The following is a 72,089-nucleotide window of genomic DNA, read 5'->3' on the forward strand; positions in this document are numbered from 1 at the left end:
CAGGCAAGATGACCACAGAAATAATGGCACCATAGAGCTGAGGGAGATGACAAATGGCTTGATTCAACCCACAGCTGCCAAAAGGAAGGTTGTGTGTGGCTCATATGTGGGTATGTTCTTGTGCCAGCCCAGGAGATGAGTAAAGCTCAACCTCAGTGCTGCAATTCAATAAAGGAAGAAGAGCTATAGCACTTTCTCTCTTATAAGTGTCTGGTCTGTATGTGACAGTAATTAGTTATTATGGAAAGTTATTGCTATTCAATAATGTGGCCTGCTGACAAGGTATTATTTACTGCCAGTGCTGCAGTAGCACTTGGACCTCAGAGGGATTCATCTGTGGCACTCCTGGCATGCTGCAGCCCGAGCCCTGTCCCAACCCAGCCAATATCCCATGCTTGTCTCCTGGGGTTCCTGCTGTGCACCTGGCCAGCAGCAAGGCCAATGAGTAGTTTGTGTTATCACCTTGCTACAGCTCTGCTCCAGACTGCCTGCTTCAGATACAGGTACCGTAAGAGAGGCCAGTAAGGGAAGGATCTATTTTCCCTTGTGCTTCATCTCTCCCAGACTCCCTCTCAGCACCCCCTTACCGAAGCCTTTTTTTCCCGATGTCTAACTCCAACTGTTAAGCCAGCCCCCCAGTAATTATTATACTTTGTTCAGCAGTGGTTTAGGGACTTAACTGTAGCACATGGTTGTCTTTTTACTATGTATCAGAACAATTCTATTACTTCTTTTTTTTTCAATTAACTATGAAACAGTGAACATGTCGTAACAATCTAAAAAAAAGTTCTGGTGGCATGTCATCTGCATCAAAATGAATGGGTTTATTTCCCTGCTGAGCTGAATTCCTCACAGGTTTTTGGTGTGTAAATTTTACTCTCAAGATGTTCTTTCATGATCTGTAAAAAAGGGCATTGACTTAAAGCTGTGCAGTTTGAATAGCAAGTCAAGCACATGTGATTCAGGAAGCCCAGAATGAGCATTTTGGGGAGGTAGAGTCCATTGGAGATGCTGCAGCTGCAATACAAGACAAATGACTGAACCCCTTCTGTTATATCTTGAAAGGCCTTTTAAACATGAGGTGTGTAGTGCTTAAGTGGTAGCCTCCTAGTCTTCTCAAATTCAACCTGCACAAGCAGTAATGTGCTTTCTTTCTCCTTCTGTAAAGTGCATGAACATGTGATGCCAATCTCAGACAACTGCAGGGTAGTTTGTGACCCCAGGAAAAGGGTTTAAGCTTTGCTCAGTGGAAATTCATACTTCCTGGGCAGAAGAAGTATTTACTCAGTCGGTCAAGTGGGCAAGGATCAAGAGGGGGAAAGTTGCAGTCAACAAGGCTAAGAATAAAAACTGCAGTGTCCCACGCTTTTATCTCTTTCATGTAATCTGAACCTAAAAGGCTGTGTTTCCCATAATATGTCTGAATGAAGATACGGAAGCTCTTTTTCTTCACTGATTATTTGTGCTTGTGCAAAGGTGTGGGACAAGGCTCTGAAAAGTGTGTGATCTTTAACCAGTATAACTGTGCCAGCCAAAGCTATTACCATAATTTATCAGCATAACATGTCTTTTGGATGAATGTGGGAGTGTGAGGAGCAGACTAACTGCTAAAATGCAGTTCTGTCAGTATGGCTGCAGCTGCTTTGCCAGTATAATGTATTGTGGAAAGACAAAAGTAATTTTGTTGCCTTAAAACCCAAAGAACCTTAATCGTTTCAGAGCAGAAAATTACCCCAGCTGGAGCTAAATTATCTTGTATGCACAATATACTGCCTTGTACACCTCAAGACCTCCCATCACCTATATGCAGAATTACTGCATTCAGGTGAATTGTCAGGCTGGGATATACTATGAGTTTGAGCTTAGATGCAAAACCAGAGGCATGAAACGTGATCATTCTGTGTCATACTGGTAGAAAGGATAGGAAAGGACAGGGTAGGATAGGATATTTTAAATTGGAAGTGACCTACCTACCATGATCATCTAGTCCAAATGGAAGATTACTAACACAAAAATCAGAATAAAACTGGTCATCATCAGCTGTAATGGTAAAACCAGTGTTATGCCATGTAGTCGTCTGGCTGGAAATGTGAAGTACTGCTGAGATTTGTACCTAGTGGACAGGTAGCCCCAAGTCTCCCTGATTTTATCACATGAAAGAGGGATTAATTAGCTGATGATCTGTGCCTCCACTGACACAGCTGGGGATGACAGCAGCTGAAAGGCAGGTCTGGAAAATTTAGAGCTCTGGTTCAATAGGCCTTTGCCTCACAGTAGGGTGTGGGCTGAGTATGGAGTTGGCTGGAGGAAGTGACATTTTTTCCCTGCTGGAATGAATGAATCTTTGCAGACTAGACACTGATGGCACTGTTGCAAAGCTGTGCTTTCTGTGGTAGGCAACAAATTCATTTGTGTTTGGCCCCCCAAAAAAGAATTTCTTAATACAAAAAAATACCTTAAGTATTACTTGAATAAGCTCAGCTCTGGACATGTATCTGTCTCAGTGGTTCATGAATAGGGTGAGAAAGTGTTTTCTGCCAATGACCCTGCTTCGAGGCTTATTTCTGTGAGTGGTGTGTGGCACTTTGGTTATCATTGCTTTGTTGTAGCTGCAGTACTTCTGGAACAGCGTCATCTTACACTCACTGAGTGACTGTAGATAGAAGGGCATCAAAGGGGAAGGAAGATGGGTAACTTCTAGTTATAGCTTTAGCAAATGTTTCCTTTAGTCTTAAATATTCATGGTTGTGGCTGTAACTTCAGTCATGATAGAACTGGAATTTCTTAAAGGCTTGAAAATTATTCCACTTGTCCTGTAGATGTATCTGCAAAATAAATTGTTTTCTCGGTCAAAGTAAGAATCCACAAAGCTTAAGTATTTTCTTCTGACAGGCTGAAGTTGTGTTGTAGCTTTTCCATCCTAGAAGTATGTCTAAATGTTTGCAGAAAATAGGGAGAGTTATACTAACTGTGGAGAGGCTGCTCTGGCCCATGTAGAGTGAGGAAGCATTGCAATATTTGGAGTGTTTCTATTGTGCAAATATTGCAGACAAAAGGAATCAGGACTCTAACAGAAGGGAAAAAAGATAACCAAAATGAATCTCTCTTGAATTAATCTTTGACATTTTTATAAGTAGCAGCTGCACTTTTTAGATACTTCTTCTTTTGTGCTGTTGCATAGAATCTCTTTTCTTCTTTGAGAAAATCAAAGTGTGTTAAGTATGCCAATACCTGAACTTCTGAAATAACTGTGTGACAGAAATATTGCCAAGCACACTAAACCCTCACTCACTATGCGAACACATACTGCATCCCACAGGAAATCAATACTTACTAATGTGAACAAGCATGAAGATGAAATTATCAAACTGGCAAGTCAGGGAAGCAATCTCGATTTATCAGCATTAGATGTGATTTAAATGCAGTAGTTAAAAAACCTCAAGTGATAATGAATCTGGCAGATGATCAGTGAATTTGTGCATCTTACCACACCATGTGGGTCTGAGCTCTGGTGGGAATAAACCAGGACACCAGGCTGCTTCTTGTTTATTCACTGACTATGGCAGGTTAATTCTGAATAATTAACCATCCATTACTTATCAAGGCCAGCATTTCTGAGCTGCTTGTCAATGGTGGGGTTTGGTTGTGCTGCAAAAGCCCATAGGTCCAAAACTGCAGCCCAGACAATACAAACCACAGCTCATCTGCAAAGGTTCAGAACATGTTCTGACAGGGAATAAGCAAGTCTACTTTCATGCAGAAGAGTATAGTACCAAACAAAACCACCAATGAAGTATTATTGGATTGGCACAGGGTGTATTATTGTGTGTGTAAATGCTTAGTGTAGAGGATTTCTGCCCTTAAGACACAAAAGTAAAAATGTAGAAAAGGCTAAGAGGTCTATGGGAGGACAAGAGATGGCTGTGAAGGCCAGGAGGTGACTTGGCCCAGGCCAGTGTGAGGATGTGCCAGCATATCCACCCACCAGGCCAGATTGTCTCCAAACAAAAGCAGCCTAGGCAACCACCATTGGAAAAGGCTGTCTCATTGCATACCAACTTCTATATTTTCTTCTTCTTTTTTTTTTTCCTTTTTTTTACCATCTTAAGCTCAGCAGCAGAGGTAAGAGCTTGTTTTCATATTCTCTGTAACACCCTTACGATACTTTAGACACTACATAGAAAAAAAGCAGATGGCTGTGAACTGATCTGTATTTGTATATAAAATGTCTTCAACTTTGCAAACAATATCTATGCTAGAAAAGAAGTTGGCTGGAGTGGCTCCCCCTCCCCCCATGCTAGCAGATGCTGTGGTAGATGATAAGATGTGAGGATTGATTACCACCTCCCCCCAGACAGCATCATGCCAGATCAGGGCTGCAGTGTATCTGTGGATGTCGTCTGCCTTTCACTGTTCAGCATGTATAGCATCTCAGCCTCTAGAGCAGTCTGGCACCTCTTCCAGCACTTCTTTTTTTAACACCGCTTGGAGAATCCACACAGAAAGAAAGAAGCAGAGAGGAGAAGGCAGTATAGTGGGAGGGAGGTGATTAGAGCCAGACCTGATGTCCCAGTGTAGCTGAAGGGTCCAGAGAAGTCAGGAAGATCCACAATTCAGAAAGAACAGAGTAAGGACAGCAAAATTTGACACTGGTATGGCTTACTGTGTCACATTTCTGAGTGTGTTTACCCCCCTTGTCATAAAGATTAGTGTATTTATTCAGTTTCCGAGGCAATGCTTCACCTTTTGAGTTAAAAGTCACATTATACCTTGCTGGCTTCCTCAGCTGTGACCCAAATTTGTTTTTTTTACTTTGCCATTAAATATATTCAGCAAGTAAACACCCACCCATAGTTTTGCACACTGTTTGTTTCCAAGTAGGCAATCCTGCTAACCTGTAAAGGCAGCACCCATCCTCTTGGTGCCTGGGGCTGCTGGGGCATGGAGGCTCAGCACAGTCCATCTTCTCATGGTCCTTCCACAATGAACAGAAGGGGACAGGCTCTGACAGAGGACTATTCAGAGCTCTCTGTGGCTCATTTGTACTCAAAATCAGTGAGGAGTCTATCTGTTAGCTACAGAAATTCTCCAAGGAGACAAATCTCCCCTGGGGGAAGTTACTTTTGTGATTACTTGCTGTTGCCTGCTTCTTTATGTTTGGAAATGTTGTCAACTTTGCTCCTCGTGAACAAAACTAATAATCCCAGGAGTGCTGTCTCCCCTGATCCACCATTCTGCTCAATATATGATACATTAAGGTCAAACACTGTTTGCTACTCAACAGCCCCATTTTTTACTTACACTTTCTGCATGGTCATTTTAATGCCAATGTCATTCTCCCCTCTTTCCTTTTTTCCTTTCTTTTTTGCTTTCCTGAAAGTGTTTTCTGGATTAATTTCTTTTCCTGTGGATTATTTCCCTGCAGCTTATTTCCTGCAGTTTATTTCATTTTCATCACTGCTTTCAATGGAGAGTTTGAAGGCTTCCTGCCCAGCATTGCAGTTAGCACCATTCCATGGTGGTATTTCTGATAGTTACCAGTGTTGACACCTGACATTCTGTTTTTGACTGGCTGAAGTGCTAACATACCCATTTCACCCTGCCTTCAAATTTTCTTCTTCATGGTCACAATAAATGCCTGCCCACACTTAAAAGGTAGTGATTTTATATGGATGTTAAGCAAGCAATTGTTTGCCACTCTGTGCATTTGCTGTGCTAAAGCCAGTGTGTTGAAAACCACCTTGTACTCAGTCCAACATGCACACAACGGCAGATGAGTTACAAATGTTCAAGAATTTGCTATTTGCTATTTTGTTCTGGATAACAAATCTCCACGGAGAGTGGTCCACACCCCTGCAACATCTGACAAACCCTGTAGCTCTTCAGCAGTTGTGATTTTTCAGAAACCCCATCAGAACTCAATTAGGTTTTCTGCCTAAGTATGTGACTTAATAATATAAATGTGAGTACAAACAATAGGATATGGTTTGGGCTCATAAAGCCATACTAGCCATAACAATAAAAGACTGTCTATCTTATGATCTTTATTAACACCTTATGACACTTTACAAGAAGTAAATGTTTTCATGCTGCGTTTTATGTGATAGTTGTCATTGGGTGTGATGCCTATATTCAAAGTGGGGGTTAGTGGGTTAGCATGACTTGTAGGGCCTCCATAGCTGGCATGGTAACAGGTTTCCATCTTCTGCAGGGATGTACAGGGGGATACAGGTAACAATGCTTACCCCTCAGTTAAATTTGCAAGCTAGCATTTCCCGTTTGAGGCTTGTGAACCATTTTAGGTAAGCAAGTATCTGAAATATAGAAAAAAACAGTGCAACTCTGCAGAAAAAAAATGTAAGTGCCTAAGGTGAGCGAGCTGAGATTATGTTATTCAAATAATAATAACAGTGGGAAAATAACTTATCTTGACATAAGTTATTCATCCCAAGGTCTAGGTATGCAATATCACTGACAAAGACATCCAGTTACCAAATGCTATTTGGATGGGTTCCTTTTAAAAAGTAATCTAGTATATTTCAGTGGCTTTGTATACATGTGTATACGAAGTACTGTAAGTAATACAGTTCCATTCATATATCATAACACATATTTGCTTTACAGATTAAGGGCTTACTTCAGGCTCCAAAAACCTGGAGGGGAGAGGCTGGAGCCCTAGTGGGGAGTGGTGCTGGGACATGTCCTTGGCAGTGCAGGGCAGGGTGGAGGGGACTTGTAAGGCCAACAAGAATTCATCCCTAAGCAGGTTTCTTCATTAAAACCAATTCCTTTGAGAAAGTATAGAAGGGGAGGGAGCAGAAATCTGTATATTCGGGTGGCTCTCCCTCCCCTTACAAGACAGAAAAGGACTGTGTTCAATGTAGTTTCAACAAGTGAAACTCAGCAGGTCAGCAAGCCATGTTACTTCTTCCTAACTGGCTTCTTGGTGTGGCTCTCTAAACCCTTTTAGACTCATTTGCTCTAATGTTTTACATATAACTCTTGTCAGAAACGGTACTGGAGAGGAATATTGCTTGACAGTGTTTAAATAGGCCTCTTTTCCTGGCCCAGAGCCCCTTCATGGGTTTGGTGCTCTGCAAGCCCAGTTCACAGCCTGTTGTCTGAAACTGGGCTTCAAGTAACATGCTTTGGAGGCGAGGGCCAAAATGAATATCTGAGAGGTCTGGTGATGGAGGACTTGGGTATTAACTGAGTTTGGGGAACAATTTTCCTGAAAAAACCCAGAGGAGCTACACAGTGAAGTGGTTGTATCTTTAACTGCATCCCTGTGCTCAGCCACCATGAGGGTGGCTCAGGAGTAACCTTACGGAGTCATGCGTGTGAGTTTTGTTGCCTGCCCCAAGAAATATGTTGGCTTACCATTATGGGGAGGAAGCTTCCTGGGACATGCATGACCTCAAGAGTAATTACTGGCCTGAGACACAGCCAGGTCTCTGAGGCCCTCTGCAGGAAAGGACTGATGGAGCTGCAGGAGCAGGAAGAATATTTCCCTGGGGGAAGAAAATAGAGCTGCCGTTGGTCTCTCCAAGATGATTGACTTTCTGTCTTCTCCCAGATGTCTGTGAGTAATTCAAAAGAACACGTGTAGCAATAGTAGCATAGTATTTACTAAATATAATTGGAAGAAACTGTTGCTACTTTCCTCAACTTGAAGTCAAGCAGAATTCAGGGCATCTAGCCAAGCATGCTGAAAAAGACTGATGGGGAGGAAGAAGTGTGAAATACAAGACGCTGCCTCTACTCTTAACACATGGCTTGCTGTTCCTGACTTTTGGAGGTTTGATTTCTCAGCCTGCTTGCGGTGCCAGTGGAAGGGAAGAGGGGCCCATCTTGTTCATTTTCTGGGTAAACGTTTTAGTCTTATTTTTCACCTGGGAGCAGCCTCCAACCTCGGATACTGGCTTCCCCATCCAGTTTGCTGAAGGCAAGAGGGTCAAACTAGAGCCAGAAAAACATCCCAAGTACTTTTATACTAGGTACAAAATGTAACCTGTGTCTGTTATTTGGTTTTACTTTTCACATTTCACAGTGATTTTCCACTATAGCATATGTGTTACCCTTCCAAAACAATGGCTACTTGTTGGGAGACACATCAGGGACTAACAAGATGAAGCAATGGGGATATAGGGCATTTTTTCATACAGCTTGAATGAAGGACAGGTCAGCAGTAAACAAAAAGCTGTCACCTACTGATGGCCTTCTGATACCCTGCAGAGAATAAGTTGATGCTCTCAACCTGCCATCCAGGAGACAGGTACATGTATCACAGCACTGCTGGCATAACTGATGGCAAATGCCACTTCTGAGAGCCAAACTAAGAAGGTAGGGAGATTGATAGAGACTAACTCTTAGACTTTGATGAAAGGTTGTGGTTTATGAAGATTTCAAGGAAAACAGAAATATATTTACTGTACTTGGAATAAGTCATCTGAATCTTATCTTCTTATATGGCAAACACAGCATATTCTGTGTCAAGTCATCTTCCAGCATGCTTTTTCAAGGCTTGCAGTCTTTTACAGGTGGTCTGTATCTTCGCAGTCATAGAGAGGTTGTTTGTATTATGAATGCTGATGTGGAAATAGGTGCTCCAATGTGTGGGGAGGATCCCCAGCTATTACTGGAAAATGACCACTTTAGGTGTAGATGTTCTGATAGAAATATGCAGGGCAATTGAATGTTTGGAGTACAAGAATATGAAAGATACAGCAAAACTGCTGCCAAAACACTGTTTGACCTATCAAAAACTGTCTATAAGCTGGGGAATGTGAGGGTGTATTTTTCAGAACATTCTGAAGTGAAGTGTTTACCAAGGCAGGTAGAATAGTAACTGAATTTTGTAAGACTTTGTTCTTGAGTGCTGGCATGTGAAATCAGGGTGACTGATCTGAGAACAGCCTTGCAGTGATGTTGCTATCAGAGAACACTTCTCTCTGATAAAAGGGAGAGCATTATGGTGACCTGCTGGAGCAACCTAGGCAAGCTTAGTAGTGGTTTGGGCTGAGTCAATGCAGGAGAAAAATAGAGCAGCAGTCAGAGAGAGAGAATTGCAAAGGATATCTAAAAACAGTCTTGTAAAGTGTTTTACAGAGACCACACACTACACTGCCAGAGATAAGAGACTTTATCTTGCTGCACATCGAGAGTGGGAGTAATGCAAAGGGTCAGCATGGGAAGAAATCTGTGTTGACAAGTGCTGAAAGTGCATCAGATTGAAAGAAGTGTTTTCAACTAATTAAGCATGCAGGATTGAAAGGACTCTCTTGAGACACTGATTACAGTTACATGCTGAGTTACGTGTGTGATGTCATATCATCCCTGCTATAACCATCTATTCTTACCATTAGGTCCAGTAACTTTAAACTAGTTTGGTTTGTGTTTTTTTCATTAACACTGTTTATGCCTTCACTATTTTACTGGCTTTTCTGTTAGCTTTTTGTTTTCTCATGGAGCATGGTAGCAAACTGAAATGAGTATGAAATGAATACTCCTGTAGAATAGGCAACATAATGGCAACCTCAGGCTTGCCAGGCAGGACTCCCATGTTGTCTGTCTTTTTTATGATTGCCCTGCAGGGCACTCTTAAAAGCCATGTAAAACAGGAATAAAAGAAGAGGAAGAAATTGTTGGCTAGAGGAAACGTCACAGGAATGAAGGCTTGAACATATAAAATGCTTTGTATTTCTGAGAGGTTATTGTCTCTCCTGCAGTGACAGCTTTGAAATACTTTGAAATATCAAGTCCCATTCTGGCCCCCATAACTTTTCTGACAGAGTTAGAAAAAGCAGTTAAAAATATGTTCAAACACCACCAGCAGTGACTGAAAGCAGCAAAGCCAAGAATGGGATTAGTATGTGGTACTCTTCACACAAGTGCATATTGCTTAACAACCTAATCTTCTTACATGTATAAGAACCATACACTTCCCAACCCTCTTGAACTGCATCTGGTTTTGTGCCAGTCTACTGAATACCAGGTAATTGCAAAATTCAAGGATCTGTACATAGACATGACATCCAAATCATATGCTTTCCAGTATTTTAATCTTTCCAGATAAATGAACACCAAGTACAGATGGTTTTCTGCCCACTTGACCATTTCTCTCCTGAATAGCTGTTATTTGTATGTGTGGCATAATGGGAGGCAGGAAATGTGACAGGGATGCGCTAAGAAACCACGGTTGAAATGTGTGAAGTTTCACTTTATTGGCAAGAAATAAAACTGCACAAAAATCATAAAATATCATGGTCTTTCTCAACAGTTTCTGCTGTCAATGAAGCTTCTGCCTTTTTGCTTGAGTTTGAAAAATTCGCTAAATTGTCCATCCGTGAGTGCAGAGCAGAATAATAATTGTGCTCATGTTGTTGCCCACACATAGCTAAAGACTTAACTTGTTTTGTCATGTCTCCTCTCCTGTTTGTCTGGAGGGCAGCTACAGTATGTGTAGAAGCAATCATGATGGCTTTGATTTGCACATGTGAATGCCAGTGGCAGGACAGATGTGGGGATCCAGGCTTCAGGTCCAGACTGGCTGCCCAAGCTATGTCTCATGGCCTGTGCCACTGGAGTTGGCTCCTCACATCCATCCTGGATTCCAGTTATACAGGGCAGAAAATCCTCAGAAATCATTTGAGTTTCTGCTGTGATAATAGCAATAATAACCAATTGAAGCCATGTTTTCCAGCATGGGCTCCCAGAGAGAAGTAACCAAGGAGCAAATGACCCAAAATGGGGCATCAATCACCCACAGCCCTGTGACAGTGGGTGCTGTGAGGTGTGAAAATGAAATGTCTGCAATGAACAGCACCCTCACAAACATCATAGTACACCAGGAAAGCAGGAACAAAAGATGTGACCAAGAAGGGGAACAAATTTCTTGTCTTATGTGAGAAGCATGCTTAGAAAGCTCTGTTAAGGCCTAGGTAGGACCTGCCTCAGCTCTCACATCTCCTGGGGGAGCTGGACGGCTGGACAGCTACCCAGGGGAGAAGACGGGGAAGCACAGGCAGGGTCCTCAGCAGCACCGACTGTGCCAAGAGGCCAGAGCATCTGTCCTCTTCCCATCATTGGATGTCCCCCAAGGAAAAAAGGGCTTCAGAAGAGAAAGCCACCACTCTCAGGTGTTGCTGTCGTTCTGACATGGACTGAAGTTAGTTCTTCCCCTTGGTGGGGAAAGGGCATCTTGGCCCTGCCAGCGTAAACAGGGCTCTTGAGGGCACCAGGGTACATCTGAATTCCTGGATCCAGTCATCCGGTACTTTTCGTCTAGAGGTGTGAAGGAAATTGTGTTGCATGTCCATGCTTGTAGGTGTTAGTCACTGTAGATAGTTGGTGAAATTATGGTGAGGTTGCCGTTGCTCAGCTTTGTGATGGAAATGATGAAGAGCCAGGTGCCTTATTTGCAAGGAACAGCAGCCCCACCAACACACTCTCCTTGCATGGGTATTTTTCAATCCTTTAATAAAGATGGGACAGGAAGGTAGATCATCCAAACAGCTATTTGTGGTTCCAGTTGGTGAGGTTTGCCATTGGCAAATAGGTCAAAACCAGGGGGAAATTTCTGGGTGCGTACATGGTTGGGAGAAAGCAGGATTGTAGAAAACAGCAATTGTCCCACCTCCAGGCTCCTGTGTCTCTGCTGAGTAAGCCCTGGCACCCTCTGTGCCATCACTGTGAAGCAACAGCCACTGAGGGAGCCGCTTGGAAAGTACTGAGCTTGCTGATGCATGTGGGACATTACACCAGAGACGTGACTGTAGGTTTTTACCAGCCTTGTAGGCATAAGCCCCCTGGGTGTTATAGTGGAGACACGAGTACTTGGGGGAAGCACACATTAGAGACGTTCAGGTCTATAAATAAAATTCACATCAGACTCAGCACTTGCCTCAATGAAACATTTATGCACTAAAATGCATGATAAAGTTGGATGTGTTGCCAGACTGCCTAGTCTTTGAGATAATCTGCTCTTTCTCAGAATTAATTCTGTTGTGATATTTTCACATGAATTTAGCAGGCAGTAACTCACTGCTGACCTGAGCAGGAGGTGTGGAAGTTTGACAGGTTGAACTCTGCTGCTGGTATATACCTATTTATGCAAATCTGGGTGAGCATACAGCTTTCTTACAACGTTTTCTTCATTTTTACCTGAAATGCCTGGAAAAAAATATGATTTGCTAAAATGACAGGCCAGCCACCTTGACAGTGGAACAGAAGGGCTTCCCCAGCAGGACCTGGTATGGTGTTGCTGGCCATGGCAGCCCTCAAGAGCATTCCGCACCCATGCAGGGAGGAGTGGTGGAAATTTGCTGGCTGTGCAGCCCCCAGCACTTTGCAGCTCCTGCCAAAGGCCTGTGTCATTAGAGCCTCTCATAAGAGTAATTGGACCCTGGAATAGGCTTATTTGCTAGTCTGATCCTTTCTAATTGTGTTTATTTGTCTTTTGGAATTCAGATACTTTAATGAGGATTCAACAGCTGCAGGTTTGGGTTTACTTGAGCAGGAGCTCAGGGTGTGACAGCTCTGGGCTCTGTCCCTCAGCATGCAGGCACCTTCTTTGCTTGCCACTCAAATACCCTCCAGGCTGCACACTTTTTCACAGTTTATGCCAAATTGTATTTTCTCTTTGAACCGTGAAACATAGGAAATGATCTTCCCCCACCCACCTACCTACCCTACACATCCCTCTCCCCCGCACCTGATAGCAATTACAATACAGAAAGAACTAATAAGAAGTTCAGAAACAGGAGCTGGAGGGGGGGAGTCAAGTGTCTAGAGAAGCAGACGGAGTTGGAGGGGGGGAACCCCTGGATCTATCAAATAAATAGAGCAGAAATCTTTCTTGCTTGGCCTTTGTGGTGTTATTATTAGAACAACCACGCCTGAGTGCACTAAAGCCACACAACCTTCAAGCATCCAGCTCTGCTATGGCAGAATCCTTTTTCTGCTTTGCTGAAGGAGGGAGGGAGAGTGAATGAGAGGATGTGAAGCTGAGAAGGGTCTATAAATAATAAATATGATCAACTTTGGTAAAACAGCTATTTGGAAACCTTCAAAAATCTTCTCATGAGAATAGCCATTAGTGTATGTCTGTTTGACATTGGTTGTCAGGAAACCAGCCAATGTTAATGGATCCACAGAATGTAATGGAGAATCCATTTAAATGGTCTTTTGTCATTTTGTCATCCCACGAGACAAAAAAAAAAACCCACACGATTACTTTAACTCAGGAATGAAATGAACATGATAGTTTATATGATTCACTTATATATTCTCAATTGATCAAAGCACCCACTAGAAATACATTAGCAATCTATATCTGATGCCTGAAATGCAGCATTCCCTGTATCTGTACAGGCTTTTTTTCTCATTCACTGTTTTGTCCAGCTGTTAATGATTTAAAGACTGTGGCTTTACAGTTTCTGTATTGCTTTATTTATTATGCGTATTATGATGATGCTGAGGGGCTACAGCCATGCACAGGCTCAGCACTGTAAAAACAGCCTGCAGTGTAAAAGACTGAGTAAAAGCAAGTGCTGGCTGAAAGAGATACTTTATCCCTATTTTACAGAATGGAGGCATAGGGAGTGTTAATATTTAACCCAGGCTCCTAGCAGAAACATGTGGTGAATCTTTGACTGTACAGGTCTTCTAGATCTCAGCCCAGTGGTCTTTGACTGCTGAATTACCCCACCACAGGGTTGGCTTTTATCTTTTAGTGGAAGCTTTTTAGTTGTAGCCTTTGGCTTCAGCTCTCAGCAATGGTGCCCAGCTCCCCAGGGCCCATACCCAAACAGCAAGAGCCAGGCAAGATGCTGTTGCAGGAGCATAGGCAATATGTAAAGGATATGGAAGGACAAGTGCAAAAAACAGTGTGCAAGGACTGAAATGGAAGCAGGTACCTCTTTCAGTAGGCAATCACATCTAGTAATCCCCTTCAGAAAGGGTGCAGGCTCTCTCGCTTACTGGTTAGCTTTTCCCCCTTCTTCCCCTTTCCAGGAGGCTTTTCTAGAGCTTTGCTGCTCTGAGGTTGGGATGCTGTTCTTCAAGCATCCACCCTAATTGCATTCATGGTGAGTTTATACTTATCTGTCCTTAGGCTAACATTGTCCTTTGCCCTATTCAGTGCTTCTCCCTCCCTCTGAGCTTCTCTTACACTGCGGGCTGAGAACATTCTTCCCTTCACAGAACTTTTGCCAGCTCTTTAAGTTTCTATTCTGGACCTCCTGGAAAATCTACTCCAGCTTTTAAATATTTTAAAGGACTGATCAGTTCAGTGTGTATTCTGCAACATTCCTGCTTTCTTGGTCTCAGTGGGGCATATTCCCTGACACTGCAAATCACAGCCCCTGCAGGGAAAGGCAAAAAGATATGGATGTACGCTGGCTGGAGCCATGGCACAGGGTACTGTAAGCTTCTTAGTGCCCTATCATTTGAAGATAAGCAGTGTATTTGTGCTTTATTTTTCTTCTGGTACAGCACTATGCACAGCTCTGCTATGTTTGCTGGCTAAGGGAGTCTTGTTGGATGGCTAAGAGGTCATGCTATTTTATCTTCAAACAGCAATGTGTGTCTAAAACAGCAAGTGCGTAGCAGAATTGTATTAGCTTGGTTTCATTTTTAAGTCTTAACACAAGGTATATTAACCCAACTCCTACTCTTCTTATTTGTAAAACACTGCTGGCAAAGCCAGATGAGCTTCTTACCAGTTAAATTTTGCAGGGAAATCTATTCTAGTCCAATGAAATGCCTGAACATTTCATGAGCAGGTAAAACTCTCCATTCACTCACTGAGCTCTGTCAAAGGCAACTACTGGAGCTTCAGTCTAGACAGATTTTTTTTCTGGAAGTAGGAAGGAACTGCTTGTGCCTGCTATTTCATTAGCCTCCAGGGTACAATCTGTGATCATGAATATCACATATCCTCAGTGACAGAAAGAATGGGTGCAGTATCATTACTATCAGATTTTTGTCCTGTGCTTCCAAGGAGGCAGTGTGGCTCAGAAGAAGATCAGGCCAAATTGCTTTGTGTCTCAGTACCCACTCTGTAAAATAGTCATAGTGCTAGTGAAATATTCACCTAATGCGGTTGTAAGACAGACAAGCCATCAAAAGCTTTGCTTGTGATTTGACAACTTAATGCTATTACAATGTCGGTAATTCAATCAGTAAACCCTCTTGATGAACACCCTACAACTCCCCTGCACTTTCAGTCATTTTTCTCTTCACCCTGGTGCCTTTCCTTGCAGTACCACCATGACCAGTTGCATGGAACAGCACTGCAAACATGCTGTAAACTGAGTGGAACCTCACCTGCAAAAACACACTGAGCAGCAAGGCAAGACTGCCAACTGGATACAGAGCTCAGGGTCCCTTTGCTGGTGCCCTGAGACCACAGGTCTATCACCATATTATACCACTACTTCCATCATGACACCCAAAAAGTTTTGTGAATGTTTTTTTTTTCTTTTCAGCAAAGAAACTGATAAAATCTGTCAGCATGCAGTACATGGCAGTATGGTTCCTAGGTATCTCCTCTTGTGTCTGCTTCCTCCTTCTTCTTCTCCTACTGTACTTAGAATCATAGAATAGTTAGGGTTGGAAAAGACCTCAAGATCATCTAGTTCAAACCCCCCTGCCATGGGCAGGGACACCTCACACTAAACCATATCACCCAAGGCTTCATCCAACCTGGCCTTGAACACTGCCAGGGATGGAGCATTCACTACCTCCCTGGGCAACCCATTCCAGTACCTCACCACCCTAACAGGAAAGAATTTCTTCCTTAGATCCAATCTAAACCTCTGCTGTTTAAGTTTCAACCCGTTACCCCTTGTCCTATCACTACAGTCCCTAATGAATAGTCTCTCGCCAGCATCCCTGTAGGCCCCCTTCAGATACTGGAAGGCTGCTATGAGGTCTTCATGCAGCCTTCTCTTCTCCAGGCTGAACAGCCCCAACTTTCTCAGCCTGTCTTCATACAGGAGGTGCTCCAGTCCCCTGATCATCCTCATGGCCCTCCTCTGGACTTGTTCTAACAGTTCCATGTCCTTTTTATGTTGAGGACACCAGAACTGCACACAATACTCCAAGTGAGGTCTCACGAGAGCAGAGTAGAGGGGCAGGAACACCTCTTTTGACCTGCTGGTCATGCTCCTTTTGATGCAGCCCAGGATACGGATGTCTTTCTGGGCTGTAAGCACACACTGAAGCTGGCTCATGTTCATTTTCTCATTGACCAACACCCCCAAGTCCTTCTCCACAGGGCTGCTCTGAATCTGTTCTCTGCCCAACCTGTAGCTGTGCCTCGAATTGCTCTGACCCAGGTGTTCCTTTCTCTATGCAAAGCACCGGTATGCCTTCAGCCAAAGTGAATGTTGTTTTGCGTTAAAGAAGAGTAAAGCATCTCCAACAGAGGGCAACTCTCTGCAGGTTGCAGTTCCTCCTTGTTGAAAAATGGCAACTGCTCCTGCAGGTTGAAGAGTGTGAAAGCATGGAAAATGTACGAGAGCCCCAAAATGTGATATGCTCCTTGGCTGGAGACTACATACTGCTGTGCACATCCTGCTGCAAACCCCTTTCTTTGGCGTGGCCTCCCACTGTGCTGCATTAGATGGGCTGCTGAGCACAAATGGGACAAGCCTGCTCTGTGCACCTTGCTAGGGGAGAGTGCTGGTATGACCCTCCTCTCCTGCTTTGGTGCTTGGAAAGCTAACTACTGCATACGCTGAGGTTGGACACATCTTTCCTGAGAAATTCTCTCAAACCTTTAGTGGACTTTGTTCATGTAACTTTCAGAGGCAGACTTCTGGGATTTCTCTGTAGAGGAGTTGAAGTGTTCCTGTCCTTTACAAGTCCCTGTCTATTAAGGCAACATCTTTTGATAAGTGACAGTTAGAGTCACTCAGCATAGCGGGCAGTTAATCTCAATCATTACGTGCTGGAAGAGAACGAGCTAGCAACCTGTGTCAGAAATCAGTCATGTGCAACATGATGTAGTGAAAGAGCATACTGGCAGGAGAATCAGTAAATGGAAGACCCATTCCTCCCTCTGCCCTTGCTCAAAATGTCACGGTGGGAAGGTTGCATAGCTTCTTTGCACTTTCATTTTGCTATCTATAAAATTATTACCCCTTTAGTCCATATATTTAAGACCAATACAGTACCATTGCAATTCCTTGCCTCAATAGAGCCATTTGCAATTTGGCAAAAGCACATTGTCTAAATGCTGAGTTGTGTAATGCGGTGTGGAAACACAGAGAAGATAATGGTCAGTGTTATTTGGTGGGAGGAGAGGTGCTGTAACATTCCCAGTGCTTGTTCTTGGCAATGCTATTCTAAGCAAGAGCCTTTTAGCTGGGTTGATGTAAGAGAGGCTAGGAGCCTTACCTTGCACTCCATTTTTATCCTACAGCTGTCTCCAACCTGGATGCAGAGAGCAAACTGAGTGTCTATTACCGAGCGCCTTGGCATCAGCAAAGAAACATCTTCCTCCCCTCCACCAGACCACCTTGCGTGGAGGAGCTGCACCACCACGCCAAGCAGCATCTGCGGGCCTTGCGCAGAGGTAGGTGCTTGCACACACTCTGGCTCCATGCTCATGACACCTCTCCACAATCTCCTCCAGGCAGCAGCAGGGTGCTCGGGCACAGCCACTGGGCTGTGGGCACTGGTTTCCACTGAGATTGAGGTACTCAGTCTAAGAAATAAAGCTGAAGATGTAACTCTAGCAGTAAAAAGGCTTTTGCCCTCTTCAGCTTGATTATGATTACTAGAAGAGACCTGGAAAGGACTTTCTGCTTTTCCATTTTACATTCTTGGTTTATATGTTTCATATGAAAGTGTAATCATGTGAGCAAATCCATGCACTGACCCCAAAAGGATGGAAGTACAGAGTGTTTCAATAAGTTCTTCTTATCTCCCTTCTCTAAACTGATGTTAAACAATGTCTCAGCTCCAGGACAGATAAAATGTAGATTCCCAAGGGCTGAAACTGGAGCCCCATGGTATTACAGAGTCTGCACAGAGACTAAGTTGTTTGCACAAGGGGAGACCTGCATCCTTCAAGGGTGGCAGCTGAAAGCCAGGTGATGCCCTGAACAACCTGGAAGGGTCAGGCAGGTATCCTCTTCGCAGTCCAGGGAACACCTCCTGATGTTGCCTAACAGACTGGAGACCTGTAGCCTCAAAACCAAATTATAGAATCATAGAATAGTTAGTATCATGCCACCACACAGGAAGGAAGCAGAAGCAATCAAGGTCATAACGAGGCTCCTGGATCCCTGCCATGAAGGGAATTTGCTAGGTGCAAATGTCTGGATGGTCCTACAGCAGCACACTATAGGGAATGTAAAAGATGGGGAAAGGTCAGTTTTCACTGGGAGCCTAACCAAGGGAAAATCCTTACCAGGAAGCAAGTTAAAGTAAGCAAACAAACCTTTCTTCTGTGCCATAAGAAAGGAGGAAATCCATGCAGGTCACCCTCAAAATGTTCAGCAGCAGCAACCTGTGTTGGAAGTATTTTGCACCAACAGCTATCATTGCCTTGCTCATTTATTATTGTTACCAGTTTATAATAATAATCGATTACTTGCATCTGCAAAGCATCAGCTAGCTGGATAAAATATTCCAATTAATTACCACATTTGACCCTCTCGGCAGATTTTAGCTCAGGAACACACTGTGGGTGCAGTACATCTTCACAGCACTGCAGAGAGCGATACAGCTGAATTGCAATGACAGTAGTGTTACAGTAGAGCAGAAGTTGGCTTTTCTGCTCTTTAGCGGCTCTGGTTTGCAGTTGTCCCAGGACCAGGCTGATCTCTGCCTGCCACCTTGTGGGCAGGAGCAATCCTGACAGCAGCACGAGAAGGCAACTGTCCAAAAATGCCTCATCGTTTTAAGGTTACAAATCTCAATTTCGGCAATTTCCCATCCTCCACGTTTAATGGCAGCTGTGCAGGTAGCTTGTCACGTGCTGATTTATCTTATTTTGCAAATAACTGCATATACTGGAGTGAAAATATAATATGAATTATAATAAATAAATAAAATATATAAATAATATATATAAACATAATAAATAAAAATAAATAAAATATATAAGTAAAATGCAATATGAAAATATAATCTGAAATTTCCCCTAAAAGTTTTTATTGTGTCTCAGGTTTTTTTTCTATCAGAATTTAATTCTCTCTTTATCTGTTTACACAGAATTAAACCTAAACATTAGATTAGAAAACAGCTATGCTAGCAGCAAACATGGTTGGCTGGATCATAGCTATGTTCATCTAGGAAATCTGTCATCTCTTTCTAGAAGCACTCCTTGCAAACACTAGTTATCTAACTCTCACTTAAAATTAGAGATGGGAAGTCCATGATCATTCTCCCGCTCACCTGGAAGGTTTCAGAGACCTGGGACTCATGCTGGAAAAAGGCTGCATGTTGTAAGCCCACGGTGAAGGAAGGCTTCTGTGGGCCAAGAGACATTTTGACTTTTCCAGGGTGATCTCGTTCATGCTGGGACACAGAGCTGCTGCTGTCACAACCTTCATGATGTTCAGCTAATTCTCAGGACCCGGCACTGCCCTGCAGCCAGGGAAGAAAACCCTACCCCGAGCTGTGTTTCCTTCTTTCCCCTCAGAGGAGTGTATTTTATATGGGTAGAGTGCAGGCATTACCACATCTTGATGTTTCAAGGCACCAGGAGCTGCAGGTTCCCATTGGGAACCGGGGCTTGGGTCCCAAGTGCCTAGAAGGTAGCTCCTTTGTCACTTGGGAAAAAGTCTATAAATCCCACCTGGGAACAATTCAGCTCCAGTGCACATGCAGGGGTGTGTTATATGAATATTATTCTTACAGGGGCTTGGATGTCCAAAAAGTGCTTGCCCCCTTTGGTTGCAACAGGGATCATAGATACTGGTCAGTGTGGAAGAGCAGGACCTTCATCTTTGAAGTCCACGTCCTGTTTGTGTCTTTGTTGTGCTGTTTATATGTTTTTAACAGTCAGAAAGTCTCATGTCTCCTTTCTCACCCAAAACAGAACACCGAAGCCGAGGTGATAAGAGAGAGCAAAAAGTGCAAGGCCCCATTGCTGTGGTGGCTCCCCCCTTTCCTCCCTTCCCTGCAATCTGCAGTCAAAAGAGGCAAGCAATAAAGGACCGACACTTGCTACCAGTAAGTCTTTCACTACATCTATCACACAAAAACACATTATTAGCATTATGGGATCTAAATGTGCCAGAGAGTGCTTCACAAGTGCCCCTATCCAAGCCTGTGCAGGTACAGCACAGCTGACTGTTGGTAGCATAACAAACATTACAGCATATAGCAGCCAGCACCAGGATGGACATTTCCATTGAGAAACCTTTTATATTTCTCCTGTGGCCAGCACATTCTCACACTTCTCCTCACAGTGATTCACATTCTTCTCTCCTACTTCAGGTAGCACTTTCAGAACCCTCCTGTAATTTCAGAAAGTGCTGTAATTTCAGCCTTAGCATTAGCATTTCCAGGAGCCAAGAACTCAAGGTCTTTGAGTGCTGTGTTGAGGCTCACGTGTGCAGATAGCCTCAGCAGCACTTCTTCAGCTAAAAAAAACATCACTTCCCATGTGTATATTGGCAACAAACCTGTTCTACTCTATCCATCTCCATACATTTTTTTCAGATGCTTCATGTCACATATGTCCTTGCAGCCAGCCAAGTGGGAACTCCAGCTGAAGAGCTGGTCTTGTATGTCCTGTATGTCTGTGCTGACTTGCCACTGCTGCACTATTTTGAAATCAAATTGGGGTGGACAATACAGTGTTTATCATCATTAAAGGAAATGCACCAGATCAACAAATTTAACTCTGACTGGGTCCATAATTCTCACTAGTTTCAGGAATTTGGTACCTCTGTGGCTCTGAGCATTTGACCTATGAAAGTGCCATAGTAGCCATTGCATTCCTCAAACCAGTTTAAACTCCACAGTTCAGACCTGGACTTGACTTCTAAGTCAAGTCTTAATCCCAGCTCTCAGTGTATGGATAGATCTGTCCTGCATCTGCAACTACATGGATATTGGCATCTACAGAGATGCTATCCCCATGAGCACGTTATAAGTATGTAGCTATGAATCACACTTACTTAGCTTAAAAATGCAAGTATATTTATCCTAATCCATTATATTAACCATTTGGAATCCTGTAGTGGTGAATGTGTCACAGTGTAAAGCCAGGGACCAAAATGTCAGCTAGCCAGTCCCTAAGAAGAGTTTTGTTACTCATTTGAAAGCATGAAATGCATGGTAATGTTTTGATTAGTTTGACTATTCTGGCTTTTTGGCTGCTTATCTGCATAATTTCAAGGAAAGCATCACCAGCACTGAAGTCTTTGAACTGATTAAATTTGCAGACCTTATGATTCAACTGAAGGAAGATATCGTGGTGTTAAGGGATAGAAAAGAAAAGCACATAAAAGAATGGCAAGACAGAGAGGAGAAACAGCCTTACCTGTTTTTTCTTTCTAAGTCATCATCAAAGCTAAGTGCTGTTGTAGGGTCACTGAAAGGTGGAGGAGAGGTAACCCCATGTCTTGTGGATCAGAACTAGTTACAGATGATGGTTTGGACAGTATACTGGACACCAAGTTCTCTTAGTATCAGATGGGGAACAAGGCATATCTTTTGAAATTGCATACTCAGTGGTGAAAGGCCTGAATCTTTGTTGTGTCTGGAAAACAACCAGTGTGTTTTAGACATTACTTCCATCTGTAGAGCACAAAATAATAATAAATAGTGAGCAACCCTCTGAGGCCTGTATTAGTTGGCAAAATTAAGTCATGCTGAATGCAGATGTTTTGGCTTTATCAGCAAGTCCACCTTTTTCTTTTCAAGAAGAAAAATGTTAAGCTTTGTGCCACCCATATTGGACCTTTTTTTTGGAAGCTGACCAGGTTCTGTGTTCCCCTAAGGAAAAAGTAGCTGCTGCAGGCTGAAGTCCTGTTGATTTCAAGGCATCTGGCAATATTCTGCTTTGGTAATTGCAAATACACCAAAGCCAGGATACTTCAAAGTGCTTTGATCTATTTCTGAGAGCACTACTTGTTCATGGGGCAACAATAAACTCAGAAAAAATAAGGTAAGATGAAGGTGCACATGAATGCTCTGTCTGGCAGAAGGTTAATAAGAGATCATGAGGACAGGACACTGCAACAATGAACAGCTAATTGATGTGGTGCAAGACTTCATGGCTTAATGATGCCATTATGAGAGAAAGTTGAGAATGCTGTTATTGGCTAGCTTGCCCTTTTTGGCATAAGCTTTTTGACATCTGCAAATGCATATCTACTTCAGGGACTGTTGGTAATGTTCTATATCTGATTCCAGTCCTATTGCATTCATAAATGAGCTAAAGATGTTAAATCCCACAAGATTTTTTTATTCATGGCATAGTAGTCCATCATGTATTCCACTTTTCTGGTGCATTGGGAATGTGCTGGTGCAAGCAGAACTAAACAACAGTAAAAGCCCCTTTCTGTGTTTCTTATGAATTAGGGAAGGGATTGTTTCTTTTAAATTGGGAGAGGGCTCAATGAGAGCCTGGGAAATTTTTAAAAGTTACAGGATCTGACTTTTCCAAACTAAGTTAAATGCATACATTAAGGTACTGAGATAAATGGCTTGATTTTGAGAAATGTTCAGATTGCCACTGTGTGACCTGTGAGAACTATCTACTGAAAGCTACTGAAAAACAGGTCACCTGTGCCTAAGGCCAGCCAAAGCTTCCATATTTGTGCCTTTTGGCAGCTGTTTTTATTGCTACCAATTAGGTGGCTACGAGCTTTTCCAAAGATCTTGTCTATTGTGCTAGAGAAAGTCAGTCACAAGAGATGAAGATTCATTTTATGCACAACTATCTTTACAAGGAAGAAGATGCCAAAGTCACACAAATCCCAAGAAAGACCAAATGAATTCAAGCACTAAGTGTCTAATGCCAGTATAAATGGATCTGGAGGAACATTTTAGACTGTTCCATCACAAGACCATTTTTTCATGAAGAAGAAGTAGAGAACTAGAAATTATATAGGATCTTTTGTGTCCCAGCAAAGACAAGTTTGAAGTTAGCTTTATAGTTACTCTTGTTACAGGAACTGCCCTGATTTGTCTGATGAAAGGTCCACTTAGCCCAGAGGCTAGAAGGGATCCTTCAGGAAGCAGTATAACAACAGGGCATGGTTTATGCGGTTTATCGTCCCATGATTTACCCTTATAGTTTCATACAGAAATTGGTTACAGAGCAGAGCTCCTGAGCCAGAGGTCAAACACAGAATAATAACCACCAAGGAACCTGTCTGCCTTGATTTTGAGACTTGCTTTAATCTACCTTTTTTATTTTTTTAGCAAATGTACACCTTTCGACTCAACAGCATCCTGTAACAATTTTAACAATCTGTATGAAAATGTACCTTTTGCTTGTTTCAAACCTGATGCCTCACTTCTAGTTCTTAGACTGTGAGAAGCAGTAAGCATTGCTTCCACCTTCCCTTTCTCCATACTCCTCCTGGTTTTGCAGACATGATTTTACTTTTCTATCCATCTCAGTCATTTTTTAAAGCTGAAAAACTCTGTCATACATAGTCATTCCCTGCACAAAAGAATCATACAACCAAACACATTCATGAGTATCATTCATTCAGGCATTTTTGCCAATGCAAAAAAAAAAAAAAAAAACCCACAACAAAATGAAACAAACCTCAGATAATCTGAGGAGAGTATGGGGAAGTTATGGACTTGATAAAATGAGGGAAATGTTCCTTACATGTGTTCCCATGACAACCCTGCCTGTAGCACTGCTGAGGCCAGTTGCTGAGTGTGAAGATGCTGTGTCATTCTAACTGCATTTCAGCCTTCTCTTTCATTTTGTAAATAGTTTTTTATTTCTCTGGTTTTTCCAAGTCCATCTGGCCAGGCTCCAAAATCTCAAGTGTTCAAGTTCAGAATGTCATGGGACCGCACTTTCTCAAACCTCTCATGGCATCGCTGTTATAATAAAACAAGGGAGATGAAGCAAGGAACCCAATATTTGGAAATTCACACTCACAATTGCACAAAGTTCAGTGTCAATTTTTCTCACAATTATAATCTGAGCAGAAATCTAAGGGACAAGAAGGAGGAGGTTGTTTTCCAGCCAGACTTTGCCTGTCCCTGAGACTTCAGCTAGAGCAAATGTGAAGAGAAAATAATGCATTGGGTAGTTTTATTTCACTCCATGCCAGTTTAAAAACTGAATGTACCTACTTTCACAGTTTTGTGCTGAAGACACACAAAGCCTCGAATAAAATAACTGAGTTAAGGCACAAGTTGAGCTCTGCACTTTTTGTGTGCAAATCCTGCCTGTAGCTGTTTGAAATAAAACCTTCCTGGCATTATCCATCAGAATGAATTAATATATATGTATATATGTATCGCACTGTTTGTGCTATGGGCCTCATACCAAATACCCTGTATTGTGGGATGATTGTTTTGTACCTTTGTCTGATGGAATGCCGTGTGTGGTATGACTTCTGTCAGAAAACATGTCTTCATTTTGTCTTTACTTTGTCAAAACATTGGAGCAGTACATTAATCATTAAAGGATTGTCAGTACTTTAACAGATCACATTTGTGATGCTCCAAAAGAGAAAATACCCATAAGCCGATATAACAAAAACTTGAGCAGAATTAAGTATATGGAAACATAAACATTAGGAGCAGGCAGGTGAGCAGGATTGTGTTTTACAGCAGAAATAACATGGCCATAAATATTCCCATTATCTTCTTTTTAGCGTCAGTTGACTGGGTAAGAAAACTGCTGTATAGGTACAAATGTTAATTCCTAATTAAATAGTCAAATAGTCAACTGTGTTCTGAAAACACTGGAAAGCTCCTAACTTTTTATTAGTATTTCTTTTCCTTTTCCCAGAGGTTTAATTTTTCCAACATGTAAATCAATACCATTTTCTGTAACTCATGTAAGTTAATGAAGCAGCAAGCTCTCAGTTTTACAGGCAAAGAAAGGAAGACACAGAGATTTCACCCAGGGCCGCAGGAGTCAGTACTCAACTCATGAATATGGGATTAAACACTAGTTCACACTTATTCTACGTGACCTTTCCAGTACATAGAATCATAGAATCATAGAATAGTTAGGGTTGGAAAGGACCTCAAGATCATCTAGTTCCAACCCCCCTGCCATGGGCAGGGACACCTCACACTAAACCATATCACCCAAGGCTTCATCCAACCTGGTCTTGAACACTGCCGAGGATGGAGCATTCACTACCTCCCTGGGCAACCCATTCCACTACCTCACCACCCTTACAGGAAAGAATTTCTTCCTTAGATCCAATCTAAACCTCTGCTGTTTAAGTTTCAACCCGTTACCCCTTGTCCTATCACTACAGTCCCTGATGAAGAGTCCCTGTAGGATCCCTTCAGATACTGGAAGGCTGCTATGAGGTCCCCACACAGCCTTCTCTTCTCCAGGCTGAACAGCCCCAACTTTCTCAGCCTGTCTTCATAGGGGAGGTGCTCCAGTCCCCTGATCATCCTCGTGGCCCTCCTCTGGACTTGTTCTAACAGCTCCATGTCCTTTTTATGTTGAGGACACCAGAACTGCACACAATACTCCAAGTGAGGTCTCACGAGAGCAGAGTGGAGGGGCAGGATCACCTCCTTTGACCTGCTGGTCATGCTTCTTTTGATGCAGCCCAGGATACGGTTGGCTTTCTGGGTTGTGAGCGCACACTGAAGCTGGCTCATGTTCATTTTCTCATTGACTAACACCCCCAAGTCCTTCTCCTCAGGGCTGCTCTGAATTTCCTTATTGCCCAACCTGTAGCTGGGATTGCTCCAACCCAGGTGTAGGACCTTGCACTTCTCATGTTTAAACTTCATGAGGTTGGCATCAGCCCACCTCACAAGCATGTCAAGGTCCCTCTGGATGCCATTCCTTCCCTCCAGCATATCAACCAAACCACACAGCTTGGTGTCATCCGCAAACTTGCTGATGTATGGTTGCTTTCAAACAAGAAGTCAGGAGTTACTGTTAATACATACATATTATTTTTACCACATAATGTGAAAGCATCTTGTATGTATGTTCTGCTCACTGCTGAAAATGGACCATATATGAAGCTTGCAGAGGCTAAAGCTAAATCCAGATGCTCTGCTTGGGTGAATATCACTCACTTTATTCATAACGTCAGCCTTGGAAAGGGATTTCCCCCACCTGGTGCTATAGAAGCCTGAAGTCAGAAATAACATTGGTCTGTTATGCTTTTTGTTAGCTACAAATTTTAGGTGGCAAGAGTCAAAAATAATCCTTTGGACAATAGTGCTGTGCTGCTAGCCATCTCCTGTCCTCCTCAAGGCTGTGTTGGCACTGGACCTATGCTGCTGGGGGCCGGGACTCAGCCACCCAGATTTCCTCTGAGGCAACAGCTTGCTTACATGGTCAAATACAGCTGAGGGGTAAGGAGTCAACTCAGCCATGCCTAAATTTGACAAACATGTCGAGGATAAATGCTCTTGACACAGCTTTAGCATTCTCAAGACAACTTTAATTATCTGGAGAAAAACTAGTTCTTTATTCTTGGGTTTATGTTTTCCCTTCTGCCACTGCACTGTGTTCAGTATGCCCTGTGCACTAGCTGTGAAAGCCCAGGTACCTCCTGTAATGCTGTCACTATAGGTAAGGCAGACTAGGTATATGCCTTTAATGCAGCTGATACTTTTTGCACTAGTCTTCCATTAAATCTTGAAGATCCCAAACAACAGTGGTAACTGAAGGCACTGGGTAATGGCAAACAGAAGAGGGGCTGAACTGACAATTTTGTCTTGTTACTGTATCTGGAAGTAACACTAAGCTCTTCCTAAAATTCGTGGGAAGAGTGTTTAGAGGTGCTTCATCTCACCCAGAGTTAAATGCTGAATGAAGGAGAGCTGAATTGCTCTGCAACAATGCCGCTTTCTCTATAGCGGAAGCCTTGTTGACTAGGTCAGACTACTCGGACATGTGATTTCTTTGTTGTAGTGCACAGAAACCTTTGCAAATGAAGCTGATGGAGTAGCTCAGAAAATAAAGATTCTCACATTTGTCAGTGATTGCAGAATAAATCCCTATTTGAACAATTACTCACCAGTTTGGTTTCAAAGCAATCCTAGCCCATTAAAGAAAAATGCCTATTTAAAGTATTCTGGCTTTGTATTTAACAGATTGATTATCACCATTGCTGTTTGCCAAGCACACCCACACAAAAGAAATTCACTTTGAAAACTGCCTAGCTGCAGATTTGCCCATCAGACCAGAACAGCTTTGGATATATAATAATAATTTCTTGCTTAATTATGTGTTTACTCAGGACATTTAGAGATATTCTGGTCTTTTGAGTAAATGAGAAAATTTGGAGAATGGCAGCTCTCTCCCTTCCCCAGCGTGGAGATGTTGAAATCCTGTCTACTGCTGTACCCCAGCATCCTTGGCTGCCCCACCATGGGCATCACACAGGAATGGGCAGTAGGTCACCCTGAGACCCTTTGGTGAGGTAGCAGTGGCTTTTTCAGGAGCAGCAGTGTGACAGCAGGAGCTGAAATTTTCCTGATGACCGTTCTTGTTCTACCTCTTCATGGTAGGAACCTACCTAGGAAGTTTGTCCTGCCATGCTTAAACAGGAACTTGAGACTTTGGCATATAAAATGGTGCCTGGGTCTACATGTAACTGGATGAGTGTTTCTCGGAGGCATCAGGCAGAGCAGCATATGGGAGAGATAGGAAAGCCCTGCACCAAGAGGACAGAAAAATGGATAGCCAGAAATTGCTTGTGTTGGCTGTAGCCCATGCTATTCTCTCCTAGGCTAAAGTCAAGGTCCCACTGTTTTCCTGGGGAGGTTTGGCCCTGAGTGGTTTCTGCATGTAGCCATGCTTGGAGCTTGGGGTAGAAAATCCCTCAGGTGCTCTTCTCCTTGTGCGCTGACTAGGACCATCATAGATAGCCCTTTGTGGGACATTGCAAAGATGTCCCTGCCCATGGCAGGGGGGTTGGAACTAGAAGATCTTAAGGTCCTTTCCAACCCTAACTATTCTGTGATTCTATAATTCTATGATTTTCATCTCCTGAACTCTTGTCACCTCAGCAGCATTTGTCTCCCACTGTTTGGACCCTCCCCAGAGGTCCTCTAATACCTTCCATGGGGAAGCTGAATTTCAGTTCAAATCCTGATCACATTAACTGCAGTCAGTCTGCTCAAGGCAGGAAACAGGAAAATCAGCTGGAGGACCCAGACTGAAATCATCCTTGGATAGATAAAGAGTAGGCTGAACTAATTGATGCATTCAGTATCTCAAATGCCTTTTTTTCATGAGCAGTGGTGGTTTTCCTGTGATAAGGACTTTTCCCAGCTTGGAAGAACTGTTTGCACTGACCTGGGTAGAAACTAACCTGCTGGAAACGTTAACTGGCGACAGCCCTCTTTTGCTTTCCCCACTCATCTCTCCAGTAAGGTTTGTGGGCAGCTCATCTGGAGGCTTCCCATCATCTGGAGGCTTTCGAGATCATCTTAAGAACCTGAATGTACACAAGTTCATGGGACCTGATGAAATCCACCTGCAGATCCTGAAGGAGCTGGCAAATGAAATTGCTAAGCCACTGTCCCTCATATTTGAAAAACCATGGCAGTCAGGTGAAGTTCCCGGTGACTGGAAAAAGGGAAATATAACCCCCATTTTCAAGAAGGGGAAAATGGATGACCCAGAGAATTACAGACCAGTCAGTCTCACCTCTGTGCCTGGCAAAATCTTGGAGCAGATTCTCCTAGAAGGCATGCTAAGGCACATGAAGAACAACAAGGTGGTTGGTGACAGCCAGCATGGCTTCACTAAGGGGAAATCCTGCCTGACCAATTTGGTGGCCTTCTATGATGGGGCTACAGAAATTATGGACAGGGGTGGAGCAGTTGACATCATCTACCTGGACTTGTGCAAAGTGTTCGGCACAGTCCCACACAACATCCTTGTCTCTAAACTGGAGAGACATCAATTTGATAGGTGGACCATTCGGTGGATAAAGAACTGGGTGGATGGCTGCATGCAAAGAGTTGTGGTCAGCAGTTCAATGTCCAGCTGGAGACCAGTAACAAGTGGTATCTCTCAGGGACCGGTCTTGTTTAACATCTTTATCAGTGACATGGGCAGTGGGATTGAGTGTGCCCTCAGCAAGTTTGCGGATGACACCAAGCTGTGTGGTTTGGTTGATATGCTGGAGGGAAGGAATGGCATCCAGAGGGACCTTGACACGCTTGTGAGGTGGGCTGATGCCAACCTCATGAAGTTTAAACATGAGAAGTGCAAGGTCCTACACCTGGGTTGGAGCAATCCCAGCTACAGGTTGGGCAATAAGGAAATTCAGAGCAGCCCTGAGGAGAAGGACTTGGGGGTGTTGGTCAATGAGAAAATGAACATGAGCCAGCTTCAGTGTGCGCTCACAACCCAGAAAGCCAACCGTATCCTGGGCTGCATCAAAAGAAGCATGACCAGCAGGTCAAAGGAGGTGATCCTGCCCCTCCACTCTGCTCTCGTGAGACCTCACTTGGAGTATTGTGTGCAGTTCTGGTGTCCTCAACATAAAAAGGACATGGAGCTGTTAGAACAAGTCCAGAGGAGGGCCACGAGGATGATCAGGGGACTGGAGCACCTCCCCTATGAAGACAGGCTGAGAAAGTTGGGGCTGTTCAGCCTGGAGAAGAGAAGGCTGTGTGGAGACCTCATAGCAGCCTTCCAGTATCTGAAGGGGGCCTACAGGGATGCTGGAGAGGGACTCTTCATCAGGGACTGTAGTGACAGGACAAGGGGTAACGGGTTGAAACTTAAACAGCAGAGGTTTAGATTGGATCTAAGGAAGAAATTCTTTCCTGTAAGGGTGGTGAGGTAGTGGAATGGGTTGCCCAGGGAGGTAGTGAATGCTCCATCCTCGGCAGTGTTCAAGACCAGGTTGGATGAAGCCTTGGGTGATATGGTTTAGTGTGAGGTGTCCCTGCCCATGGCAGGGGGGTTTGAACTAGATGATCTTGAGGTTCTTTCCAACCCTAACTATTCTATGATTCTATGATTCTATGGTTTTAGTCCTGCACAAGGAACTGGGACAAAGCAGGAGATGTCTAGGAGGTACCACAGCTTTTTTTTTTTTTTGACAGGAGGACCATAAAATGCAGTTTTTTAACTGGCCTTTGTGGTTCATCTGTCACAGTGGTGCTGATAATGACTGAGTGGAGAAACATTCAAAGGCTTTTATTTGACAGGTCTGCTAATTAATGCAAGTGGATATAATAAACACCAACGAGAAATATGTGCTAGAGCTTTCCAGTGTGATCAACAGGCCTGTTTTCTTTATTCCCCCCCCCCTTTTTTTTTTCTTTTTTCATATTTCAAAAGAAGTCATTGTTCATGCCTTGGTTGTGAAGACAGGACATTGCAATAGAGTTTCTGCCAGAAGAGCATTTTGGAGGTTCAGGGGTTCAGTGAACCCCAGGGTATTGTGGGCATCACTGTTTGACCTTTCAAGCATTATAAAAAGTAACAAAAAGCCAGTTTGCCATTGTCACCCTGACACAATGATTGCAATCTTAGAGATGTAACGTTAACTTCCGAAAACCCTAGCAATCAATGTATTTGATAAATCACCCTCAGGACCAGCATTATTTATATCCATTGCTTCAATACGTCATGCAAAAAAATTTCCCTTATATTATGAAATAGATCATTTATAATGTAATTGGATATGTACCCTGCACTGCTTCAGCTCCAGGCAGTTCACAGTTTGAGGTAACAAATCAATGCAAGACATTCTTGGGACAATTTAAGCATGTCCATACAAGGAGTTTAAACCAATTTCACTGCAGTTTTCTTTAGTCTGAGTAGGTAAAATCAGCACAGACTTCACAGGATCCAAACCACTCTATGAGCACAGTTGCTTGAGCTGCATTTCATAGAGAAGTGATCTGTTCTGGGGAACAAACCCACTTGTAGGAAACGGAGGAAATCTCAGCTTGTTTTGCCTCTCATGCTAATTTATCCAGACAGAAATGATGTGCTTTTACCAGAAACGTCTTGAGTATGTTTTTAATTTGATTAATTTTTTTTTTTTTTTTTTTTTTTTTTACATTTCATGTTTATAGTTTAACAGCACCCGCTCGCCCTCCCCAATTGAGTGTTGCCACATGACCCCCTGGAGTAGAAAGGTACTGGAAAAACAAGCAATCCTCAATTAACAGCCCTGTCTCACTCTACTCCCTTCCAGATCCTAACCCTTCCTCTTGCTTGCTTTTCACTTACTAACTTTGCCTTTTCTGTTTTTCTCATGTCAATAAGACACAATAATAATTTTTTCTTTCTTTCCCCCTTCTTTCATTCTTAACCTTGTATGGGTTTCAGGGGCTTATTGGCCACAAGGGCCAACTCCTCCTATCGACACCTTTAGAAGGCCTGAATCGGGACAGACTTAATAGCATTAGTGATTGCATTTCATTCTCTTGTGCTGATTTTTTGCCAAACTGCCTTTTTTTATGTATGGTAATAAATTATTCAGGCAATGTCAGCATGATAGTGGGTATTTATTCTCTGGTCCTGTGGTGATGCCACTGTTCGGAAAGCAGGAGCTCTGGCAGCCAGGGTCACTTTGCCTGCTTTGCCCAGTACCTCATTGCCATCCAGGGGAGAGACTGGCAACAAATGCAGCCTCTGTGTGTGTGTGTGTGTGTGTGTGTCCATGTGTCCATGCATGTGTGCAAGGGTTGGGTTTTTTGCATGCATGTGACGAACTTTTGGGGGGGGGGAAGTTACCTAGGAAACAAAGTCTTTTGTGCTTGAAGTTTATATGAGCTATTCACGTCTGCCGAGGTTCGGCACAAAAGCTGCAGGCAGAAAGAAGGCTGTGATGTTTGACTGAAATCCTACGTGGGAAAAGGGGGTTTTCTGTGGGCGGGAGGAGGAGGAAACGTGCGTTGTCTCAGGTCTAGGGGTGCTGCAGGAGCTGATGCTGGCAAGGTAAGTAAGTGCCCTCCAACAGTTTAAATAGTAGCTGCCAAGTTAAGATCTTAAATGCTTTTGGGGCCAGGGTGTAAATGCTGTTTGGCAAGCCTGAGATGGTTAATTCTGCCAGGATTTGTGAGGAGCTTGGGCGGAGGAATGACAGAAGTACAATGGCAGCCCGGGTATGATCCTGCCGTGTTCAACACCCGCCTCCTCAGTGCCCTGCCAAGGGGCTGGGGAGTAATATTTTATCTGCACCATGTTTGCTACCGAAACTAAAACTGGCAAATGAAGTGTAAACAGCAGGCGTGAGGGGGAAGGCTGGTAGTTAAGCAGCTGGGAATTCAGGACTGAAGAGAAAGCTGGCCTGAAAAGAATTGCTCTTCATTTTTAAAATCGGAGAGGCATATGGATGTCCTGAACTGCTCAAAGAGTTATCACAGCTTATAGAAGAATGTATTAATGGAAAGAGGGAGGGAAATTAGGCAGAAAAAGGTAAGTGTTTCTCCCCTCCACTCCTTCAAATTTAAACAAAAACTTTTTTTGCAAACAAAGAGGCCCCCAAACCCGAGCTGGTAGCCAGCACCACATGAAATTGTACTTAATTTATTTCTGATGATTAGTTTAGATGAAATGATAGTGGCTTTGAAGTACATGGTAGTGTTGGGGGATTTGTTATTTCTTCTAAAAGAAAACAAACCATCTGTGTTTCTTCTATGCAGTTTACTTTTTTCTCTGTTTCTTTATCTTCCGTATCTAGCACTTCTCATATAATGCTGTAAAAATGTGCATGGTTTCTAAGTAACCCTCTGAATTTCTTCTGGTAGTGGCTACTCTTCTCTTTGGCCACTGCCCCTTGCCGTGGTACTGTTAATGCCTGCTGCTTCCCACGCACAGCTGCTAGGTGGCTGTAACTTTGGTTTGCTCATGATCTGAGTTTGTAAAATGAAATGCAAATGATTTTCTGAAGTACAGAGCCATCTCCGTTAAAACTTTGGGGCATCTGATGCTCATCCTCAAACGAATGATTCTATGGAACCAGTCCTCACTAGTAATCAGCAGACTCGGGTGTTCAAAAGGTTGCAGATGCAAATGAGGGCCCATGTGTCTAATGCTGATGGTAATTGAGGGCATGTTTGCAAGGGCTACCCATGGATGCAGGACATGCCCCTTCTGATGGAGGAGATGTCCTGTAAATGTCCTGTAAGTATGTCGAGTTCCAGTATGTTGAGGTATTTTTCTTCTATTAGCAGGTTGTTACTTTTCCATTGGAGAATAGTTTGGGCTGTGTGACTTACTTACTAGAACAATTCTTCCTTGCATCCCTGTAATTGATTTCTGATCTGTGTGTCTGCTTTCTTTCAAAATTAGCTTTGTGTGCCTGAGTGGGAACACTGATTTTGAATGTATTCATTTGCAGTCCCATCCACCAGAGGACGAAGATACAGATGTCATGTTAGGGCAGAGGCCGAAAAATCCAATACACAATATCCCTTCTACACTGGATAAACAAACCAATTGGAGTAAAGCACTACCTCTCCCAACTCCAGAGGAGAAAATGAAACAAGATGCCCAAGTGATTTCTTCTTGCATTATCCCCATCAATGTCACTGGTACAAATCTCTTCTATTTCTTCTTGTATTTATTGCATGGTTCAAGGGAGGTCAACTACTTATTTTGTTTAATTTATTTGAACTCACACAATTGTGCAGTCTGGGGCAAAGACCCTAGCTTGAGGATTTAGTTTCTGGAAGTCAGTGGGCTAAATTCATCCCTCATGCGTGACCACTGGAGTCACTGAAGCTGCATCTAGGATTAATTTGGTCCATATTTTTGTAGTCATGTTATAGAGTATAACATAACACTGGTTCCCTGTATAAACAATGTACTTTTGTTGTGTACATAACCTACAGTCTGTATTTACAAAGACCTCAAATAACTTTTTCAATGTAGCTGACTGAAATCATGCAGAAAGCCACCGAAATTAATCATATGATTATCATGTGTAGCAGGAGAAGAAAAACTAGAGAATGTAGGCTACTATTTGCAGTGCTTAAAACATGTGAGGCATGACTGTGTAGCATGCAAACCATCGCTCTGAGATCTCTTTACATGCAGCTATGCTGAAGGTATAGTAATGGCATTTTCTTTTATTTCTATCACATTTGGCTGTATTTGACTAGATTTATTTGAAGGACAATTTGTTTATAGAATTAACAGGTATTTTACTTACTAAATGTGATAGATGATTTATTTCCAGAATCAAACATCAGGCTATTTTTCTCTTTTTCTCTTTCTCTCCTTCCAGAGGGCTATGGTAAACTTAAAGTTGATCTTAGTTTTCCTCAATAATATTTTGCACCAAGTGTTGATTAATGTAAGAGCATAAAGTGGGGTGACTTTCATGGTTATAGACTTGAATATAAGCAATCAGAAAAAAAAAATAAGAGGCATTCAGTTAGCCTTCATTCCCCAGAGAAAATATCGGTATTTAATTCTATTTTCCCAGTATCTGGGGGTTTGGGGGGGAGGTCACAGCCCCTCACACCCCATTTCTTGGGTCTACCAGCAGTGCCCAACCTTCCTGCAAGACAGGCTGCAGGGTTCACCATGGTGCTGGGGGGGGTATGCCCACAGTGCAGCTTCAGCCCCCAGCTGAGGGGCTCCGGGCTTTTGGGCTTGAAGCACATCTGTCCTACAGTGTTACAGTGACAAGTCCCCATCAGCTCCACCATCAGCTGTATAAATCCTTCTGGTGATGGCAACACGGGCCCTGTTCCCCTCCACCCCAGCAGCAGAGGGGACACTGAACCATGCCACCAGCTCTGCCTACCTGAGGAGGTGGCAGCCAGGAGCAGTGGCACTGCCACCAGGATAGTGCTTCTGGCTGGCTGGGATTCCACAGGAGGAGGGGTGACTGGCTGGCAGAGCTTGCATAGACCCTGCCAGGCTGCAGGTTGGGAGCCAGCTGGTTGAGGTTGCAGCTTGGGCACTGCCACTGTTTAATGCCCATGGAAAGTCATAGATAGTGTGGCATGTTTCCATGAGGTAGATGGTGTTAAATTGATGCCCTTTCTACATTCAATATAGGACCCTTACTGGTGTAGGCTTTCTAATGTGGCTAACGTCACCTGACTCAGTTCAGAGGTGAGTTAGGTCTGGGACCAATGTTAACTTTTCCAGTAATAGCCATTTTTGCCTAGACTCCACCTGCCATACATTGGAACCAAATTTCCACTGATCAGTTTTACAGATCAAGAATGGTATGTAATCTTCTGGATGTTTATATGTATCATTCTCATTAGCACTAATGGGAATAATTTGTATGCGTCACGGGGAGAATATACCCTCTTCCACTTGCCTCTTGGAGATTACCCCCGTGCATCTGGCGCACAGAGCATGTTTGGCTAACTCACAGTTGCTGGAAAATCAGCAGTGATGCTGATTGATTTTTTGTTTCAAAGAGTTTGCTTTCAGTTCTCTGGTTTGTTTTTTTTTTGTTGTTTGTTCTTTAAGCTTTTCCCAACCCTGAGAAATGTTCACTTTTTTGAAAATGACTGTTGTTGGAGTTTACAGCACTTTTGTTCCATACTAAAGAAAGTTCTTCCTCTGCTTATTCCAGGGGCATTGGTGGTTACAGGACATCTGTCTGAAGCCTCTATTTCACTGTAGTAGATTTCAAGAAGAACTTTTACAAGAAAGTTACTTTTTAATGTTTTACATTGTTATGTAATGTAATATGTATGTGTATGTCTGTGTATAATTATGTTTTCTATAATTATACGCTATTAAAATAGAGCTTCTTATCAGGATCTTTTTTTCTTCTGTTTGGTTTAGTTTGTTCGTTTTTCTAAAGATTACAAACCACTGTACCAGCGATCCTTATGTTAAGTGTTTTTATGGACCTGGCACATTTTTTCCAGTCTGTCCCATGTCAACTTTAGAGAGCGTGAGTGTACAGTTGTTTAAAAGCCAGTTGTGCAGATTGTTGCTCATTTTCTGGTGGGCCTCCTTTTAATTCTGTTTTCACAACACTGTGTAAAAATCAAAGTGAAAGACACTTCCTTGTGCTAATGCCATGGAAACGTAAAGAAAATAAGGAATTCTGGCCTATTCTGTATATCTGTGGTCATAAATAAATGTGCCGGTGAACTTGGGCTCCTAAATCCAAACTGAGGATCTTGATTGACTGTATGAGCTGATTCCCAGAGTGAACACCCACACATCCCACTGTGTGCTGAGCACTTGCAAAAATCAGGCCACTTCCTGATGTACGCAAATACATAGCAGCTGCCTCTTTATGTCACCCTTGGCCATGTGTCAGTGTCATGAAAAATGCTCTCTAAACTTGCACAGGGACTCGGCCCCATTTTAGCTGTCTCCTTCCTTTTTAAAATGTTAGCCCCCTTGGCATATTGGTCTCCTGAGAAGTGCCCAGCTACTACAATATGGCATTAAAACCTTAAATTGTTTTCTTATGCTTAGTTGCTTAAAATAAGTCAGGCTATAGCTGAACAGATTACGCTTTGCAGACAAGTTACTGTCATTGTCCCTACGACAGGTGGATAAATAGCTGTAAGAAAGATGCCTGGTTACCAAGAGCTCTCAACTCTATTTTTCTTTCTGATTTTCTTTTCCTTTTTTTTTTTTACACCTTCTGTTATTTTTGGCAGACCAGGCTGCTGAGGGGGAGCTGGAATTAGATGTAAAACTGTGATATACTGTGATATAATTTACATAAGAGCTACATAAGGGCTCCCTTATGTTTATTCACAGGCTTAATCCAAGCTCACATACCTCCACTGTGTTCCAGCCATGAAAATTTGTTTACTATTTCTAAAGGCTAATGAGACCTATTTATGGGTTGCAGGAGTTGGTTTTGACAGAGAGGCTAGTATACGCTGCTCTCTTGTTCATTCACAATCTGTACTACAGCGGAGACGAAAGTTGAGGAGGAGGAAAACCATCTCTGGCATCCCCAGAAGAGTGCAACAAGAAATAGGTGTAGTATAAATACAAATCTTCCATAGATAGCTTTTTAACCAACTTAAATTACAGCAATATGATCTGGTAGCCATCCTTCCAAAGAAATGAAACCTTGAAATGCTTGTGGAGTTTGGGAATTATGTGGTTTGTTTTTTTATTTACTAAAGTAAGCAAAGCTATATTACTCCATATGGCCTTGACAGACCAGGGGCCTTACTGAGTAATATAGATGTACGTGTTCAGATCTTATTGTGTAAATGTTCTTTTATTTTTCCATGTTATTTCTGTTATGAACCCATAGTTATGTGCATAAAAAGTAACTAGATTAAGTGAAAGTTTTTTCTTGCTTGAGGGGATCTTAAGGTAAAGAACTGACAGATGTTGCTCAGCAAAGTGATGATGAGCTGTCACAACAGAGAGATGACTCACTCAGATGAGCACTTGGATATCCATGTTAGAGACAGCTGCTGGGACCCTACAGGAAATTTTGCTAAATGTTCCTTTTACTTATAGAACTCATTCTCAATTCCTTCCTTTCATTCTTTATTACCTTGAATATTTGCTTGAAATTGAGTGTCTTATCTCACCTCTTGTGCCAGGTAAATTATGAGCAGCTCTGTTGAGGGCAAATCCAGTTCAAAGTTGGTATTAACCCAAAACAAACTTAACAGGATCATTATTTCTTAATGTACATCTGCACCAGAAGATGGGTCTGGTATCTCGGTCTGTTGCTGTGAAACTTGATGGGAAGCAGAAGGAATGTGTTTATCATAGGGAATAAGCAACCAGAGAACCTATGAAAGAAAGATCCTGTTGCCTTGCAAATATTCTTGGTAATAAAGAAGCAGATAATGGAAATTCTGAACAGACAGGTAGTCAGAATTATTTTTAGAAGCTCACAGAGTGTTTTTGCTGCGCCCACTCCCGAAAACTGTCTTTAACTAGTTGAGATAGAGTGACAGAAGCTGAAAACTTAATATTTATCTTAATATTTGCCACAGCAAGATCAGCTCTTTGTGAGATCACATTGCAGAAATAGGAGAACAGAGATCACGTTGCAGAACTAGGCTAATTTCCCCACCTCATTGGGATGAGGTCTGCTTTATATATTCTTCATAGCCAAGTTCAATTTGGTCCAGTGCTCAGCAAGATTAAGAAAGAAAGAATACAGCAGATAATGCTCCTTGGGTTGCCCTGCGGGTCATCTCGTGCTAGGAAAAGTGGATCTGTCTCCCACTCACCCGGCTTTCCGTGTGTCCTAGATTCAGACGAGTCACCAGTGGCGAGAGAGCGCAATGTGATTGTGCACACAAACCCAGACTTCTCCGGCTCCAGCAACAGGAGGTCTGGGACCCGGGACTCAGAGTGCCAGACAGAAGAAATCCTGATAGCTGCTCCCTCCCGGCGGCGGATCCGTGCTCAGAGGGGACAGAGTGTTGTTGCTTCCCTCTCCCACTCTGCTGGCAACATCTTGGTGCTGGCGGACAACGGGGATGCCGTCTTTGCTGCCACTGTAAGCAACCGCATCCGCTCACGGAGTCTTCCTCGCGAGGGTGCCCGGGCCAGTGAGGGCCATCAGGATGCCACCACCAAGAGTGCAGGGTATGAAGCAGAGCTCTTCATAGCTGGCCAGGAAAGGATCCTGAAAAAGGGGAAGGAGGTCTTGAGCAAGCAGGGTTCACAAGAGTGCCAGCCCATTGGTTTAACTTGTCCTCAGCACCTGCATAGCCCTGAACACAGCGTTGGCGAGAGGGGGAGATCACGGCTGTCAAGGATGGCTGATTCAGGCAGCTGTGAGATTTCGTCCAACTCGGACACTTTCGGGAGCCCCATTCACTCTATCTCCACGGCAGGAGTCCTGCTCAGTAGCCACATGGACCAGAAAGATGACCATCAGTCCTCCAGTGGTAACTGGAGTGGGAGCAGCTCCACATGTCCTTCCCAGACGTCTGAAACCATTCCTCCTGCTGCATCTCCTCCACTGACAGGTTCTTCACACTGTGACTCTGAGCTGTCTCTCAACACTGCTCCTAATGCCAATGAGGACTCCAGCGTCTTCCTCACAGAGCAGTTTGGTGACCACATGGAGAAGGTCAGGGGCCACAGGACAAGCTCCTTCACCTCCACAGTCGCGGATTTACTGGATGACCCCAACAACAGCAACACAAGTGACAGTGAGTGGAACTACCTGCACCATCACCACGACGCCTCTTGTCGCCAGGACTTCAGTCCTGAGCGCCCGAAGGCAGACAGCCTGGGATGCCCCAGCTTCACCAGCATGGCCACCTATGACAGCTTCCTTGAAAAGAGCCCCTCTGACAAGGCAGACACTAGCTCACACTTTTCTGTGGATACTGAAGGATACTATACCTCCATGCACTTTGACTGCGGTCTCAAGGGTAATAAAAGTTATATTTGCAACTATGCAGCCCCAGGCTCTGAGAGTGGCCAGATTGGGAGCGTGACCTCCAGCCTGGCTGACTGCGCCTGGCAGGAGTGTGTGAGCCACAGGAGGCAGGGACGGCAGAGCATCTCGCTGAAGAAACCAAAGGCAAAGCCAGCCCCACCAAAACGCAGCTCGTCTTTGAGGAAATCAGAGGACAGCACTGACCTTCCTGACAAGAAAGAACCAAAGATTGGTGGCGGGCAGCACGTCTCTCATACTGCCAGGGAGATGAAGCTGCCTCTTGAGTTTTCAAACACACCTTCCCGAGTGGAAGGCCCCAACCTGCCAACCAAGCAGGAGCTCCCCTGGGCAAACCAGGGCGACAGCGGGTTAAAGGACACTCCATTCGACACAGCCGATATCCCCTCCTTTAAAGATGAAGGTGCTGAACAACCCCACTATGCAGACCTCTGGCTTCTAAACGACTTGAAATCCAGTGATCCTTACAGGTCCTTGTCCAATTCGAGCACTGCTACGGGTACTACAGTCATAGAGTGCATCAAGTCACCAGAGAGCTCTGAATCCCAGACATCCCAGTCTGGGTCACGAGCTACCACCCCATCCCTCCCCTCTGTTGATAATGAGTTTAAACTGGCCTCCCCTGAGAAGCTGGCAGGGTTAGCCTCGCCCTCCAGTGGGTACTCCAGCCAGTCGGAGACACCCACCTCCTCTTTTCCAACTGCTTTCTTCTCGGGACCCTTGTCTCCAGGGGGTAGCAAGAGGAAGCCAAAAGTACCAGAGAGGAAGTCGTCGCTGCAGCAGCCGCTCTCAAAAGACAGCACTGCCTCGGTGAGCAAAGACCTCGAACTTCCAATTATACCTCCTACTCACCTTGACCTAAGTGCTCTTCACAATGTCTTGAGCAAGCCCTTCGCTCACAGGCACCAGCTGCATACCTTCAGCCACAGCAAGCAGAGCGCACTTGGGGAAGCCCTGCATCCCAGCCCTCCCTCTGCCCTCGCCATCACGCCTTCCGTTCTCAAGTCTGTCCACCTCCGGGCAGTCAACAAGCCTGAAGGAGGCAAACAGAAAGGCAGTGCCCCAGACCTGCTCTGCATACAGGAGACCGCCTTGATGGTGACTGACATTTCTCCAGGCAAAATGAGGCCACTGTTAGCTAAGAAACAAGTATCGCGCCAGTACTCCACAGAAGAGTCCATGATGTTGTACATTGACACTTCCCCAGCAGAAGTGGGCCCTGGAAAGCCACCTTTTGAGAAAAGCTCCTCTTTCAGCGGGCAGAATAGCTGTGAGCAAGAAGCTGTATCTTCAGCAAGCACGAACCTGTTTGAAATCAAACCTGTGAAGGACCAAACACACCCAGCCACTGAGCACCTGCCAGAAAGCACTCTGAATCAGATGTGTTCTGTCTCTGTGGATGGGTTTCAGAAGGGCTCAGCTGTCCCTGCAGGTGATGATGATGAAAAGAAGCCTGGCCAGGGAGCAGAAACAGAGCATGACCTTCAGCAAGTGCAGGCTCAACGAGAGCTTTCTGCAGGCAGTGAGAGGAGGCTGGAAGATGGGCCTGTGGGTGAAAACCTGTCTCAGGCTGAGGGAACAGCCATCAGTGAACAGCTTAAGCACCAATCGGATATAAGCCAACATGTGCCTGGGAATATCAGCTGTGAAGCAGAGATGGCAGCAGTGAATTCACTCAGTGAAGTGTGTTGTAAGCAGGAAAATGATATTGTGTCAGGTATCCCCGCCAAAAGTGCCTCTGAGGATGGCAGGGTGGATGAGATGGCAGCCGGTGTGGACAAGCCTTCATTGAAAGGTCAGTTGTGAACTCTTTCTGCTTTATACCCAATTAGTGGTGTTGAAGAGCAGGCTGGAGTTGCAAATCGGCTTGTCTCTGTACGTTTAAGCAAAGCCTCCCCCTGATCTGTTAGCTGGCCAGCCAACCTGAGGATACTTTATGCCTTTTCAGTGTATTCAGAGTGTATTTCTCTGGTACTTATTTCCTCCCTTGTGCTGCATTTCAGCTGAAAAGGGAAAAGGCTGGAGCACTAACCCTGGGTACAGAGAAGCTGTACAGTAAATGGGAGATCCCAGATTCAGTCCCTAGCTGTGCTCTCTTTATGGGCACAGCATGCAAACTACACAATGTTTAGACCAGAGGATGAAGTCTATATGGTGGCATTGACCACATGGTTGTGAGATGAGCTGGTGTCTCACATTGGTGGTGCTGTTGTAAAATGCGGCAGAATCTGACTCATCGTGTGGCCTCTTCTCTTGTTTAAGAGTCTTCTCCAAGTGACGAGTCCATCACGTCTCCGCTGAGCGAGGAGTCACAGGCTGACACTGAGGATGTCTTTGTGTCTCCAAACAAACCCCGCACTACCGAGGATCTGTTTGCAGTCATTCACAGGTGACCTAACCTTGCAGTAATGGGAAACGGTAACACGCAGCCCTGCATAGTTGCCCGTTAATGATAGCTCCAGGATGGTTATTTCATGTTGAAGTCTTGTCATGAAACTATCTTCCTTTAGTTTATTTAGTCTAGTTTTCTAGAAGACAGCTTTAAAAAAAAAACTTTATTATGGTCTGGTATGCACTTCAAGTATCTCCATGTCATGTGTAGGGTGCCTAACAGAGAACAACATCAGGCCATTCTAACAAACATATGTGTCTCCAAAGAAAAATATCCACAGTGGTTCCTGTCTTCTGCCTACCAGTTCTGCTCTGCTGAGTGAGTCATTGTAGTGAGAACGATGAGAAAGCATCATTCATAAGGCTGAAAGCTTAGAGTATTTTGTATTCAGCTAAAATTTGTGATCACAACTGAAATCACAGATTTTTGATATTAAGTAGGTTATGCTGAGTACTGTTATTACCTAAGACTCTGCATACATTGTCATTTTTATTTTACAGATCAAAAAGGAAAGTTCTTGGGCGAAAGGATTCTGGAGACCTTTCTGTAAGAAACAGATTGAGAGCTTCATCTGGGACTAGCAGCCAGCCCCCCTCCAGCAGCACACTGCCTGCCAGCAATGTGCTACCAGCCAGCAGTGTGAGCACTCCCATTAGCAGTCAGAGGTCCCCTGGGCTCATATACAGGAATGCCAAAAAGTCCAATACATCCAATGAGGAGTTTAAACTACTGCTCCTTAAAAAGGGCAGCCGATCCGACTCCAGCTACAGGATGTCCGCCACGGAAATTCTGAAAAGTCCTATTTTGCCCAAGTCTCCCGGAGAGCTGACAGCGGATATCCCCCAAAGCCTGGAGGAGCCTCCCTCTGCGGCAAGCCCCGATGCATTGTCCCCACTCTCCCCCTGCTCCCCCAAGGTTAATGCAGAAGGATTCTCCTCCAAGAGCTTTCCCATGTCAGCATCTTCACGAGTGGGACGCTCGCGGGCGCCTCCAGCAGCCAGCAGCAGCCGGTACAGTGTGCGCTGCAGGCTGTACAACACACCGATGCAGGCCATCTCCGAAGGAGAGACAGAGAACTCAGACGGGAGTCCCCATGACGATCGGTCTTCTCAGAGCTCAACGTAGGCTGCACGGCGCCAGGGCCAGGCTGCTGACACCACTCGGGATCTGTAAGGGTGTGAATATAAGAGGTCAGTGCTGTAGTAGTCAAAAACAAGAAAAGAAAAAAAATCACAGGGCAATATCGATGCTTAAATATGTTTGTGTTCGTAAGATGCTGGGGAAACAGAGGACTACAGCTGTAGCTATCTACTGCATTACATTTTCTAAAAGGAGGAAGTTATGCTATGTCTGTTCTGTTTTATTTTGGCTTCATTTGGTTTATCCCACTCTCATTTCTGTTGTCACTGTAGATTTCAAGGCTATACACTTTCCATAGAGTTAAAAGTAACTTTGGGTTGTTTTTTGTTTTCACAGAAGGTGCCCAGCTAGAAAAAAAATCCCTCACTGTAGTGCTTCCCTAGGGAGAAACAAAAAAAAAAGAAAAAAAAACAAAATGCTCTTGAGGATTGGTATTTTTCTACACTAAAATGAGCTGAAACAAAATTTAGAAGAAATAAACAAAACATATGTAAATACCATATTTTTGATAAAAAAAATGTAAATAGACTTATCAAAAAGTGGATGTGGCAAATGATTTACTGCATAACAACTTTGTTTATAGAAGACAAATCAAATGTAATAACTGTATTCTGTGAATACCATTTTCATATCAAACGTAAAAAGTTCATGTGGCCACCGATAACCACTTTCAGCGCAACAAGCTTGAAGAATGACATTGAGCAGTGGAAAGGAGGAATTATCCACCTTAGTTAAAGAATTGAAAGGCTGACTGTGATGGGATTACAGTAACCATTTGTCTTTCTAAGGCAGCTCCAAAGAAGCTAACTGGAAAGCAGAGCTGGGAGGGTTACCATGAGGATTGGTGGGGAAGGAGAGCATGCTTCTGACAGAACAAAGTCATGTCTGATGCAAAGCCCCAAAGGTCCCATCCCACAGCCTCCCCTGAGCCTTTATTCTCACAGGGATCACTTCAGAGAGGACAGATGTGAGAAGAAATGGTACTTAACTTTCATATTCCTGTTAGGCTATTGGGATACATAACACAGTCATAATCTGGTAACTATAATCTTTAAACACGGTAGTTTCTGGTTCGTAAAGGAAACAAATTATAAGCATGCAAGAAGCGCTTTCGATTTATCAGTAAATATCTGCGATGAGTTTTCAGTGAAGCTTTCTCTTTGTGCTGATGAGATTCATGCTACCTAAATATTTACAAAAATGACACTGTGAAAACGTAGCTGGGAAGTAGGTATGTGTATGCATTATTTATATTCATTGCTGAGCTGGGAAGGGGAAAGTTCCGGTTCATTGTGCCAGCCAAATACAATTGGGATCTTGTCTGGATTTACCAGAAATATGGAACAGGGTGGGGGGCTGGGGTGGGGTGGGAAAGGAGACAAATCAAAGCAGCTGCTTTGATACAAAAGAAGGCAGGGAAATAAAAGCTGGATTACTTGAAGTTACTTGAATTTTCTCATCTTAAAACTGCAAGAACGTGTACTTTTAAGACTTAACCAGTAAGTTGCTTTATGCTTTTAATTTTTAAACAGAATAAAAGCAACAGGTCTGATTCTCCTTTGGGCCACCACAGTTTCCATCAATGGAGCCCCATCCATGCTACTTGGAGAACAAGGCCCCTTTGTCCAAAATTGATGCAGTTGGTGTTGGTTACCGTAGGATGGGTTTGGAATAGAGGAAAGGTTAGTGCAGAGAAAATAGTGTGAGGAGGAATGTGGTGTGCAGTAGGACAGGTTGAGTAGGATAGCAGAAAGAGCGTACTTTGGTACAAAAAAAATCAACTAAAAGCTGGCTTTAAGCATAAGTAAATGATAGGGAAGCAGGATGTGTGAAATCAGTTTTTACCTCTTTTTTGCTTTTAATCATGTAATGCATAAAGCTGAGAGTTTTTAAAAGTGGGCAGAGTGTGTTTTAAAGAGGAAGGTTCTACCTAAAACTGTTAGGTTTTAAAGAGTCTGAGTAAGTCAGAATGGTTTAACAAATCCTGAATGTTATTCCCCATAAGGTTCACATCTGATTTTGCCTAGCATTTATCACAAAAACTGTATCATTCAGGGTTTCCTACTGTCCTCCTGTGTAGCCTGGTTGCATTTGGTGTGCAAGGTAGAGTTGTGTATGTGGTAAGTGTGTTGGGAAGAGGAGTGGTCCATCAGCTGAAGGGCTGTGAAATTAGGAAGTCTAAATAATCTAGAAGTCCAAAATAGCTTTCAAAAAGGTAATGGGAGCAAGGTTTTGGAAACAAAAAGCTAATCACATTAGTAGCTTAGTCAGGGAAATGTGTCTGAACTTAAGTGAAGTGAATGAATTAGAATGTTTTAAGAGGGAACATTTAGCATATAACAAACCAGTTTCTGGAGAACATGAGTAAAGGAAGCTTAGGTATTGGGTAGAAAATCCTTAGGTTGTCATCTTCAGTTATTTTCAGTCAAAATTTTACCAGGAGCACTTTTAGAATATGTTCAATACTCCTGAATTAAATAGTCACTCAAAACTGTAAAGAGAATACAGCTGGATTGGCTTTGATGATACCACTTTTACCTTCCAATTAATAATTTCATAGAGACCATAAATATATATACACTATTTTGTTTTTACCTGAATATTGAGGCAATACTTTATGTACAAAATTGCCACAGAACAGTCCTACTAAAATATAGTTCTATTTTTTTTTTAATTTCCTAGTTTATATTTAGCAGATTGAAAGATTGAAACCCAAATAGAGATTCTAAACCCTAGAGTTCATAACAAATGTGAGAGTCAGAGGAAGACAAGTGGTGGGGACCCCTGTAGCACTGCAGGAGTGCCTTTAAGGCACCAGAGACAAGCTGTAGAGCAAAGAGGACATCACTTACCTCTTGAGACAGGGTACAGTACATGTATCAGGTAACCGCTGGACCATCATTTCAACCTACTGTTCCATTGTTTGCACTGATGTTACGGAAATAATTTCTGAAGTTAAACAGCTGTGTGTTCTGAAAAATAACATTTCCCCCTCCTTTTTTTTTTTTTTTGGCAGCATAGAGGACATGGAATAGTTGTAGCAAATAAAGCATATATTTGCTTTTGCCAAAGGTCAGTGATTGAGTGCATTTGCTGCAATGGTGGCAGATAGAGAAATATTGTAGGTTATGACTTAAAGAATTAAAAAAAAATAAGAAGGTTACAGTGTAACTATTTTGGTACTAGCACCAGTTCATGCTGGCAGAAAAGACAATGGTTTATGGACTTGCATCCATTTTGTATTTTTGTAATATTTGTAAATACGAACTTTATAAATTGTTGCAAAGATGGTTTCTTTTGTAAAATGTTTTCAAAGTTTACATTAAATCCAAGCCTTTGTATATTTTAGAGCTGTGCAACACTTTAAGTCTTGTATTTATTTTTAGTAAAAACAGTGACAGTTTCATTGTGAACCCCTCTCAAAAATGTGTTGGAAAAGTTTGATTACCTAGAAAGTGTGTATAGAAACTGCAAATAAACGTGACTGCAATTAAATCGTGCCTTCTCTTTACTTTCTTGTAATGAGATGTGAAGTCTAATCTACAGGCAACAAGTATGATGTTTCCAAAGGTAAGCCTCAGCATATTACACATTTCAAGCCATTTAATCATGGTTTCTCTAACACATTTTTCATAAATTGAGTAAGAGGAAATCTTTATCTAAAGTGTCATTGACTTTTTTAAGTGGAATTTTGCCATCAAGTACAATTTTGCCAGAATATAAAGACTCCTGAATTTGCCTAAGTCTTTTGCAAGGTAAGAGAAAGGAAGCTGGGATGAAAAATAATGGATAGACCATTAGTTTATTTTCAGCAGGAAAACAAAACAACTCAGATCCAAGGCATAGAGAATCCAGTTACTGAACTTTATCAGATAAAGGAAGCCATAGGCAAAAGGCATAAATTATGAACAAAAACTTAGAAGTGAAAACATTATTTTAAAAGGGTATGGTTATCAGGAGGTCGGGAAGTGAGGACATGGAAGCTAAGTATTTAAATGATAACTTCTATATGTGTCTTAAAAAATTTCATATCTTCAGGAAAAGGGAATGTGCGCATCATGAAACTTTGTTTCGTGTCATTTTGTCAGTAGCTTTGCAACACTGTACTTGGTTTTTTAAAAAAAATGCATATGGAAAAAAAACCCCTGAAATGTGCACATCTGGTGCCTTAAAGCATGTGGGAAAGATCAGTTTTGGGAAATGCTGCTGGGCTATCTGCAATCAGGCTTTGCACGGATGTGAAGATTGCCCTGATGGGTGTAGTCTTCGAGTAGTCTCCAAGTGGGAAGCAGTGTGCATTAAATTTGTTCTAACCAGATGGTCAAGCAGTCAACGATTATGTATATCATTTCCTGTTGTGCTGTGTGCCTTTCCCAATTCAGAAATACAGATAAGCAAGACCTGTAGGAAGAGCTTAACCCATAGAGGAAGGCACAAGCTGGTTTTCATCTGCCTGCTGTATGCCTGTGTTATTTTCATGCTTAGTGAAAGAAAAGATAAAACATTAGACTACATAAAATATACCTAGTACTTCCAAATATATATATAAGGTGAAATCATTGTAACTATTTACAACATATGTGAAGTCAGTGACTTTTGTTAGTCTTCGTGAAATCCAGGCTTCAGCCTTTTGGTATGTGTTCATGGCATAAAACTGCAAGGCCCATCCAGTGTTTATATAAAGTCAATATTATAAGTAGTATCACTGTATACACAAGCTTTCCTCAGGTTATACTATCCTGTTTCTCAGCAAAGCATCCCACCATGCTATGCAGGTATATATGAGGAATTGGTATAACTATACATTGGAAAAGTTATGGGTTTGGGGAAGTGGGGCGTAAAGGACAGTAAAACATGTGTGTGTTAAAACTTAGATAACACATTGAAAATTCTGACACCTTCTTCCCAGGGTGGAATTCAATCACTACCCAACAAATCTGCCTATAGTGTTATGGAAGACTTGGCAGCTCAAGCTACATATGCAGCCTGGTGGGGTCCTCCTTGAGCCAGCAAACAGGAGGCATATCTTAATCTCAGTTATCTTGCTCCATTATCTATCTGGAACAGAGAGGCATTGATCCACAACAGAAGCCCCATTTCAGAGAGGGGACTAGCACAGGCATTCATTCCAAGTACTGAGTGTTAGTGCCTGCTCTCAGGAGCACTGCTGGTCAAATCTGATTCTCTGCATAACACAGATACAGTCTAGGAAGCAAGGGATCCTCTGATCACCACATTGCAGCCATGCATCGTCTCCTTGCCTTTTACCATGGCAGGGCAGGAGGTACACTCCATAGACAGCTACCAGGCTGTCCCCACAGGGAGGGCAGCGCTTGGGTCTGATCCCCAGCTATATCCATCAGGCTGTCGTAGCAAAGGGCAGTAACAGAGAGGACTGATGTTATAATGTCACAGTTTTCACCTCAGCCTGTGAGAGGGCCACTCTTCTTGGTGAGGGATACTTCCATTATCACACCTGTAAGATGAGGCGTTTGGAAGAGCCAGTTGTGCAGACACAGGTTGACAGCCCCTCAGGTCCCTGCTGTCCCAGGGGTATGCACAGCATGTGGGGGCATTCAGGGAGTGTTAGTGGCAAGGGTGGGGACACCTGAAAAAGCAATAGCACCTCCCAGACTGGGAAGCCAAGGGGTAAGAGAAGGGGTTCAGTGCTATTTGTTCGGATTTGGGGGCTCACAAGGCCCTGGGTAAGCGGCTTTCCTGGGAAGTGGGTCAGTTTTTAAGACTCTTCGATCAGAGTTGTGGTTGCAGGTACTGCTCTAAAACAAGCAGGCCACCCTTTGCTTGCTTCCTCCACTTGCTGGGAGAAGTATCCCACTGAGAAATATCCCACTGGGAGAAGTATCTCTTCCAGCTTCTTAACTACTGTGTAAGCACTCCCAATGCTACTTGCTGTCTTTCATGCATATACAATTGGAACAGTTTCAGAAAATTTGGGAGTCCTGATGCAGGGACTCCATTTTTTCTTAATTCCATCAAGAGCTTTTCAGCATCCTTGAGTCCATTCAACACTGCTTCTGGTCCTTTTGAAGCAGTATATAAAGGTTTGGCTATCAAGCCAAAATCTAGAATCGAGAGCCAATACTATTTAGCCATCCTTAGAGACCCTTGCAGTTGTTTCATAGAATCGTAGAATGGTCTGGATTGGAAAGGACCATAAGAGTACTTTGTTCCAATCCCCTACCATGGATAGGGATACCTTCCACTAGAGCAGGTTGCTCAAAGCCCCATCCAACCTGGCCTTGAACACTGCCAGGGATGAAGCATTCACAACTTCCTTGGCAGCCTGTTCCAGTGCCTCACTACTTTCACAGTAAATAATTTTTTCCATATATCCAACCTAAGTCTTCCCTGTTTAAGTCTGAACTCATTGCTCCTTGCCCCTTGTCAGGAACTACAGTTCCTGATGAAGAGTCCCTTTCTAGCATCCTTTTAGGTCCCCTTCAGATACTGGAAGGCTGCTATGGGGTCAACACACAGCCTTCTCTTCTCCAGGCTGAATAACCTCAAATTTCTTTGAGGTGGGAAGAGCAATTCTGTGTATCACCTCTATCTTATCAGAACCCAGCTTTCTCTATCCTCTCATTATCTCAAAATCCATACAGTGGACTTCCCTTTCTCCCAGTTTGAACCTTTTTTTTATAAACTCAGTATCCTGCTAGGAAAAAAAAAAAAAAAAAAAAAAAAAAAAAGGAGTAGGCTTATACTTCTCTCCAAACACTCTTCCTATCTGATCCAATCAATATACCACATACCTATGGCAACATTGAAATAGTTTCATATTCACAATGTTAGCATAAGAATAGACACATAACCACCGGAATGATTCTATGAGGTGCTTTACTGCAGTGCTGGGAAACCAGGGGCACTCACCCAAATCTGGCTTCGACCTTGTCACATCACGTTCGCAATTTATACATCAAAAGTTTTGCGATTAATGCATATTCAACCTAAATTGCTACCTTAACTAATACATATGCATCAGGGATTGCTTCATCAGTCCATTACAACATCAGCCTCTTCTGCGCTTGTGCAGCCCCCCTCTGGTAGTCGTCCTGATGAAGTAAGGAGTCTTCCTCAGATGAAGTAAGAAGTCTTCCTCGCTTTGTCCTTTTCACCTGTCCGTTCTTTGGACAGGCCCCAACCATTATGTGGATGCCAGTATTCTCTTGTTTTCATTTGGCTGCCTCTGGTCAGTCTGTATGTTCTGCTTGGATAAGGTTTTACAATACTTTCTTAAATCCACCCATGCCTAAATTACAACTAAGGTACAGAACAGCAAAGTTACAACTAACGTACAAAACGATTAACTAAGGTACAGAACAGCAAAGTTACAACTTGTTAATATATAAAGGCCTTCTATTGATTTACAAACTTTCAAATATAATTATTTTAACATAAAATTTCACCCTTTTCTAACAACAATGCCATTGTTCCAATTCTTTTGCCAAAATATTACCAGATATTGCAAGGCTAATCTTGAATCCCTGAGGGAAGATGGGCCAGCACAGCTGCATCTTTCATCAGTAGTCAGATTATCCTGTTCAAAGGCAAAGTTGACTCTGTTCACCCACTGGGAGGGTAGTGCAAAAGGTAGTATCTTTTAGATCCAGCACTATAAAGCATACATTAGTCTCTGGTATTGAGGTGAGGAGAGTACAGGGACTTGAGACTACCTGGTGTGCATCAGCTGTCTGAGCATTGACTTCTCCTAAGTCATGTATGAACCTATATTCCAACTAGGAGGATTCAAATGTTAATTTCCAATTCATTTTTGTAACAGTCCAAATTTCAAGAAAGAGTCTATTGTATTGGTTTGGGTTGTTTTTTTGTTTTTTTTTTTACCTGATCCACATTTTTTGCTTTTTTTCTTCAGTGCATAAGCATGTCTGCAGTCTCCTTGCATTTTCTGGAGGGATATGCAACTGGACAGAAACCTCAAACTTAATTGTGCATTCAACTTACAAAGTAGATCTTGTCCAAGCAGTAGTTATCTCATATTCCCAGATGTAAATTCCATTGGTTGCAAAAACTGCCTGTGGAATTCCCTCCCTGTTGCACTAACGTTTACTTAAGGGTCCCTTGTAACTAGTAACTACAGAATGAGTAATTCCAGTGTCTATCATGAAATACACTGTTTCATTCCAGAGCTCAACTGGAATCAGAGGATCAGCTCCAGTTCCCTTCAATCTAAACTGATTTCTGACATAACTTCTACTGCTTCTTCCAGCTCCCTTTTCTGCCCACTTACAAGTTCTGGATATTCTCTCCTCCAATTCCCTTCCCACCTGCAAAAGGTACACTGGTCAGCTCAGAGAGGTGTTTCACCATGTCTTCATCCTCTCAGTCCTCTCCATCCTCAGACACTCATTCCCCTTCCTCGTCCTTGTCCACTAGTTAAAGCAGCTAACAACAAGGCCTAGAATTTGGCCTGGCTCTTTTTCTATTTTTCCTCTACCTTGTCTCTGTTATTACATATTTTGTAGGCACTAGACATTAGCTGTGAAATCACCATTGCAACAATAAAAAGCAGATTAAATAACATTCTACTTCTTTCACTCTCAGGGTCCAGATCATTTCCCTTACAAAACACTTCACAGAGTCTTTCATGGAAGGCTGAAGGAGATTCTTTCTTTCCTTGTTTTATCTCATATAATTTTGCAAGTGTTGCACTACTGAATCACCGGTCATCCAAGTTTCAGGGCTGGTCATCCAAAGCCGACAATCAAAAGGTCAGAATTCACTCAGCCAAACCCCTCTGTCTGAAGTGGTTAATCTGGGCAAGGGACTACAGATGTTCCATGTGGGTCGCCAAAATGCCCCATACACAGGATCATTACCTGCCGTAATTCCTATTGCTTCTTCTGATTCCCTCTTCTGTCCACATACACGTTGCAGACATTCTCTCTTCCATGCCCTTCAACAGAGTGCAAATTATAGGTATTTCTATTCTTTTATTCTAGCTTGTGCAAAATAGGGAGCAATGTCTAGCTTGCCAGCTGTCAAATCTTTACACATCTTTATACATCTCATCAAGCAAAGACATCAGCCCTCATTGGTTACAAGTTACATAACTCTTTCATTACTTACTACAGTTTCCTATTTGTTAAGCAATTTCTTACGTTAAGTAGTCCACATGATCAGTGCCTACTTCTCTTTGGTCTCGGGGGGTTTCTTGTGTCACTGGTCAGTGAGTCGGTGGTCACAATAGGAATTACCTTTCACCCAGTTAGCACTTACTTTTGCTGCCAGTCGGCTCCTCCATCCTGTGAAAGTACTTCCATCTTGAGCTTCTCCTTTAAACAAATGCTTTGCTGGCATTTGATAGAGAATTTAGCAGAACATACAAAAATGTGTATTACCTGAACTATTGATAAATAAATCAGTCTTAGAGATAAGCTACTAACAATGCATTTTATTAAGCATCTGGTATCAACCCAACTCTGTGCAGTTCTGTGAGGACAACCTTTTGCAGCTACTACCCCTCTGCAACTGGATTTCTCTCATCACAAGCAGCTTGCAAAGAACCCAAACCAAACCTCATGAAGTGGTAAAAAAACATTACTGTATGCTGAAATCTGGACCCATGGATGGCACACACATGAGGCTCTCCAGCCTGAGAATCGCAAAGGGCACAATTAAGCTACCCACGGACGTGCCCTGCCACAGAGACTTGGAGAGCAGTCCGCCAGGCCTCCATCCTCCTAAGGGCAGAGAAGCTTGGATGAAACTGAGCTCCCTGCGCTCAGCCAGGCCTGAGCAGGCACGGAGCGTGGCAGTGCTAGGGAAACAAGAGCAGTGCAGAGAAAGCTGGGGGACTGTCCGTAAGGCAAAAGCTGGCCCAGGCATCGCACCTCCGGCTCCGGGGAGGAGGCGGCGGCGCGGAAGGGCGGGCAGCACCGCCTCCGCCCCCCGGGCTCCCGTTTGCCAGGCGCGCCCCCGTGCCCAGCGCGCAGCCGCACTGGTTCAAAACAGTTTGTCGCTCACGTCGGAGAAGCTGCTTCCGTTTCCAACACCGCATTCCGGCCACACCTGCCTGTGCCGGAGAAGCGGCTCGCTCCTCAGCCCTACCCGCTTTGAGAAGGACGCCGTGCTCTGCCGCCCTAGCAAGCTATGTCCGCCGACGGTAAGGCTGCCGGCCGGCCGCCGCCCCGCCGAGGAAAAGCAGACGAGACGCGGCGCGCACAGAGCTCCTTCATCCTCCGCAGCAGCCGCAGCGCTCGCTGCCTAGCCGCCCGAGCCACGCCCACCGCACCCGCCGCTATTCGCCGGTTCCGGCGCGGTGCACCATCGCTATTGGCTATCGCTGCTGCCCGTTACCCCCGCGTCGTGGCGGCTGTTGTGGGGGCTTGGGACGCTGTGCGAGGTGGGAGTAGTGGGACCCGCAGTGGTTAACGGTTTCAGCGGGCGGCAGGGAGGGCTCTTCGCGGGCGGGAGCCGTTGTTTTCGCCCCGCTGGGCGTGCCCCAACGGTTTCGGGTGTTCCCCGCCCTGGGAACGAGTGTTGCCGAGGAGCCCCTGCAGCGCTGAGCCTTCTGCAGCGGAGGCAGGGGCTGAGGGGCGCCCGTGCGTGGCTGTGCCGCGGCGGAACTGGAAGCGGGAGTCCCGCAGGGAAATTGCTGCCCAGGCGAAGTAACGAGGCCCTGACACAGTTTGATTATCGCGCGGTGTAGGGCCCGAGGGTGACAGCGGCAGTTGCGTGGTGTACGGTGGGGGAAGCATTCCCGTTCCTTAGTCTTCATATGGTGAGTGTAGAGGTAAAACGCAGTGGTGACTTGGCTGCGGAGCAGCGGTGTCTCGGCCCTGGCAGGTGCCTGGATGCTGCAGTTACTTTGTGCATCACACAAGAGCACTTTAAGAGCATCACAGTTTAAGAGCACTGCTCATCTCTGCTGGTACTCAGGTTTTGTAGCAATGATCTTTCCAGTCAAAGACATAATGCATAGTGCAACTTCTGTATCTTAGAGGTTAATTTACTTAGGCTCAAACCAGGTATTTCTGTCAGCTGCATGCTCCACCCTGCCCTTCCGAGGAGTAACGTTTATACAGCCTCACATCAGTGTAAGCTGATTTAGTTTGTTATTGCTGTCACAGGACTCTGCCCTCTCAAGAGGTTCCATTTGTCTCTTGCTCAGATGCCCAATTTCCTTGTGTGATTTCATGGTTCAAGGAGCTTTTATGGCTAAAAAAATAGTTTTATTTTTGTTGTGGTTATGTTTCAGCCAGTTCACTGTGCAACAATACAACTGTCAGCATGAAGTAAAAAGGTAGGATTAAGATGTAGTAGGGTAAGAGTATAGCAATGCTGATATACTCCAGACTAAGCAAACATAGAGGGTAATGCATTGGGTGTCTGTTCCTTCTCCTTTGTCCTATTATTTTTATTTTTTTTTTGTCTCCCGATTGGCTTTGTCTGTAAGTAAACTTCAGAAATATTAAGATTCCGAAATTCCTCAGCATCAGAAAAAATGTGCTATTAATAGTATTCCTCAGTCAAAAGGTGCAATATGAGTTCAAATCTTATTAAACAGACCTCTTTCTGATGCTTGTTTTACCTCCAATTTTGATCTTATTAGTGTTTTAGTAATCCAGATGAGACATAATGCCACAGGAAATCTGGTTTCATTACCCTGCTCCTCACCATAGTAATTGGTTTGCATTTGCTCTATATATGATCCCATTGTCTTAATCTGTTGCAGACTTTGGTCATGCAAATTTTGACTACAGTATTCTAAATTAACTATTGTTCCAATGTTTACTTGCTGTTGATAAGCATTTTATCTCTGGCAGAGTATTCTGGTGTCTCTGACCTGCCACAACGTATCTAGATTAATGACAAAATTACCAGAAACATGCTAAATTCAAGGATGCAACTTGAGGTGGATGGTACCAGTTTTTTCTAAGTGCAGTACTTGAGCATCATTATGAAATCTAGTTTGTCTTACACATAGCTTCCATGACTGTCTGTTGCACCTGGGAGTATTGAGATCACATTTGCAGAAATACGTGCCTAACTGAACTCTTAGAAAATGGAAAACACTGCATTTTTTTGGAAAGTTTGACTTAGTTTTTGTGATTTGGCTAGCAGCCCCCAGGAACTCTGCAGTAGAGGTCGGGATAGGATTTAGTTCCACTTAGTGGTTTCAGCTCTCTAATCCACCTGCATTTAACATTCCATACCTCCCTGTTACCTACATTTGTGTTTCTGCAAAAAGCAAGAGCATTTGTTAGGTAACGTCTGACTCGGTATGAGTCCTTCCTTATCCCTCAGGCATATGTTGTGTATTTAATCAGTAACATACCTGGGGAAAGACAAGTCTGTCAGTTTCTCTTCAGACCTCAGCTGTTGCATTAGATCCCATTGTATTTCTTCACTTACAGGTTTGATTATCATAGTATGCAGAGATGTGCTTAAAACTCTTTATGTCTGCAGTGAGGCTGAGATAATATGCAAATGATTACTTGAAGCTGGGATGGGATGGTACTAGCCCTGAAAGACATCATGACACTGATATCTCTGTGCTCTCTCTTGTGTTAGTTCTTTTTTCTGTGTATGCTAGCATAAGTGTCAGGCCATAAATCATAGAATAGTTAGGGTTGGAAAGGACTTTAAGATCATCTAGTTCCAACCCCCCTGCCATGGGAAGGGACACCTCACACTAAATAAAGCAGGATCTAGTTGTGGTCCAAGTTAATGCTAGCCAAGTTGCCTTTTGTAACTTAGTTTAAACCCAGGTTAGTTAGTTCCTTGGTGTATTTTTTTTTTTAATGTGGTTGGGTAGGGTTGCTTTGCTTCATTAGCTTTGGTATGCAATTCGTAGTTGCTCCAGAGGGTTTTTTTGGCATTTATTTTTGTTTTCTTTTTAACTCTGAAAGACTTCATGTTTGGCACTTTGGTTTTGTGAGGGTTTTGGTTTGTGTTTGCTTGTTTCTGCTATTTCTGGATGTTTAATATCAACATCTTTCCATCTCTAAATTATTTCAGTGGCCTGTTCATGCATCTCTGAGTTTTATGTATGTTTCAGTCTTGTTCTGTTTGTCTTTCATTCTTATGTTTTGCATTTTTCTTCTGTTTTTAGCTCTTTTCACCAGTACCTATACTACTATACCTTTTGGGGAAAGGTGATCGAGCAGCAGTAAAAAGATAAACAGTCGATTGCTGGAGTAGGTTGATTAAATTAAAGGATTTCCAAAGAAGAGAGAAAATTTTTAAGTCATAATTACTTTTAAATACATTTCTCCATTGGTTATTGGAAATAAATTCTTTATGATGCTTGTATTTACTTTGGTGCATAAAAGCAGCATAATATAGTAGTGTAACTTCTGATGCAGGGTTAGACACACAGTTGGACGTTTCTGCATGTAAATCATTATGAAAGCTGAGCTCAGGTTGCTCGAAAGCCCAGTAAGTGCTTTTAACTTCCTACAAATACCTGCTGCCTGATGATTTTGTGTAGAAAAAAGCAAATAAGAATTCCTGGTGAAAGAATTCTAAATGGTGAACATAACGGCTTTCAAGTTAAAAAAAGTATCTCCAATCTTGGTTTTCTGAGTTAGTCATTTCATAGTACTGCTCTGTCTCCAACTATCTTCCTGTGCAATGCATTTTTCTGCATGTTCATTTATCCATTTTATGGACGTACAATACATCCTACTGTCTTACTGAAAATAAGTTGTAGTCTATACCATACAATCCAGAGCATGCACTGACTCTGAGAGAGCCATTAGTTTGGTGAAGTTTTCTGATTTTAGATGCTTGTCAGTTCAGTTTTCAAATAGAAATTAAGCATTCTCTTACACTGATAAATAGTTCCAATGACTTGGTAAACCAGCCTGCTTAGGAAGTTTTACTTACTAAATGTGTAATTCACTTCATGGTAAAAGCCTTATTTGAAATATATAAATCTAAAATATTAATCACACTTCTTTCATTTATAATTTCCTGTCAAGACTAACTGGAGCCATCTACATATCTATGTCATTATATTTTTTGTGTCAGTGGAGTTAATGCAATGAAATTACTAACTTAGCACAAGAAATGCAGTTACATCTTCATTCAAGTCTCATGTGAAAAATAATTTGATGGCTTTTTTTTTTTCTTTTTTCAGGACCACAAATTAATCACAGAATCTGGCAGTTTGTGCTTTCTACCTGAAAGACAGATAGGTATTTAATATTGTTTGGTGCTATATATGGTATTGCTCCATAGTGTTAATGCTTCTGAGAAGCGAGAGAAATACTCAGAATTGCTTACAGGTCTATGTTGCAGTTTCTCTAAGATTATAAGTGTATAGCTGGAGCTCTTTTATTCTTTTGTCATAAGTTTCTAAAGGTGTGTGAAGATTGCAGTTGAATGAATGAAGTTCTCCTCGCATGTAAGAATTACTTCAGTTGTGACATGAAGAATTGCTTCAACTTGCCAGAATAAGATACGTAAAGGACTATGACATGATAACTACTTCTGCCCCCACACACCTTTTTTTTTAAACTGCCCATTATTTGTTGTCAAGGCCTTCTAAACAAAATACTTTTGAGCAGACTTTTTTTTTAATGAATCTAACCAGTCTACAACAGAGATACGCATTTGTTGACAGACTTCAGAGGTAAGGCAGCTAGAATATATTAGGTAAAGGACAAAGTGCTTAGTATAAAACAGGTGGGTCTGTGTTTCTTGGAGCAGATTTCCTTACTGTCCAAGTCACTAGTCATGTTGATAAACCTTCATGGAAATGGGTCATGTATTCTAACCTCAAAACTTCCTGACTGTCTGTGTAAAAGTGCCATTCTGAAGAAAGAATAATTTTCTTTCCCTGCATGAAAACAGCCATGTTGAACAATGGGTGATGGAGGATAAAAGTTTTTGGGATGAGGAAGATTGTGGGCACCATCTTAGAGGAGAGACTAGTGCATGCTGCTGCATTGCCCCTACATCATTGTAGAAATGCGTTCTAATTAATTAGCTATGTTTTGGAAGTGAGGCATTTTCTGTATCTTCTGTTTCATGTGTTTATACTCCTGCTAAGAACTGCTCTAGCTACAGACTTTGGTGACTTTCTGCTCAGAGTCCAGTGTACTATTGATACTCTAATACTGAAACTTATTTAAGGGAGGGTGAGGGAGGGTGTGGAAGACTGAGCTTTGCTTTCAGTATCAACTACCTGTAGAAACTGTCATGATTTCTGATCATATTAGCCTTCCTGTAGTCCAGATGGAGCTGCTTTGTCTTTGCTACATGCTGGTTTCACAGAATTTTCCCTCTTTGTACCTGTTGCTCTGTCTGCTGTAGATTTGAGTGGCATAGTTGCTGGTCAGCTAGGCTTGATTTGCCTGCCTTATTTCCTGGGAGGCATGAGATTTGTGGTGAAGATTATGGATATACAGGAAAATTCTGTGCATTGTAGGGTTGCACAAGTAATGCACAATTTCACAGAATATTTGAGGGTGGAAGGGACCACTCGAGGTCATCTAGTCTGACCTTCCTGTTCAGGCAGGGTCACCTAGAGCACATTTTTCAGGACTGTGTTTCTTGAATTATTTTCAGAGAAGGAGACTCCAGAACCTCTCTGGGCAGTTTATTCTAATGCTCAGTCATCGTCACAGTAAAGAAGTTTTTCCTCATGTTCAGGTGTTTTACTTTATGCCCATTGCCTCATGGCCCATTGGCTGGCATGACTGAGAAAGAGTCTGGCCCCATCCTCCTGACAGCCTCCCTTCAGATACTTATACACTTCAGCCTCCCTTCAGATACTTATATCAGATTCCTGCCTTGAATCTTCTATAGGCTGAAGTTGCCCAGGTCCCTCAACCTTTCCTCATATGAGAGATGCTCCAGACCCTTCATCAGTCTGGTAGCCCTTTGCTGGACTTGCTCCAGGAGCTCCATGTCTCTCTTGTACTGGGGAGCCCAGGACTGGACACAGCATTCCAGGTGAGGTCTCACCAGGACTGAGTAGAGAGGGAAGATTACCTACCTCAACCTGCTGGCAATGCTGTTCCTAATGTAGCCCAGGATACCATTACCCTTCTTGGCCACAGGGGCACATTGCTGCTGACCCATGGACAACCTGTCCACCAGGACCCCAGGTCCTTGTCTACAGAGCTACTTTCCAGCAGGTCAGCACCCATCCTGTCCTGGTGACTAGGGTTATTCTGCTCCAGGTGCAGGACCCTCCACCTGCCTCTGTTGAATTTCAGAAGGTTTCCCTCTGCCCATCCCTCCAGCCTGTCTAGATCCTCCTGAATAACAGCACAGCACTCCTCCCAGTTTTATATTGTCAGCAAACTTGTGTTGCTTTCTCTAGTTAGGGATAGAAAGATGATTGCAGTGCAGCAGCGGCCCAGCTGTAAGTAAGGCATTTGCCAGGCTATAGAGTACCCTATTTGGGAAGTTGGCAGAGAGGATTCTGTTCTTGCCCACTTCATTGCAGTTGCACTTTTCCTGACTGTGTTAACTCCCTCCCAGAGTAGACAGAATACTAGATAAATGTCAACAAAAAAGTCTGTGCCTGTGAGGCAGTTGAATAATTCAACATGTACAAATAGTTCGTGTTAGCCTGCATTGAACTTCAGTCAGTGAACATCACTGAAGTGCTAAAAGCTGCACCTAAATTAAGTTCATGAGTAGTCCTCTTGTTTACTTCTATACCGTTAATTAAAATGGGCCAAGAACTGTTCTCTGGGCCTAAGCAGTGTATGCCAGCTCACAGTCCTAACAGCTAAACTCCTTTTTGTAGGGCAGCTATGCCCCAACTAGGTTTTTGGCTTAATTTACTAGTGTAAACATAGCTACTGACTGCATGGCAATTGATTGATGTTTCTGAACAGACCCTCAATTTGGTGAAGTCTTTTGTAATCTGATGGCAGCCAAATCCAAATCCTGCTGAATTGTTTCTTCTGGATTAGATGGGAGTAATGGCCCAAAGGAAGACTTTTATGACCTATGGATTTCAGCTTCCTTCCCACCTCTCGGTCTTTTAAGAAATTGGAACAGAAGAACGGATCAGGATTTGACATGATTTTTTTGTGTAAGATTAAAGAACCAGACTGCTATTATAGTCATGCAGCCCTGATTCATTCTTGGAGCTTAGTCCATGCTGTGCCCTGAACAGGCTAGAGATCCTGTGGAAAATACAACATGTGTTTGTATAGTTAGTGTGCCATTATGCATGTGTGCTGGCTGAATTTACATTTTTATTTCCTAGCTTCAGTGATTCACAATGTGGTTCCTTCCATTAATTTGTTTAATCAAGAATAAATTCCACTTCCTGCCCTACTCTCCCAAAACCACCAGATCTAGCACTAATAGCTATAATACAATTATTCTGGAACCAGGGTTGTGTTTTTTTTTTTTTCTTGATGTAATATGTTTAATTGGAAAAAATTGGTACTGGAGGTTTGCCAGTCAGTGTTTCTGCCCAGTATCTTGCTGGGAGCTGATGTTTGGTTTGATCTGAATACCAATTCTGCAGCTAGGATTTTTAGAATTTGTTTCAATTGCATTAAACATTTCTTGTTTATGGAAGCAAAATTTCATATCCAAATTAATGTTTTGTCATATGCTTGAGTGTAAATAGTGGAGTTCTTAGAAGTGCTCAGTACTGGTTTATAACTATTTCTGCTGAAGCTGAATGCTGTAAGGAGTTGAGTACTGAATAATTTCATGGATCCTGCCAGCTAAGTAACAGCAAGCTGTTTCCCTTCTAGTGTGTGTTGAAACCTCAATGCCTGTGTTTAAAAGTGGCTGCATTTAGATGCAAAAGTGAAACTGGGTTAAAATTAGCCAGTGGTACAATTCAGATAACACTAGACCAGATACAAGTGCTAGTCACCTGATATGCACAGGTGTGTCTAGGCTTACCTGTTTCTCTTTCTACATATGCTGATAGATTGTGTACCTGTGAATGTTGAAGATGAAATGGAAGCAGTGGTTATTGACGATGAAGAAAATGGACTGTCCACACAAAGCTGTGTGTCAATGGAACAAAACTCTGAAGTAAACAGTGGTGTTCACCATGTGGCTCAACTTGCCTATGGTAATTGTTCATTTTTTTTGTAATTAACAGTTAATGGCTGGTTTTAATGTTGTATTGACAGTGCTGCTGTCTTGAATGCTTTCTGTATTACCCTTATTGTTAAAATGTGTTTTATTAGAAAATTACCTTATAGAAACTGATGGGCAATGCATTTAAAAAGAGGGACCTTTTTAATTACTACTTTAGAGGTCTTTATTCATAATGAACCCATTGAAATACTACATTTTGACAAGACATTTTTTTATTTAATTATAAATAAGTATACCTAGGAATGAATTAGCAAGCAAATTGGAAAATAAATGCCATGGAAGAACTGAACCCAGAAAACGAGGTTTTTAGGTAAATTGGCCAGTGCAATTCAGTGGAGCACTGGGGATACTTATTTACGGTGGTAGCAAGATGATTGTTTAAGGTGATAAATTACTAGCTGTAAGTAGCTTTTGGTGTTTGTCTTTAATTCACTGCATTTATTTTAACATGCAAGATCAAAGTCTCTCATAAATCTTACCCAGTTCTCTGTTGGCACAGACAAAAATTAATCATAGCTGTTATGAGCATTTAGTAAGTCTAGTATCAGTAAGTTTGCAAAGAAAATGAGTGTGACTAAGTGATGGCCCTTATTGGCCTTTTTGTTTGGCCAGTTGATTTTATAGAGAATCTCATCAGTATTCCTCTTCAGCAGAGTCAAGTTACATTTCAGCTTCCTAGTGTTGTTAGGTGCTCTTGAGAACTTTGAATCTTTTTTGGTCTTCTCATTGACAGTACTGAGTATACTATAATTTTTTGTACATTTATGTCTGAAAACATATTTGGGGGAGGAGGATGTTTTGGATGTTTTACTTTGGGTTTTGAGTCTGTTTAAAAAATTAATAATAAAAAAAATCCTGCCTGAGAAACTGTCATAGACAGTTATTGGTCTTGGTTTCAGTGCAGGAATTATTATTTCTGTATCAACAGAAGCATAATGAGTGGGTATGATCATTTTTTAAAAGGTAAAAGATGATTTTGTCAACTTCGGGCTTACAGCTCCTGTTGTTAATCATTAGCATTTGGTATTGTCTAATTAAAATTTAGTATAGTGAGATGTATGACTAAAACATGGCATAAGTTTATCTTGAATATAACTGTTTAACTTAACTCTTTGAACAGCATTTCTCTCATTGTTTTATTCAACCATCTTAGGCTAGTGACTTGTCAAGCAGTACCTTTTCTTCAGATCTGGTTCTGTCTGTCCAAACGGATTTCTTTGACTTTTGTCTCATATCTTCTTGCCTACGGATACTGAGCTGGCAGAGCAAGCCAGCTGCAGAACACTTCCATTGTGTTTTCACTTAGCCATTTATGCCCACAAACTCAGTATCACTTTTGCTGGCACTCTTCTTTTAGGTCATATTTTTGCCTAAATCTAAGTTTGGGAAGCTAATCAGAAATATGATTAGTTTAACATAATATGTTTAAAATGTAGTTAAACCAGGGAGCTGATGTTTCTCCAGGTAAAGTATAATTCTGGTTTCTCTGCAGAAAGTATCTGAAGTTTGAGGGACTACATTGTGCCTGTAAGTTAATCCTACTGCCCAGCACCCCTTCTGCTTTCAATGTGTCCTCTTGCCTGTATTGCTGTTGGTCCCTCAGGGTGCTACCGTCCCTCAGGCTCAGTTCTGGGGGGGCTTAGTGCTAGGAGATGAGTGCTAGGTCTGTGTGGTGAAGACAGAGGGATGGAAACTCTTAAGCTGGGTAGAAGAGTAGATAGGCTTTAATCTTCATCTAAGAGAATAAATATAAAGTTTAATATTAACTGTGTATGTATTTTTATTGCTGAGTTATTGATTGTGATTTCAAAATTATGTTAACTGCACTAGTCTAAAACTAACGCAGATCTTGCCTAGGTAGCATCTGTCAGCTCTGCCACAACATTTGTCTGGTCTCTTAATGCAAATTTTTTTTTTTTAATTAATATGATTATATTACTAGTTTTCTGTCCTGCCCAGGCCCTTTCTCTTCAAGTTCATAAAAGTAAAGTGATTGTCTTTACTTTCCAGTATTTCTGTTAGCTTGTCCTTGTCCCATTGGATTTGATTTCTCTTCTGCTTTTGGGATATTACTTCTACTTTCCAGTTGGGCTGCAAAATAAGTTCAATTGTTTTGCAGAAGCAGTAAGAAGTACCCTTGTAACTTCTCATACAGCCCCTTTTACTTGGAAAAAATTTATTATAGGTATCCGCAAAACTCCCCCACCCATCAAAATTCCCATCAGCTTAGGTTAAGCTGCAGAAAGCTCTTTCACAGCAGATAGTGTGGTGGAAACTTGGTGTTGCCTTTTTATGCTAGCTATTTTCCTTAGCTCTTTCAAACTTTCCAAGGTCTTGTTTAGCTTCTTCAGCTTTACTTGTCAATATCTTCTGTTATATGTATCTTGTTACCTATATAGCATTTGGCCTGTCTATAGATAAAATACATAGAACTCAAGGGGAAGTAAATACTTTTTTTTTTCTTCTTCTTCCTTCTTAAGTCTTTATTTCTTTTAAAAAAGAGCTGCTGTAGCCCTTTCTGGAAAGTTTGAGGTAGAAGCCTGTATATGGCGGACAGGTAGAATTGGCAGCAGAGACACAAGTTTTCCCTTAACAGTGAAGATCTTTTAATGTTCTTCAAAAGATAGGTCTGGGCTTCAGAAGGACAGAGATTTTTAACTGTGTGCCAGTCCCACACATAAGAGGTGGAGGCATTTTGTGTACCCCTTGTGGATAGCTTGGGTTTGGTAGTCCCTGACTACACTGACTCAACAGAGGAGATACCTGGAGCAGATCTCATTTTGTTGCACAGTGTTTCAGTGACAAAGGTGGGAGAGATCCCATAAGTGAAGGGAATGGACAGCTGAGGACTAAACAAATGGAAACTGTGTTTTACATTGTGTTTCGCCTGAATTTCAGTTAACTGGTCTTGTTGGGATTCTGAATTTTGTAACTTTGTAAAATTGGACATGGAAATGAGAACAGAGAATCAGCAGTGAAAAGCAAGGCAAATGAAACAGAGGCTGGAGAGAGTTTGGAAGAATACTAAATTTATAATTTCAGCTCTAAATAAATTGGATTTAGTAAGTGTTTAATAATATGCTAGTAAACAAATTTCAAATAACTAAGCAGTTAGAAAGTAAAAACAAATAAATAAAGTGGCTGCATACTTCTTCATAGTGAAATGTTTAATTCAGTGGTAAGCCTTCTGATATGCTTTGCTTTCTCTCCATTTTTGCAGGAAGCCAAGGCTTATCAGTGCTAGCTGAACGATTAACATCACATATGAGCCATTCTGCAAGTATGCAGAGAGGAAATGGTCACAGCCCTGAGAAAATGAATTTTGTGTTTTCACGTAATAAAAGAAAACGACTTGCCCCTACCCTAGTGGGACAGAATGTGGTATGTTTCCCAAAACAGTAGCCCTTTGTTTTGAGGCTGGTTTCAATGTCATTGGGCGTGTAATTTTTCCTTTACTTTTGTATGCTCGTTTAAGTGATATCCCAGTGAAGAAGTGGGGGTAGTATATCCATGTATTGCTTGGAAGCTTCCAGCAAGAGTAGAACCTTGTTTTGCTGGATACTGTATGTGTGTAACAACAGCTAGTGTACAACAGAGAGTAATTCATACTGGTTTCCCATGTAGATGCTGTTATTTTTCTCAATAAAAATCTCTTTGTAGAATTTACGGTAAGAGTTGAAACTTTATGTTGTGAATACGAGTTTGCCTCCATCTGTCTAAAGATAGGCTACATAGTTCTAACTTAAGGTAGTGTGAAGCTCAGTTCACATCACTAAAATGTTACTCTCAAATTCCAAAAGTCAGGGTGGCTCTTTAATTTTGCTTGTTGTGAAACAAAGAAAAACAGCACCCTCGTATCATCAACCTTCCCTTTTAAAAATAAGACCTGATTAAATATTACTTAGTTAAAAACCACACAAACAAACAAAAAACCCACAACAAGACTTGAAATCCATAATGTATGATGGATGTATGATGTATGGTATGATGCTCCCATCCGGTAAAAGAAAAATGTCAGAATTGTCCAGGTGGTGGCACTGTTGATTCCTGTCTCAAAACAGCTTTCAGGCGGTAAAAAAAATTGTCTTTTACACGTTTTTACAGCATCTGCATAGAAGTTATACCCATTGAAATAAATACACTTTTTGGTTTGAAATTGTTTTTATTTAAATTACTGTAACTATCTATAAGGAGTCTTACAATTGCATAAGACTGTAATTGTAAGACTGTAAGACTGGCTATATGGAACATGCATAGGTGAGAAAGTTCTGGCTTTAGAATAACCAAATAAAAGTACATACTATTACATAAATTTACAAGAGGTTTATGTTATGACCTAACCAAAGGCACATAAATGAGATGACTGTGTTAAATCTCACTTTCTTGGGCCCTTTTATAACCAGGGAGGGAATATAGCTACAACTGGAAGTGTCCAAGTTGGATTCCTAGAAAGTGCTCTCTGGAGCTGATATTTTTAATTCTTTCATTGTTCAAAACACTGAAAGTTCTTTATGTTATTTCCCAGATGAGAACAAGGGAAGGAGAATATGAAGATAGTGACAGTGTCATTTATGAGTATGAACCAGACTATGAATGTGTAAGTTAATTTTGACTGACTTTGAAAAGCTGCTTTGGGGATGCATGTTTTGGGGTAGACTTAAATAATGTGTGAGACTTGAAGGGTTTTAATGGCTTAATGTGATATCCTAAGACTGTATATACTACTAGCTTACACTCTCTTTTTTTATTATTTTAATGAAAAAGGGGAGCATTGTATCTGAAGCTTCCTACACTGGAGATCAACAGAAAACTCTAATGGAGGTCCTCAGTTATTGCCAGGTATTTTTTTAATCTTTTTTTCTTTGTCTCTGAAATGGCATTTAAACTGTTTTAGTTGAATTTCAGGATGATTTGCACTCTATAGTCAATAACCTATGACTTCATCCTTTCTGCTTGTTCATTTGTTAGCTATCTGCTCAGTATTTTCAATGAAAAAAAAATCTACTTTGTATTTTCTGAAGTTTTCACATCATAGCTGGCAAGAATACTGTTAAAATATTAAGCTTCAATACAAATTGTAAAGTCCAGTGATTATTGGAAGGGCTTCATGGTAATGGGAAAGATCTGACTGTCATGCACACCCAATTTTGAAGGTACATGAGGCTTGCCGAAAGCATGCCAAAATCCTGGTAGTGGTGTTTTGGTTAGTTCTTTGCTTTTGACTTCTGAAGCAATAGTTGGCAAGATTGAAAATGCACCAAAAATTAAACGCATCCCATATTTATTCAGGTGAGGAATTTTGTTACTATGGAGTCATAACACTCTATAAAGTGAAAGATACTTAGACCAAGCTTTAGGGAGAATAATTTGTCAGTGGCTTGTAGCCAAGTATTAACATCTTGCAAGTCTCCTTAAGCAGATTGTGTGACTTATATTATTGCTGCTAGTCTGGGAATGTGTGCTGCAGCAAGTAGTGCTAATGAGAAGCTGTAGCCTCTTTTGATGCCTACTAGGCCATTTCCATCTCCTTCACCCCACTGTTATGCCCTCCTCCCAATAAGTCTGCCCTACAGCTACATGAAGCCTTTTAATAATGCTTGTACTGTTCATATCAATTTAAGGACTTCTAGTGCTTGGGATATTTATAAATTGTGGAAATACTGATAGCTTCTTTTCTGAGGATAACTATTTTTTAAAAAAGATAGCTATTGTATTGAAACCTAACTGTTGGTTTTGATAGAATTTCAAATTATTTTCACTTTGTCTACTACATATTCATCTAGCATTTTTTTTCATATCCATATGTATTTTTTAAAATTTATGTAGTTATGCTGTAGATCAACAAAAGATACTGCTTTGCTTAGTTGAAGACACATTTCCTCTTTGTAACTCATATGTTTATAATGTCCATGTGTTTTTTGCAGAAATAGCTGATGACATGTATGTGATAGGTATTTGCAAGTTGTCAGTCTCCTTTTAGTATTAGATTAATACTCTCATCTAATTCCTTTATATTCTTATGGGACAGAACGTATGTCTAAATTGCTGTGTAAGCATCATGTTTGAGTTGGTAAATCCTGGAAACATTGAAGAAGGAAATTTCTACATCACACAATAATGTATAGTAATAACTGATGGACTTTGAATGCTTTGTCTTATCTGGATTTTTTTTTTGTCTGAAAATTTGGGCCTTCACAATAATACTTTTTAAGTGTGTCTGATTGTTTTAGTAAGGCAGCGCAAATTCTTAACATCTGAAAGAAAGCTTCACCTTGAGGATTGACTGAAGATCAGACACTTTCAATAAATAAGTTTTTTTCAAGTTTCTTATTTTTGATTTTGTAGTTATGAAAAGTGTGTATGCAGTTGATTTCAATGCCATGTTTTTTCTGAAAGGCATTGCTGAGTTGATTTCTTTATACACCATTTACATCTCATTTTCACAGAATCACAAGATGGTTGAGGTCAGAAGGGACCTCTGCAGACTCTTTTGTCCAAACTCCATACTCAAGCAGAGCCACCTAAAGATGGTTACCCAGAACCGTGTTCTGATGGCTTTTGAATATCTCCAAGATGGGAGTCTCCATGACCTCCCTGGGAAACCTGTGACAGTGAAGAAGTATTTCCTGATGTTCAGAGGGAACCTGGAACCTCCTGTGTTTCAGTTGGTGCCCATTGCCTCTGGTCCTGCCACTGGGGACTACTGGTATAGAGGATCCTGACTCCATCCTCTTTGCACCCTCCTTTCAGGTGTTTCTATACATTGATGAGATCCCCCTGAGCTTTCTCTTTTGTAGTCTGAACAGTCCTGGCTCTCTCAACCTCTCCTCACAGGAGAGGTGTTCTAGCCCATCGTCCTTGTGGCCCTTTACTGGAATTTGTTTAGTATGTGCACAACTCTGTTGTATTGCAGAGCTCAGGCCTAGACCCAGCACTCCAACTGTAGCTTCACCAGTGCTGAGAAGAGGTAGATGATTGCTTCTCTTGACCTTCAGGCAATATTTTGCCTAATGCAGCCCAGGGTACCACTAGTTGCCTTTGTGGCAAGGGTGCTCATATTCAACTTGGTAACCCCTAAGAGATCCCAGGTCCTTTTCTGCCAAGCTGCTTTTCGGCTAGATGGCCTCCAGCATATCCTGGTGTCTGGGGTTGTTCCTCCCTAGGTGTGGGGCTTTGCACTTCCACTAGTTGACCTTCATGATATTTCTGTCAGCCCATTTTTCCTGCCTGTTGACATCTGTCTGTATGGCAGCACGACCCCTTGGTGTATGAACCGCTCTTGCAGGTCTAATGTCATCTGTAAACTTGCTAAGGGTATGCTCTGCCCATCATACAGATCATTAATGAAGATGTTAAACAGAATCAGACCCAGTATTGACTCCTGGTGTACTCTGCTAGTTACTGGCCTTCATCTAGACTTTATGCTGCTGATGACCACTTTCTGGGCCTGGCTGTTCAGTTTCCAATCCATCTCCTTGGCCTAAGGGTCAATCTTGCTCATGAAAAGTGAGGCAAAGATAGCACTGGATCCCTCATTGTTTTCTGTGTTCTCTGTCACCAAGTCCCCCACCTCCTATCACAGTGGGACCACATTTTTCCTAGCCTTTCTTTTGTCACCTTTGAACTTATGGAAGCCCTTCTTGTTGTCTTTGATATTACTGGACACACACAATGCCAGTTAGGATTTTTACTTTACAAATAATATTTTTCTAAATATATTTCCCATTGGTGGTATAGAAATCCATTTCAATTTTCTGCCTATAAGCCTTCTACCTGTGTACTTGGAAGCTTATTGTGACTTAATAACATATTATAGCTGATTTGCCTTAGAACTTGTCAGTATCTTTTCAATGTAAAATGAAATGTACCGAATAGGTACAAATTAAACATCTGCTGGAAGCAGGAAGAGCAACATTTAAGTGTCAGACACATTAAAGTCACAAGAGTAAACTTCTCTGAGAATTCTTTTTATTGTGTGATATTTACTACTGGTATTTGGATTTTGTATCTAAATTGATCTTTAATATGCTTACAGAATGTGTATATGTCGTGGTTTAAAACCAAACCGCACAGCTTGTTAATTCACTAACTCCCCCCCTTTGCTCCCCCGACTCCAGGAGAGTTAGGAAGGAGAATCCAAACAATGTAGCCCCCACGGGTTGAGATAAGCACAGTTTAATAGCTAGGGCACAACACAAATCACTACTGCCATTACTACTATAAATAATAATGATAAAGCCAATAACAAGAGAAGAGAATACAACATCTCACCAGCCACCGACCCATAACTCACCCCACCCAGCCCGACCGAGCACCGACCGATACCTCCTCCATCCCCCCAGAGCTCCAGCCCTTCCAGGTCTCTCCCGGTTACATCCTGGGTATGACGTGCTATGGTATGGAATACCTCTTTGTCTAGCTTGGGTCAGGTGTCCTATCTCTCCTCCCTCCCGGACTCCCCTCCTACCTGACAGAGCATGAGGCTCAGAAAAGGCCTTGGACAAACCAAACATTTGAGCAGTAACTCAAAACATGTTTGCTATCAGCAACCGTTCCCAGCCCGAAAGTCAAAACACAACACTGCACCAGCTACCAAGAAGGAGAAAAATGACTGCTACTGCTCAAACCAGGACAGTATATTACCTAAAGATCTGACCTACTTTTTGGGAAGGAAGTTTGCTCTTAATTCAACTTTCTTGATTTATTCAGGTTTAAATTGGGTTCTTGTGAAAGAATACTGTCCTAACTCTTGTGTGTGTTGTCAGGCCATGTATGATGCAATTCAGAACTTGGATAAAAAATTTGACCTGCTTCATCGTGAAGTCTCAGAAATGCAGCATACTTGTGTAAAGCCACTGTTGCTCAAACCTGTGAGTATTAAAAACCTAAGGCCTTTTTTTTTTTTTCACTTTAATTTTCCCACTTCCTCTAATGCTTATTTTAAAAAAAAAATCCTCTCACCAAGATTAAAATTAATAGCAAAGTAGCAGACTTAAAATCCATTTTGGTTAAATTATTTTAGATTTCTTACTATATGCCAGCTTCAGTCTCCTGTGGTGTTGCTGACTAGTGATCACTGAGTGGCACCCATCAAATTCAGGATGCCGTAAAATTCTATTTGTATTGAAATGAACAGAAATGGATTGTGTAGGTTACATCTGAAACTTGGGTAGATTGGTGGTGTTGCTATATGAGATGTGGTCTACTTTCTCATTGGTTTCTGCGGTTAGAAGAGAGTTCATACATCACTTGCACAGGCTGGTTCAATTGACTAACCAATTTTTAGACCTCAGCAGTGCGGTCTCATATTCATTATGGCATAGAATTTTATTCTTTTAATAAGATGCCTTTTTTTAAGATGCAATTTTTTTAAGAAAGTTTGGTATTGAGTGTACATTATCCATTTTGTTCCTATATGGTCAATCCACTTTTAACAAAGGAGACAGGATATCAGTACTTATAACTATGCTCTTTTAAAGGAAAACGTAACAGATGATTTTTGAAGAAGGTCATAAAATCAATAATGACCTTTCTTCATCAACAATATTGCAAAGCTTTTAATGTAGCAGAGGTGATTCTGCTGCCAGGAGATGCCAAGACTACCCATCTTCTTTAGGGGTGGGTAAAAGTGATGACACCCTTGTGCATGTTGTATAGGGTGCTACGTTTTATTTGGGAATGCATTTTTGTTGACAACTCTAAGCTTGCACTGTCTACACACCCAAAATTATGAGATTTGGGGAGCCAACTGCGCTTGTCAGCTACACTTGGATCCTCTGACATCTGTGCTCTTACCCTCCCTTCTGATCATGTGGGATGGCAGCTGCTTTAATGTCCAGATTAAAAGTGTCCTGAATTGCTAGGGTTTTTTTTGAGGAAGACTTTCGTTTTATCAGTATAAGGTGTAAGAGGGAAGCCAGCAAATGCAGCCTGCCAACCATTTTCTTAGGTTCTTTTTTAAAACCATCAGGAATGCTGTAGGTTGGTTGTTTTTTTTTTTTTTTAATTTTGTAAATAGCTGTACCATTTTTGTGTGTGTGATGGGCTAACGATATAAATAAGGAAAGGTTGGTAGTAAAGGTTTTTTGTTTTGTTTTTCATTAGATCAATAGTTGGAGAAATGGACAAACTTTCTGGTGCATAAGCCTTTCTTTAGGTCATATTTTTAATGGCTACTAGAGTGGAATATAATCGGATTTCTGTAAACAAAAAATGCAAACAAAACAAAGATACAAAAAGTAAAACAAAAGAAACAACAATACTAAAGCCATGCCTGCCAGCTCCATTTGGTAGCTCCTGCTCCATGACTTGTATTTTGAACTAGAACACATGCTTTAGGGTGCATATGTTTTTCAGTAAGAGTACCCCAAGCCTTGGAAAACATAGTCCCTTTATCTGTCTTAGTCTCTTTCGAATCTTCCGTTGTAGATGAGATCTGAATGTTTAATGATTTGAGTTAGCAAGTAAAGAAGGAAGAGGCAGCCAGGAGACAAAGTGAATTGTTTCCCTTCTTGTTTAGAGGGAAGCTAACATGGCAGTGAGACATCCCTTGAGAATTCAGCAGACTGGGTCAATGGCTGACAAATTTTAAATGTTATTTTGCCTGTTCTTTTTTTTATCAAGTTCATTTTAAGAGTCTTTACAAAGCTAACTTTCTCGTTATATATTTCCCTGGCTTTTTAGAAAGCAATTGTGCCAACACCCCAGGTGGAAGCAAATTGGGAAATGTTGAAGCTGACCAGATAAGCTCTTAGTGTTGGTACTACAAGCAAGAATTAAAGAAAATAAAGGGAAGGCAAAAAAATAATAGTACTAACTTCATGACAATTAATATTGTAATTAAGAGTCTATTGCCAATAGCATAATTACTAAAATGTAGTCTTCCTAGTTTGTAAAAGAAAAAAATTACCAGATATGTCTAATATAGCTTTTTAATTGTTTTCTGAATCACATTTGCAGAAACCAGTTGGATTTACATACAGAAGTTCCAGTCATCTGCCCCAAGGAAA

The 72,089-nt window shown here is 42.2% G+C and overlaps 2 protein-coding genes across 2 annotated transcripts in view; both read left to right on the top strand.

Moving 5' to 3' along the window:
• Positions 1-14,408: 14,408 nt before the first annotated feature.
• Positions 14,409-46,497, top strand: NHS (NHS actin remodeling regulator). The gene is made up of 9 exons (XM_034074646.1): positions 14,409-14,418; positions 17,429-17,581; positions 20,057-20,190; positions 31,207-31,269; positions 33,480-33,672; positions 36,930-37,061; positions 38,308-41,265; positions 41,733-41,859; positions 42,363-46,497. The coding sequence occupies exons 1-9, from the start codon at positions 14,409-14,411 to the stop codon at positions 42,985-42,987; spliced, it is 4,395 nt and encodes a 1,464-aa protein (XP_033930537.1). The 3' UTR covers positions 42,988-46,497.
• A 6,109-nt stretch (positions 46,498-52,606) lies between these two features.
• The window catches only part of BEND2 (BEN domain containing 2), a 34,044-nt gene continuing 14,561 nt past the window's right edge, over positions 52,607-72,089 (top strand). The window contains exons 1-8 of the mRNA XM_031051122.2: positions 52,607-53,146; positions 57,128-57,185; positions 60,905-61,051; positions 64,301-64,461; positions 65,606-65,677; positions 65,845-65,919; positions 69,846-69,950; positions 72,040-72,089. The exon at positions 72,040-72,089 is cut by the window's right edge and continues 464 nt beyond it. Coding sequence (XP_030906982.2) covers positions 52,607-53,146; positions 57,128-57,185; positions 60,905-61,051; positions 64,301-64,461; positions 65,606-65,677; positions 65,845-65,919; positions 69,846-69,950; positions 72,040-72,089 — 1,208 coding nt within the window. The remainder of the gene's footprint in view (positions 53,147-57,127; positions 57,186-60,904; positions 61,052-64,300; positions 64,462-65,605; positions 65,678-65,844; positions 65,920-69,845; positions 69,951-72,039) is intronic.

Source organism: Melopsittacus undulatus, chromosome 2, assembly GCF_012275295.1.
Source record: "Melopsittacus undulatus isolate bMelUnd1 chromosome 2, bMelUnd1.mat.Z, whole genome shotgun sequence".
Lineage (NCBI taxonomy): Eukaryota > Metazoa > Chordata > Aves > Psittaciformes > Psittaculidae > Melopsittacus > Melopsittacus undulatus.

Coding starts and splice junctions, on each gene's coding strand:
- NHS (XM_034074646.1), top strand. Junction 33,673..36,929: donor TATCCCCATCAATGTCACTG/GTACAAATCTCT, acceptor TATGGGTTGCAG/GAGTTGGTTTTGACAGAGAG. Junction 41,860..42,362: donor CTGTTTGCAGTCATTCACAG/GTGACCTAACCT, acceptor TTTATTTTACAG/ATCAAAAAGGAAAGTTCTTG.